At 39.6% G+C, this 62,691-nt stretch overlaps 1 protein-coding gene and 1 long non-coding RNA gene across 3 annotated transcripts; one reads left to right on the top strand and one right to left on the bottom strand.

Annotated features, from left to right (window-relative positions):
- Positions 1-5,734: 5,734 nt before the first annotated feature.
- On the bottom strand, positions 5,735-60,441 carry cdk6 (cyclin-dependent kinase 6). Of its 2 annotated transcripts, XM_012860160.3 has the most exons (8): positions 60,182-60,441; positions 58,972-59,336; positions 50,462-50,597; positions 43,227-43,394; positions 17,798-17,907; positions 10,205-10,255; positions 9,914-10,049; positions 5,735-9,797 (listed from the first exon to the last, which is right to left on the bottom strand). In XM_012860160.3, the coding sequence occupies exons 2-8, from the start codon at positions 59,193-59,195 to the stop codon at positions 9,645-9,647; spliced, it is 978 nt and encodes a 325-aa protein (XP_012715614.1). In that variant the 5' UTR covers positions 59,196-59,336; positions 60,182-60,441; the 3' UTR covers positions 5,735-9,644. The 2 variants fall into 2 exon arrangements, with proteins under 2 accessions (XP_012715614.1, XP_036000930.1); XM_036145037.1 differs by lacking the exon at positions 60,182-60,441 and having other exon boundaries at positions 58,972-60,175.
- On the top strand, positions 24,864-27,482 carry LOC110368231. The gene is made up of 3 exons (XR_002427976.2): positions 24,864-25,911; positions 26,029-26,138; positions 26,972-27,482. It is a non-coding gene; the product is annotated as an uncharacterized LOC110368231 (long non-coding RNA).
- Positions 60,442-62,691: the final 2,250 nt, after the last annotated feature.

Raw genomic sequence — 62,691 nt, 5'->3', positions numbered from 1 at the left:
AGTATGCCAAAATCTTAAACGAGAGATAAATATTTCTTCCCCCTTGTCCTTCTTGTTCTTCTAATTTATCCACTCTTTTTATTTATTTTTTTATAAAACCAACATCCTCTCTTTTCTTTCTCCAATTAAACCCATCATATTTATTTTATATAAGGTCTGTAGAATTTCTATAAAAATATCTGGCGTAATTTCTAAATGATCATACTGTAAACTGTAAATGATGAACAAGCATCTGAACAAATCACTAATCTTAATGGTCTTACTTCCTCAACCAATTAAATGGCTAATAATATTGCCATAATTTCCCCTGTATATACTGAAAGTCCATCACTTATTCCTTTCCTAATTTTAATATAGAACTCTGGTACTATGAAAGCTACTCCAATTCTATTTAATATATATTTTTAGAAGCATCTTTATAAATTTTAACACAATTATAATATTTATTACTGTAATCCCGTACTATATGAGAACTTAAAGTAAATTCCTTATCCTCGTTTCTCCTTTTCAACAAAGTCAAAATAACCATGACATCTGGAATTAACCCAGGCTGTATCACTGATAATGGAACTATTTAGCTTATATTAACCTGATCTATTTTGAATTTTGTTATTTTATTATTCACAGTCCAACCAAAACTTTTTTGCTTGGACTTTTTGGTGGATGGCAAACATCATTTCGGTGTGCATTACCGCCACCAACTGGTGAGAAATGTGGGTCAGAATGGCAATATGTATTTCAAAATATGCATACATAAATATATTTCTTTACATATGTAGAATAATAATTTATAAATACTGAATCCTCCTAATCAATCCTGTTATTAGATATTTCAATAAATATTGATAACACTCTTTTCTTGAATTCTTCTGCAGAATGTCCACCGAGTCTAATACAACTTTCTCCTTAGTAAGGTTTCTAACCAAGTTCCTTCATTCTTCTTCCTATCTCTTGCAACATCACTACATGTTCTACTGATTCTTCTTGTCCACAATATTCACATCTACCTGAAATATGTTTTCCCATTTTGAATAGTGTGTTGTTTAATCCACTGTGTCCAAATCTAAGTCTTGAAATAACCGGTTCCTCTATTCTCCGACTTTCCGTTCAATCCTATAAATCCATCTCCCTTTCCTTTCTTCTTCCCATTGCTATTGTCACCTTTCCTTCAATCTACGTTTAATAATACTTTTAATGTCTGTCTTAAGTGAATTATCATGTCAATAGTTAATTTTTTTTATGCCTCCTTAGCAGTCTTATTTGTGATTTCATTTCCTTCAATTCCTATATGTGCTGATACCCACACAAATGTAACAATAATATCCATCATTTGAATTTGATGCAATTTCAATCAAAAAATCGCCAGCATTTCTCCAGTATATACTTTTATTTAGTTTGACATTGAATTCTGGGACATAAAACGCAATACCCAGCCTATCTCCTAAACTTTTGGATGGATCTGTACATATTTGAATATAACCATAGTAACTATTGATGCATGCCTGTATCAGTTAATTAAGTTGACCTTTTTTTTCTTTATTGACCATGTAAAATCCATTGTAGCTTCAGGAAGAATCCAGGGAGGGATTCAAATTAGCCCTTTACTGCCACCAGCTGGTATGAGTGTAGATCAGAACGCCAGGCGCTATTAAACAAGGGCCTTTGTCTAAAATAATAAAATATTGCCTGATAACTTTTATTTTTCGGGTTATTGCATAATAAATCAACTAAATCTGGCCTCCCTTTTATTTTTTTTATAAAAGTTGTGAATCAGTTGTCTTTTCTCTCCTCATCAAGAAGAGTCAAGAATCTCATTGTCACCATGCTATGGGGCATTTTCCTTAGAGACAGACACCGTGTAGGATGTACATGGATACATGACACACAGACACAGCAGACTTAGTAGTTATGTATTTTTAAAAAAAAATATAAACATTAAAGCATGCAACTCTGTATCAGAATCCAAGACGTCTGACATCAGTCCCTTTGTGAACGATATGAATTACTGTGATGTTACGTGAATTAATCCCTCAGCACTCCTTCAGAGATGTGTTTATGCCCACGGGAATTTTTGTGCAGTAATCGTAAGGCTTCATTTAAAGAAATGTGCAATTCAACATTCCCTGAGAAATAGGAGTGAGCAAGCAGGCATTACAGTAATGTGATTGTAACATGTGACGAACCACAAACTTCTCAGCAGGGGGCGATAGCCTTCACAGCTTTTGGCAAGAAGCAGTGTCTGGGATTGTTAATTTAGGATTTGATGCTTCTGAAACATTTCCCTGATGGATGCGGGACACACAGGGTATTGCTCGGGCGGGTGGGATCATTGGCAATGCGTCTGACCCTTCTATAGACCCGTGCTGCATAAACAGAATCAAAATCCTGAAGACGGCATCCCACAGTCCCCTGTGCTGTCCTCACCACCTGTGCTAAGTACTTCCTCTCTGTGCTGTGCAGCTCCCATACCATAAGTTAATACTGACAAAATACTTTCTATAGCAGCTCTGTTTCAGTTTCCTGAGGAAGAAGAGACGTTGTTGGGCCTTTTTCACCATTTGGAAGGTGTTCACAGTCCAGGTGGGGTCTGAGGAGATGTGGATGCCCAGGAACCTAATGCTGTCCACATGCTCCACCACCTCCCCATGTGTGCTCAGTCTTCCTGGACCTGTAGCCCATTATTACCTCCTCATACTACTGACACTATAACATGTTTTATTCTTGCCTCATCATCCCCACAGTACTAGCTTCCATTGCAATGTTTCTCTAAATTGAATAGTGTACCGTTTAGCCCAGTGTGCCCAAATTTGTGGCGCAAAAGGATTGCTTTGTTCCTCCTCCTACCTGTATTTCTCATTTCTCCAGTATTCCTTTGGATTTTATAAAACTATTGTCCCTTCTTTCTCCAACTGTGTTTGACATCCCTACCTCATTTTCTGTATTAATAAGAATTCACTGAAACGTTTCCAATGGCCTCCCTCGCAGGCTTACCTGCCAATTAATTTCCTTTAACACCATGATGTTCCAAACACATACTCCTCACAGTGTTTTTTTTAAATGTCTATTAAGATGTCTGTTCTGCTTTCTGAATGCTTGTAATGGTAAATGGCTTGTACTTGTATAGCGCTTTAATTAGTCTTGACGACCTCCAAAGCGCTCTACACTACAGTTCAGTCATTCACCCATTCACACACACATTCACATCATTGGTAATGTAAACTGACCAATGATGAACTGGAGTCTGAATAAAAAAAACTGTCTTCGATCCACTGGATGGCTATAATATCACAAGCATTCCTCCTGTGTATACTGAACGATTCTCATTTATCCATTTCTCTGTTTTGATATCAAACTCTGGTATGACGAAAGCTACTCCAACCCTGTTAAATATATTCTTAGATGCATCTGCATATATTTGCGTGTTATTGTAATATTGACTACTGTTTCTGTACCATATGTGAGCTTAAAATTAATTCCTTATCATTTCTCCTAGTCTTCGACATATATTGATCAGATCTATTCTGAGTTTCCTTGGTTTCTTATTCACAAGCCAACCAAAACTCCTCAGTTTTTGTTTCTTTCCCCCAGCGAGGTTTAAAGGTATACTATGCAACCGGGGTTGATTTTCCAGCGAGGCTCCCCCCAGAGGGCGAAAGTAAAAGTGCACTGTGGCAAAGATGCTCAGCTGTTCTGGTTCCTCCATCAAGCCAGGCGCGGTTGTTTTGAGCTTAGCAGACAGGCGAACGCAACGAAAACTGGAAAAAACGGCAGTACAAACAATGACTGACACAGTGAAGGTATGAACATCAAGCTTTCCGCAGCGCTATCTTGGCGAGGCGGCCGCCGCCGCCGCAGCCTCGCCAGTTTTATTAGTATTATTATTATTATTATTTTATTTTTTTTGTATGTTGGCGAGACGCTACCGCCACCGCCTCGCCAAGCCGCCGCCGCCTCTCCGCGGCCGCCGCGGTAGCGTCTCGCCAACATAACATAAAAAATAAAATAAAATAATAACTAAATAAAAAAAAAAAAAAAATAATAATAATAATAATAATAAAACTCGATATGCTTGCATGTTTATTTGACGTTAACACGCGGTTCTTTGTTGTTGCTTTCGCGCGTGCATATAGTGAATGGCAGGGCAAAAACACATGGAGTTCTCGCAGTAAAGCGAGACTTCTGTGCGTGCGGGCCGTGAGCTCTTGCAATTGCAAGTACGGTATTTCCCCCACAGACCCCCAGGGCGGCCGAGAAAACCTTTGTTGGACCTGAAATGACTCATTTAATCATCCTAAACGGTATGGAACACATTAATTAACTGAAAAATGTTGCATAGTATGCCTTTAACAATTTCTTGACTTGGATGATCCTTTCCGTGACCTTGTAAATTTTCCCTTCTGATGTTAAGTGTCATCTCTCCTGTTTCTACATGTAATAATGCTGTCAGGGTTGTTCTAACGGCACCTTTGCAAAGCCGCAATGTTTGATGGGAATATGATCCAAATTATACATCCATAATCTATACCAGACCTGAGTAACCCTGTGTATAAAGCCCTCAGCGTGGTTCCCTTTTAAACACCACTTTCTTGCACATGTCTAGAACGTTCTGAATGTGTAACCCTCTCATCAAACCAAACCATATTTAATTTGAATATCTTCACTCTTTAGTTCTTGGTTATATAGCTTTAGCTTAATAACTTCTAGTCCTGATTGTGTTCATGTCCGTTTCTCTTCCTACTGCATTATGAAAGTGACTCCAAAAAAACATTATTCACATTTTTTTTTTTTAATCCTCACAATGTCTTGAGAGCTCTTTTACACAAGCTTTTGGGAGCCGTGACTCCTTTTCAGCGTTTTAAAAGTTTTATTTTTTTTAACTTTGTCACATTCCCTTGTCCAACAAGTTACAACCTTTCTCTAGATCTTACCTCCCTTTTTTCTTTAGAGATTCTCTCAACAGCCTATAACATAGCACAGTAGATAGATTTTAATGATCAACTTCCATATTCCACTGAATTGTGTCCAAGTAGTCTTGCTAAGAAGGGTGCATGTTTCCCAAACACCACTAGTCAGACACTGATGCAAACCTGTATCAAACCTTTCAATACCCAGTTATTTAACTTATTGTATGTTAGTAGTCACTTCCTAGTGCTGTCTTCATTAACCTGCCATGCACTCAATCCTGCCAGCGAATGTGAAAGTATTGTAAGACCAATTGTTGATTCCATACCTGTTCTCATGTTACACACATCACACTTATGGCCATCCCATCATTAAAACCTAAAATTTTTATTGTCCATCAATTCTTCCATTACTGCTCTATTTTGCTCGTCATTAAAACCCCATTATGAGCGGTGTGCATTAAAATGGCCACACCAAAACATTGCTGGCTTCAAGCGAAATGAGGATCGGACCGAGGGAAGTCTGGACAGAGCCAATGACTTGAATTCTTGAACAGGTTCAGTTGAGGAACAAGCTCAGCATCATCCTCTCCTTCCCACAGCCACACAGAAACCCCACTTTACTTTGACCTAAGCACCTCTTCATCCTTAGTCTGACCAAAGAGAAGGTTCTACAAACAAAGCTGCTGCCTAAGACCCCCTAGGGTAGCGATCAGCCCCAAAGACCCCTTGAAATCTCAGATTAGATCACAAAACCATTAATAACTTGTAATAGAAAAAGAGGACGACTAAAGTGTGTGGCGTTTCATTCAAACCCATTCAGAGACAGATGAAAAACATTTGCAAATTCTTGCATTTTATTCAGCTGGTGCAACATATTATGACATCAAATGCATTCATACATTATGGATGCCAATCTGACTGATATGATGGATTAATTTATGTCTAATAACTTTAAACTGTAAAACCGCTTACAAAAAAAACGAACGGCTGACATGAGACTGAAATGTGTTACAAGATGGCAAGTCTTAGAAATGATTGCATTAACTTTGACTAAAACTGCCATTAGTTCAATTAAAAAAAACACTATTTCTAAAGTAATTATAGCTTTATAATTATGCAGTTTTAATATGGACCACTTACATTATAAACCTTACAATCAAATGGAAAATGCACACAGTGTTTAGTTAAGCAGACCTATTTTGCTTGCCTTTCAACAAATAAATGTTGCTGATGTTAATAGTCTATTTCAAACAGAAATTACTACAGTAAAATAATTGATTAATAGTCTTAACAGACTATAAATGTAATTAAAGACACCATTATGAGACAGCTTGATAGGAAACCTGAAGAAGTCGTTATATGGTCACTTGGTAGGCCAAGAGATGTGCAAACTGTGCCCAAGGGGTTTGGACATCCAGACAAAAACCTGAGAGAGTTGAAAAATGAGTGTGTGTTTCTGTGTGTGCGCTAGTAGCACTACCTGTTAGGAAAAACATAAACCAACCAGTGTTAAATTGTTACTGTTCTGCAAGAAGTAGAAAATACAAAAATACAGCTCTGCATAAGTCGCCTCTTTTTTGCTCATTCACAAAAAATAAAACAAATTGAAACATAAACAAAAAAAAAACAAAAAAACTGCAACGGCACATTAACGTATAAAGCAAAAACATAAAAAAGGTATCATTTTCTCATCAAAACTACTGTAAAATTCATCGCCATGATCAGTCCACAGCAAATTCCACCAAACATTTTCAAGAAAACACTTTCGAACAACTTTCCACTGACCTTCATCTACTCTACGTCTAGCCACTTTTATGACATATCGATGTGCTTTAGCAACAGATTCTGTCGTTTCATCTAGCTGAATACACTGTACAGTACCAACACCTAGCTTTTAAACGTCTTACACGCAGAAACTCTGATCGCGCAGAGTTTGTGCACTTGACGTAAGAATATCGTATGCCCAGCTCATTACGAAAGATAAACCCATAAAATCCAGTAAAAAAAAAGCATATAAGACTTGTCAATAAAATTAGAATTAAATACAAAATATTTTGATAACACTTTGCCGAATGTTTTCATGATGAATAGTGCTGGTGGGACTTTATACACAGAAAGCAACTCTGTGCATTTCACTATCATTTAGATTGTAAATAAGTGAATTTCATGATAAAATCCCACATAAGCAGAAAAAAATAGTCTATTTAAAAAAAAAAAAACGTCTTAAAGTAAGTGGCAGGATCAGTTTTCATTGTCTCAGCACCGTTATGATCAGCCCAGTGAGTTCTTGACGAGTGCAGTAAACCATTAGAATCCCGCTACTGGTTTGTCTGCAGTTACTATAGATATCCACAAGATGGCAGCAACGTGTTGGTTAACATTAGAACGGTAAGGAACATGGCAGTGAGAGGCTGGCTTGTGATTCCATGTGACTTTATAGGTACATGAGCATGCTTGGGTTGAGCATTTTGCCAGTGTGCTCCCATCGTTCATCCTCTTCTGGCACACTTTCCACGGAGAGCATGAAGGCAGGTGAGATCCGCGCCGTCCGCGTCGGACCCAGTCTGGTCCTCAAGATCAAGGAGGCCAGTCAAAAAGTCTAAACACTGGTCGTAATGAAGCTTCAGCCTCTAGAATATGTCCGGCCTCTCAACTAGGAGTTGAGCTAAGATGCAGGCCTATAATTGTATTTTTTCAGATAACATTTCACAACCTAAAAGCAGCAATTACGATCCATTGGTTCTTGGGAAGGCAGCTTTTGTGCATGTTCAAGGGCATGATGTGCCATCACACCATCTTCGCCCCCTTGTTTATCTTTTTGAGAGTACTTTCAGGAGTGTTTTACATTGATCATAAAAAGTATTTCCTCCCCAATGATTTCATTATGTTTTACATACATTTATATAGTACATAAAACTACAATTGAGCCTTTTGACATTGAGAATAAAAAAAAGTCAGAATGCACACACAGTGGCTCTTAAAACCCTGATAAAACATTGTTTAAACATTGTGTAAACAATCTAAAATTGAAATTTCTCGTGCATAATTCAAGTGAAAAACATTTACTAGGGTGAAAAAGAACAAATATTTAAAAAGTTGCAATAATCTCTTGCATAAATTGTGCACAGACTTAAACTAAGTTTTGGAAACATATTTTGATTTAGTTTCAGCACTTAATTTTCTTAAGTTCACATCTACCACCACCTATGGTGATCTTAACAAACCTGAAAAAAATTCAGGTGTCCTGTAACTAAAGCCCTAGTTTGCAGAGAGGTTAGAAAAGATCAAATGGCTCTAAACGCAAAGATGTCTCCCTCAGGAGAAATAACCCACAGTATTATGTAGGCATTATTGGACAGTAATGACAGTCTGCACTAACTGATTAAAGAAAAATATGGAACAAAGGGACATTACTAAAACCGCATGGTGGCTCCTGGAAACAGGTATCAAGTGTCTGCTAGAAACTGATGATGATGAGGGTTATTCCTCTGACTGTCATTCATGTTGTTTGTGGCTTGAATACAAATAAAATTAATTATAATAAAGCCGCTCCTGAAATCGCCGCAAGTAGGTCCCAACAGGAAGTTAATGAAGTCATATTAAATCCACTGATCATAGGTTTAGGTTTCTTATCTACCAATGTTAGGGTTAGCCCTCAGGGGAGGGGATAAACCCCAGGCATTAAATTAGGTTTAGATGTTAAATCCACTGACCTTAGGTTTCATTACTTTTCTCTCCGTCTCCACATACTACAATGTCCAAAACTTGCGATATGAACTCCTGTCATTAATTGTAAAAATGGCGGCGCCCTTCAGTGGGGTGCCTCTCACAACATTTGAATGGACAGAATGGAAAGATACTGCCAAGATAAGACATGGGATGCTAATACACTCCTACCAAAGAAGACTGGCTGCTCAAATTGGATCAAAGGGAATCAACAAAGTTAGAATAGTTTAAGGGTGTCCACACATATGTAACGGAATTACTCCGACTTTTTAAAACTACTTTTTATAGTCAAACCTTTTCTTGTTTTCCCATTGAGTAGTGCAGGACACATGTCGTGCTTCTTTTCTATGATTTATCATGCTTTTCTTTTTTACATCCCAAAAACCTGAAATATCAACAGGGATGTGTTCACATCAGAACCACTGTATGAAACACCCTCTAATTAAGGTTTGACTATGAATCTTCAGATGGAAGTCATCACTGTTGGCAATGGGAGTCGGGCTCTTTCTCCTTGAATTAAATGCACTTGCATCTACAAGGGAGCTTTTGCAAACCAAGAAACTTTAGCTGTCTTGTTGAAGATTAGAAAATAAGCACAAGATGATCACAAAAGTCAACTTTCTTTTGGTACACTAACTTATGTATACCCAGATGCTGGTAGTTGAAATGACGTTTCTGTAACAGGTTGTTCAGAATTTATGAAGAGACGACATCTAATCAGTTAGGTATAACTTCAGAGGAAAACATTAAACCTAGTTGGAGTGTTTTCAAGCAGTGCAAAACTAACAAGCTGAACTATACTTTAAGATGCTGGTGTCTAAATCAACGATATGATTAACAGGATGAAAGTGCTGCACCGAGATGCAAGCGGTATCTTAGAGTTACACACTCAACTGTGTTCAGTGTCAAAAGGCTTAATTTGTGAGTTTTGACTTGCTATAGATCAGGCAAAACAAGGTGGGTAGAGGAAATACTTCTTATGTGTTTGGGATAGCTGGAGGTTAAGGAGGACGATCAGGCGGTCCTCTCCTCAATAGTGGGCTTGTTGCTGGGGATTGAATGGGTAGCGTACAGGCTCCTGCTGTGACTGTCCACGCTCTGAAAGTAGGGGTGACTCAACGCAGTGAAGGCTGATATTCTCCTGGAGGGGTTGAAGGTGAGAAATTGCTACAGAGGTTGAAGAAAAAAGGGGGGGGGGGAAGCACACAGGAAGATTAGATGGAATAACTAGTAGTCAGAAACATGCAGACGGATTAATTTGAAGGGAAGCCTATTCCACCTACCATTAGCAGGGCTTGCCCTTCCGCATCCATGTCTGGCACCAGGTTTTCTATTGGTTTAGGGGGTCGGGGTGTGAAGGCACTCTGTGGTAAGGCCACTTCTTGAGGCCAGTCTTCAGGTGAAGGTACCCCGACAACACTGTTAAATGATAACGACAATCAGCGATAGGCATCCTTTACTTTTTCAGAAAACATTCCAAGGGGAAAAAGAAGACGGCGTAACTATTTTGCATTTGTCAGTAACAGACTTTTTTTTTTTTGCTTCGTTTTGAAGCAAATTTAACTTGTACTCACTCAAAGATCTTCCCCAGCTGATCCACATCAGAGTTCCCCCGAAAAAGAGGTCTAGGAAAGAAATGAAAAGCAAAATCAGTTTCACTACCATGTGTGGAGCTCTCTTACCAACCCTCTCTGCAAATACAGGTTTTAATGCTCATCTTCCTGCTCTAGGTGAATATAAAAGAGCTTTGACTCAAGGCAACAGGAATGTGAGAGCCTTATGTGAACGTTTGAAGTCCACATGTTGTCAGGATTGTGGAGCAGCATTGGTAAGACCACTAAAGACAGGAAGGAGGGAACCGGGATGAAAAGAGGGAGGGGAGCAGTAGCAGGACTGCTGGTGGTTCCTGTGGCTTTGGGCAGTCTTCGGATACCCGTGGGCGGTCATGGCTCGGCACTGGCACTCGCACAAATTCCAGTAGTCATCATCAGCCTAAGCCTACAAGTCGCCTCACAGGATAGAAAAAGCCTGTTTAACTCCTGCGTGCGTCAGATTTGGCTCCATGCTTCGTCAATGTGAGTAGGCAATTGGGACCTGAAACGCCTGCGAAAGAAAAGCTGGATTATTGTATTACAGAAAGAGGTATAGAAATGAGACTTTCCTGTTCGAGTTCCTCTGAGAGGAAAGGAGGAAGAAGGGCTTTTCTATGAGCCTTTTCACCACGGATCTTAAGACTTGGTTGGCAAAAATCAGATGGGCCTGATTTTCATCAACAATGCCGTTCTTTTTTCCACTCTCTCACCAAAACCCGGATTTGTGCACCGCTAATATTTGGCCTGTCCAGAGAATATCCCACCTGAGCAGTGAATCTCTGCAGCTCCTCTTAAGTTAGCATCTTGGCTGTTACTCTAGTAAATGCTGTCCTGAACAGTTTATGAATAATTATAAAAAACAAACCTTACTTCTTCCATTTTCCAATGGTTGTCTAAACAGAGCTCTGCAGGATGTTCAATGATTTGGGCGTCGTTTTAATACCTAACCTGGCTTTGATCTTCTCCACACAGCCCTCTACTAGACCCGTCCGGAGTGTACCTTCTTCAACATGATGCTGCTTAATCATTAGTGATCTCCAACAAACCTCTCAGACCTTCCAAAACATACTGTTGATATACTGAGATGAAATGGCATGCCGTTGTAACCCTTTTACGAGTTGGTTGACATTTGAAGGCAATTAACTGCACTGAGTTTCTTTATGTAAGGGAACCAGAGGAAAGAGGGTGATATATGTATGCATGGCGCATGCTTTTGGTCCGTTTTACAGCTATGTGCTTCTTTGTGTCGGTTTATCACAAAGTCTCGTTAAAACTATAGCTTGCTGCTGTAACGTGAGAAAATCTGGAAAATCTCATGGTCGTGGGTTCTGAATATCTTTATAAGGTGGCGCATTTCGCCCGTTGGCTTGATGGCCGTTCAAGTGCAAACCACTTGAGTGAAGTCAGCAGTAACCTGCCAGCCACCTTGCACTTCCCTGTGTTTTCCCACTTGCAGGAAGCTCCGCATAGCTGAACACCCACACTTTCCTACACAATCAAAGTCAGGGATATTTTTCACCCGGCGGCATACAATGAAAGCAACCTCTCTGTCATAAGCACCAGAAGTTAAGAATTTGGCACAAGATTGAGTTCTATTATTTAAATTATTTTATCATGTTTTTGTTTGCTTTTTTAATCAACAAATGTTTCTTAGCTGCTGCAATGCTGCGAGACAAAACACCACACATGAAAGTCTTTCGAGTAAAGTTTTGATAAAAGTATTTTTTTTTCTTTTTAAAAGATCAGACCAAACCAGTTTCTGACAGTTGCAACAGGAAAAAAAAAAGAAAAAGAAATCACCTACAGCAAGTTATCGTGCCAAAACAAGTACTGATAATTCCAAGAGGTCCATTTTTAAACCTGAAGTGCTTTGTTGGTTTGTGGTGGGGAATAACTTGCAATAATTAACCTAAGGTTGACCACTGGCATGTGCACAGTCAACAGCTTGGTGCAACTGTGCATTTTCAATACAGGGCACATACATAAACTGTGCAAATGCACACTCAGGCATGGGGACTGGGCCCCTCATGCGAGTGCATATCACATTCGGGCACAGAAGCATGAGTGGCGGCAGTCGAAGGGCCGACACGAGGTTTGGGCAGGCAGCTGAGTCACGCTTCCTTTAGTGTCTGTCCGGCACTGTCCCAGATTCCACTGAGACAACCTCTGGAATGTGTGCACATGTTTGCACGTGAGAGCGTCGATCTGTCTGAGTGGGAATTAGACAGAAATGCAGTGGGTGTTTCAGAAAAAAAGGAAAAAAAAAAAAAAAACCCGCACTGTATGCTTTGACCGCATGGACAAGCAAGTCCTATGCAAACCTGGGGGTATTTCATCCGTGCCAATCTGTGCACACGTCTGCTCACGACTGCGCTCTGAGGATTTATCAATCGAGTCTCAAACTGTGAGAAAGTAAACAAGGATGTAGGGCCTCTCCCAGACCATTAACACACCACATTGAGGCTTTTCGATTTGAGGAATGTCAACAAGCAGACGTGCTCGCCCTTATTCCCTTGAACTATGAGTCAGAAACCATCCTTGCCATGCAGATGCAGACTTGTGTAATATTTGCTTAAATTCCTGCACTCTGTATTCTCATACCAGTGCACAGTTGTTTACTGATTTTAAAATGCATTTTTGCAACGGCATGTTTGAAAAGAAAATGGAAGAATATAGTCAAAGAATTTTCTTTATGTATTGAGTCCTAATTCATGGGTTAAATTAGGACTTTTCTGACGTGTAACAGGAGATAACAGAGAACATGAATGCCCTAAATGCTCACTGAAGCTCTGATAGAAGATTGCAACCCATGCAGAATTTCAACAGGGCATGGAACCAAGAAAACGCATGGATGAACGGTTTCTGAGGCTTCAACAATTGCACAATTTAGGTGCAAACTAATTCACGTTCTTTCTTTATCTTCTCCTTTTCTGCACTTTCCCCTAAACCATCCTTATGCTTTCTTTCACCACTTTTTCGAGGGGCCCTTTGATCTCTGACGGGTGTCCTTTTAAAAAGCCGTCTTAGTCATCAAAACAGAGATATCTATTATTATGGCCATTAAAGGGCTGTGCCTCACCTTCCACCCTAAAGGAAATCTGGGCAGGTGCCAAAATATGAAGACGGCCACCTTTATAAACACAGCAAAGCTTTTAACAGCTTTCTCTGTCAAACAGAGATAAAAAGAAAACCCTATCCAAGATGACACACGCGCAGTCTGCCACCTGCTGTCAAGGAGGAATGTCCAACAGATGCAAACAATGCATTTTTGTTTCAAAAAGAGCTCCACATAGTAAATAACTTTCTAAACAAACAAAAGGAGGTTTGTAGATCCCCCTTTTTATGCACATCTGTGAGAAACCCTTTGGGCTGTTTGTGTTGTCTGAACTCTTCATCAACAGTTAATACCTTTGATCTGCACCTTTCCCAAAGTACGAATGTTTAGTTAAAATGCAACTTCATCACACATTGCAAGCGTACATTTTCTAAAAGATCCAAAATCTACCATTATGATACTGAATACATTCCTCATTTCCTTCCTCAAGTGGAGGACTTCTCGGGGGTCTTGTTCACGGGTGAGGGGAGAATGGAGCAGGAGATCCACAGTCGGATTGGTGCAGCAATCCCGGGAATTACCGGTCGTCTATGTTCCTACCTTTATCTATGGTCACGAAATTTCAATTATAACCAAAAAATTAGATCCTGGATACAAGCAGCGGAAATTAACTTCCCCTGAAGGGTGGGTCAGGCACTCCCTTAGAGAAAGGGTGAGGAGCTCAACCATCTGGGAAGGGGCTCGGAGTAGAGCTGCTGCTCCTCCACATTGAAAGGAGTCAGTTGAGGTGGCTCGGGAATTTGTTTAAAATGGTCACTGGATACCTCCTTTGGGAGGGTCTCCAGCCATGTCCGAAAGGAAGCTCAGGAGAATAGGTCTCTCAGCTGGCCTGGGAACATCTCGGGCTTCCCCCAGTAGAGCTGGAGGAGATGTCTGGGGAGAAGGAAGTCTGGGCAGTTCTGCTGAGTCTGCTGCCTCCTGTGGACTGAACGCATACCCAACCAAAAACCATGGTCAATACTGAAGACCCGGGATGCAGCATTCAGATCAGGAGACAGACTGACCCACAGCAAGGCTAGAAGTGAGTTGAAAAAGGGCAAATGGTGCAAGCAGCGCATGGAGGACCACTTCAACACCAACAACCCACGTAACATGCGGAGAGACATCAGGACCATCATGGGCTATAAGTGCAGTGATCAGCAGCTCAGCAATGACCCAGCTCTCTCCGATAACTTGAACTGTTTCTTTGCACGCTTTGACTCCCCAAAGGCCGGCGGTCTGAACGTCTTCCTCAGTCAGACGTCCCTGCAGCTCACCATGGTCCCTACCTGCCTGAAATCCTCCATCAATGTGCCTGTTGTTTTGTTTGTTCACTTTCTTGGTCTAACAGCTGATAGAAATATAAAAAAAAGGCAACCAAGAGCTAAATGAACAAGGGAGATGAGTGCTATTTGTAAAGCATGTAGTTTCATACCTCCACTCTTACTAAATTTAAAGTTCAAACTGCAGAGTTGGGAAAAAAAATAGGAACAGAAGGAGAAGATATTATGATACTCAAATGTTTTAACCCTGTGTGACCTGTTGAGGTTATGAACTCTCACATGCTTGCATGATGGGGTGTAGAGGACGGTTGGGGAAGGAAGCAGGGCTGCTCCTCCTGGCAAGCCCTGCCCCAGAACGACAGTTCTTATCTGCTATTGCACACACACAAGTACAGACCGACTAACTCATTATACTTTTGATTAGTCACTTTGCCTCGCAAAGGATAGTACAAAAGGATCTTTAGTCTGTGCATATGGCATTTTAGAATATTTTCTTTTTACAAAAATATTGTTTAGTTGTTTTGTTTCTCTTGCAGAAAAGGAATCCAATATTAGTGCCCCCCCCCCCCTCTTGTGAAGTTCGTTAAACCACAAACTGAAATACTTACACCGAGAACCAGAATCTTGGCTTGCATGCTTCAACCACAACAGGCAGCTTGTGTTACTGTAATGGTTTGATAAGCCAACTGAAATGTGATTGCCTATTGCTCAGAAACATCTGTCAGGTGTCATTTGAGGTGATGACGGCTGGTTTAACAAATTCCCAAATGACTCGATGCGTAAACTGTGTGAGGACTTTCTTTAGACCGTCTACAACTACAAATCCAAAGCCTGCAGAGATTTAAAATAGTCTTCCTTTTGTTCAGCCCCCCTAGAAATATAATCCAACAATTGGGTTGGATGGTTTGGACTCTAAATAAAACAAGTCAAATGTTTATGTTTTTTGTGATTCCCTATTGATATACATGATGAGAAAAAGACAAAATGTTGTCAATGATTATTGATCAAAGCTTTTTAATAAGCATATACAAGAGCCGGGCAATCCATGCCCCACCAGTGATATAGTGGAAGGAATTCCCAAAGATCCCACTTGTTAATACCAATTTAAAACGTACCCTTGCTCTGATCGCTATAATAATAATGCTACAAGTAGCCCTTCCATAAGTTGGAATTTCTTTTAAAGATAAAAAGTATAGTTTTGGTGATTTAGTTTATGTGTGAAAGCTTATTAAGAGAAAGAACAAAAAAAAAAAAAGTTTGAAACGCGAAAGGAAACAGACAACCACCAGCCCGTGACAGCAAACATCAAGTGATCACGTGTCAGCGCTCTCTGGGTGAAACAGGGTGAAACTCCGGGTCCTCTGGGTTCAGATGAGGTACTTTCCACAACAGGAGAAATCATTTAGCGAATTTAACCCGTGAACACTGGGCAATTATTAGCTGTATAGATAACCTAACTTAACTTAGATGACAAAGATCAGCTTTAGTTTTGGCAAATTGCACCCAGAGAAGAATACAACGTCTCTAAACAACATTCTTACGCCACAGGTCATCACATCCTCATGGGTGGCCAGCAGGCCTTTGTGTCAGCTCTTAACACAATGGGTCCTTGCACAAGAAAAAGCCCTACAGCTATATACAGTGCCAGCCACATTTAATATTAGGTTTTAGGTCTGGGGACTGAGGTGACCTTTGAGGAAGGTTAGCTCTGAGTCTGGTGAAATGTTTCTGTGTTGGTTGAGACACAACACCCCCCCCCCCCCTCCTCCAATATCCTGATTTTTAAAGACTCTACATATTCACACACTTCTTTAAGGTTCCCAGGGCCAGTAAAGGAGGAAGGGGCCCACAGCATCACAGAGCTTCTACAATATGATCTAATGGCTATGAGGTGTGTTTCCACATGTCCCTCCTTTGTTTCATACCGAGCGTTCCTAAAGCACTTAAAGTCCCCGTAGAGTTTAGAAAACATGTGTGTGATGTAAGAAAGAAATGGCCTTTTCATTTTCTCAAACCAAAAACAGCAGCAAGGCTTGTAGACGACACCTAATGGTCATGAAATCTTAATGACTCCAAGATGCGATTCTCCAACAGAGCTATTTTTTTTAACCTCCGTTACAATCTTGCTCGCTGTGTGTGGGGACAAGATGAATATGAGTCCTCATCTAGTCTTGTGACCAGTGGCTGAAAGAAATGGGCCTTTGTGTCATTATGTATTTATATCCAAGGGAAACTGAAAGGCATGGATTACTAATTAAAAGTTTCTAGAAACTTTAATCAATTTCAAATAAATTAAAGAACTGCCTTATTTGCATTTATTTTTATAGCGATATAAGGGATACCAATAATTGTCCAGTAATTTTATCGACCAATTATTCTGTGACAAAAGATTTATTTTCTCATGTAAATAAATTAATTTAATTGAAAGGTTCAAGCTTTTTCTACATTTTTTGATGTGAGATTATGCCACTGCGATAAAAGATGACTTCATATTAAGAGCACAGCACTTTAGTGAAAGCTCAACCTTTTTCAGCAGTTAATGGTGACAATCACTCTCCTTTAGGGAAAACACACAAAGACTGGAGGACACATGGGAGGACAGCAGCGCCGCCCCCAGGCATGCGACTCCTGTTCAAACCATCCATGAGAGACTTTTTGTTTCTTTCTACTTCCCTATTTTCTTTGTTGCACATCAGTAGAACTTGGTCAAGAGCTGAGGTTAAGAAATTTTTGTGTTTAGACATTTAAATTCACTTTTTCTTTTAACTAAATAATGTTTCCATGGGGATGGGTCCCATGATATTTGTGTCAGTGTGAAAGACCCTGTACATCTATAAAATTACTCTTTGGGGGTGGGTTGTGCACAGAAAACCAATATGGGCTCTTGACCAACTTTCTGGAGGATGCGGTTATTTGGGAATACGAATGGTTGGTTTCATGCAGATGCTTCAAAATTTGTTAAAAGCATAAGCTGATCTTAAAAAGCAGCCAGCATTACATTGTAGTTTGGTGTTGATACTGAAGTCCTTGGTCCAGCCTATGTCTGGAGCCTTCTCTCCTGCTGTCGATTTTGTTTTCCTTCTGCTGAACCTCTTGTAAGCTAAGAAACTATATCAACACTACGTACAGTGGCGAGGCTCCGAAGACAGTTTTAGATGAAAGACGTGTCGGCTGTGTTTGGCTTTGTGCAGACCTCACCTTCTCCTGAACATTTCAGCGAAGATGCAGCCAACGCTCCACAGGTCCACCGGTGTAGCGTAGCTGGACTGCAGCAGCACTTCAGGAGCTCTGTACCACAGCGTCACCACCTGCACCACAAACGGCAGAAAAACTACTGAGCCTTCATTGTAAAAGCACAAAGACTTGAACACTGAGTGACTGCCAGCAGCATTAGGTAAATGTCACCGGCGATGTGGGCTCACACACATACACACTTAAAAGCCTCTCTGCCTCCATCTTGGCCTTACGCAACACATTAAATCATATCTGGCGGGACATGCCTCCAGCTCTGATGTGCAAGTCTTAAGTTTTTTTTTTTTTTTTGCACGGCGGCGTAACAGCTACACGCAATACTTTGCACCGGTTCACAAACAGGCAAAAATCCCATGCAGACACAGTTTGTCTGTGCTCCTGCTTTAATAGACCTAGCAGAAAACACATCAAATACCAAAACAAAGCTCCTCCTGTTTCTCACCATATGTCCTGCACCCACCTGAGGTTTAAAGGCAGCCATTTTGTGCCACTTCGCACTAAGCGTGGTTTCCAAATTTGTCCCTGAGACTCCTGGGACCTCTCAGAGTGATTGTGTGTGCAGCCTGCCTCTGTTAACAGCTACAGTAGGGAAAGCCTCCAGACAAAACTCAGTGACCCCTGGTAAGAGAGTGGACTGGTTCCAGGTGCTTTCCTAAACTCTGTAGTGTTTCTTTCCAACAGTTTTTGGCCGCAGTTTCCTCCACTAAGCACTGAAGAGTGCTTATCGGGATGTTAAAGTCAAAGGTAAACGCTTGTATGTAAAAGGAGCACATTGTCACCCAGTTACTTTTAACTTGTCTGCTTTTGTTTGACCATGATGAAACTCTAATCTGTTTTAGATTGGCACACACAACTAAACTCTTTTGAATATGTAGCATGACAATAGCAATGACTCTTGAAGATATTACACTGCATGGGTAAAATCACAAACTGCTTGCGTCCAAACCTGCACACTCCAAACAGATTTTTTTTTGTTGACATACTGAGTGTCTAGAGGGTCCCTCTGCTGACCACCAGACTTGCGAGATCAAGTATTCACGTGAGAGTACGTATCGGACATTCCACCAACATAAACAAGCTGAACAGTAAACAAAAAACTGTAGCTCAACAAGCTCAAAGAAGAGCTCCGTTTCACTTTCTTATCCATTTTCTGTTCTTCTGAGCCCCTACCATGGGTAAGTACACCGTTAATGGGGTACCGCGCACGAGCTATTTTTAGAAACACAACGTCACGATGACGTCACATCACGTGGTACGCAGTAGGGCAAGCTTGCATAGTCCGCCGCTGTGTCGCTGTAATAGAGACGTGCGTTAGCCTAGGTTTTACTCGGTAAACGACTGCTTTTTCCAAATCTAAAACCATGGTTTTTAAACATTGTTGCTATGGAACGTGCAACAGCAACTCGAGTTACGCTGATCGGCTGCATATGAAGGATGGGTCTTTATATCACGCGGGACGATTGGATGCTGGTCTGGTCGAGCTCTAAGTTCTTTTACTCTTTCCATGCAATATAAGTTTAGCCTGTTTAGTTGTAGTGGACACAAAATGTGGTTACGCTTATACAATAGAGGACTAGTACTTAAGTTGTGTTATCAACCGCTTAAACCACCAGAGTTGAACTGGGCGACTGCAGTTCAACAGATGTGAGACATTTCGGTTTCTCCATCCTAAACACGGCCATCTAAATCCTGTCCAATCACAGTACAGTAGTCGGACAACCCTTTTTTGACGATGCGTCTAGAACAAGCAGGGAGACCCTCAAAGACAGGGCTGCGAGCACAAAATTACGTCATTCGCTGCGCGAGTGAGTCAAATTGTCTCGGTTCTCTTGGAGTATGTAGCGGTCTTATGGCTACCTTTACAGTGGAATAGATAGATGCTATGTACTGGTTTAACACCCAGTACTGTTTATGTGCTTCTCATTGGCAGAATGGGGCTGTCCTACACCAAACTGAGCTACGGGAAATGCACAATGCACTGCCCAACTTCTTGCTTCTGCTGCAATATCCACAGTTTAAACTGACGACTGCTGTGAATGTCCTGCACATCAAAGTAATTAAGTTCAAATTGGCAACCATAATGTCCAAATTGTGGCAAGACATCTGGTGCGTAATGGTTTGACCAAATCAATAGGTTGCAGGAGGTGTCAAAGTTAACCTACTGTTGCTATAGCTCTGAGCAGCCAAGAAAGACATTGGCAGAGCCACTACAGTCAACTTTTAAAAGTGTGAGCTAGCTTTGTGGTTAAAGAGCGTAACGTAGCAAAGACTGTCCATAAAAACATCAGCTGGCTGCAAAACGGATGACAAAAACAAGCAGTACTGAAGGAGTGGAGCACATAGTTTCATCCGAGTCAATAATCACCATCAGTACACGTAAGCCTCTTTTAACAAACGGTTCCCTTAAAAGCCACGGAGACGAGCTCCTCTCCAAGCTGCCTTCGGCTGGTGATAAATCAAGCCGACTTTTTCTTGCAGACCTAAACTTGGAGCAGAACGTCTGACATGTTTTGGCCATATCCTAGCCGGTGGCACAGTCAATCTTTCATTGCTTTATTACACCCTCAAGTGGTTAAACTGGCTCAGTCTTACATAAGTCAGCCCGTACGCCTGTGACTCGACCTCGATTGGCGGCTCTCAACTGTATTGTGAAAGAGGCAGATGGATGGGTCGTGTTGAAGTGCGCTAAGGCACAGCAGATAAATGGACTTCAGCCATGGGGAGTTTTTACACAGGTTATACTTGAAAATGGATGAAAACCAAAATAGGCTCAAGATGATGGGTCTGGGATAAACGGCAACAAGCCTACTTGCTGGAGTGTTGCAGGCTGCCACACTGGTTGCTATGTTAAAAAAAAAGAGGCATACATTTTGATGCAGATCACACCTCAGCTTAAAAAAAAAACTAGGTTTTATTTTATTTTTTTTTACAGACAGGTAAGACGGAAAGCCCCATTTTTAATACATTTTCCAAGAATTAATTTTAAAAAACATTGTTTTGTTTGAACAAATGTAAAAGCACTGGGCATATGCTCATTGAAAATCAATTACAAGTGTCCAGCAGGTTTCTCCATACAGGTTTTGCATGCAACTAAAAATTAATAAACTATAAGATTGCCTCCATTTTTGGATCATCTGATCTGATTTTAATTTAGAACAAATACTTGATGCGTTAACAAACCATAAAGTGAAACTTTTTAGTTTTGATTAATTAACTGAACAGGAAAAGAAGAAAATCTGACTTCAGTATGTGACCTGCCAATCCTAATGACAGCCTGTCAGGGGGAAACTGGCTGATAAACAATAATTTATGATGCAAGTGTAGCAGAGGACAGTCTCTGGCTCATTGGCTTGTAAGGACTCTACTATCATCAGCCTCCTCAGTAGTAGGCATCTGTCCGTCATGGAAGAAAATGTCCAGCAGGCAGTTTCTGGTGAACTCAATTTTTCTTCCTGCATTTCTGTTTCTTAAAAAAAAAAATTAATTCACTGAGGCGGCCTGGTTTTCACTTTGATGGAAAAGCAAACCAATTCAAAGACCCTGACATCTTTTCGTGACAGTTTCATTACTGTGCCATGTTTCTAAACAGGGTAGATAAGGTGATTACAGGGTGACGGTGTGTAAATACCCATATTACATTTAAATATGCCACATGTATATCATGCAGTTTCACAGTTATGAACTTCAAGGGTACTTCCTTGAAATATCAGCTTCATGCAAATCAGAATTATTGAAAATTGTACACGAGTAAATCCTTAACATCTGAGATGCACTGATAAAGAAAACCCCATGGTGTCCCATAACAGTAAAAGAAAAAAAAAAGTCACATTTGTGTTTTAAACTGAATGACACTATTAATAGAGCCGGAGGGTGCATTTTGCAGATGGCGATACTTTCATCTCTGCTTCCTGCTTCACTGGAAACAGAGCGGAAGTTGAGGCCAGTTGGCTGAGATGTAGTGTGTGTGTGTGTGTGTGTGTTTGGGGGGTGGGGGGTGGGGAGTGGGGGGGGGGGGGGGGTGGCCATGTGACCAAAAATAAGACATGAGCTTAGAATGAAGAGACTGTCACAATGAAACCTCAAAGAAAAGCATGAATGGAAGCTACACCAAGGTTTAGGCTACAGTGTCAAATCTAATTTTTTTCTCAACCTTTAAGCATGAATGGTCCATTTTTGTTTATTTCTCTTCAGAATTGATCTACTTTGCTGGTGTTTGTAAGGCCAAGAGAGCTGCCAAAAGAAGGCACTACGTTTCTGTGATAAAAGCAGGTTTAGTTAAATAGGTTTCTTCCTGCAAACTCTTGCAGCTGCAGTTCAACTGCATACAACTCGAGCGACTTGCATGGATTTGACACCCAGCAGAGTCAAAAGACAGCTCTGATATGAGCGCACACACAAAGCCTTCTAGGAAGAACCACAGACCTAGAGCTCAGAGTATATCCGCCTCGCAGTTATTCGAAAACGTGGCCACAAGTGCAGATTAAGGCATATACTTGAATATAACACATGCACAGGTTGCTGAAAATAGATGCAAAGGGATTTGATACAGCATCAGATTGCACCTTGTCTGCTTCTACTGAAGCAACATTTTTCTTTTTCATTTCCCACCTCCAATTTACCATTGCAACAGGTCCAACTTCCCTAATAGGCAGCCAAAGCTAAACCCGATGCCCCCATTTGTTCTAGCTAGAAATTTAGAAAATAAAACTTCTAAAAAGAAGTGTTATTTATTTCAGCTACAGGAGAGAATCTTGTTCCTATAATAACATGCAACCATACAATAATGTGCAGCTCCTGAACAGTTAGAATATGCATCTTTTAATGCATGTTTACATAGGTTTATATATGCAGGCAGCAGATATAAGACGAGTTTAGACCAAAGCAAGTTTACCACCATGTTGCATCACCTCTTTTAACAGCTCTCAGAGGAACTGAGATGATCAGCAGCTGTGGTTTCTAAAGCAAAATGTGTTCCCATTCATGCTTTTACCACTCTGGGTAGCTAGTTTTGAATTATTTATTTATTGATGCCCACATTTTATCAGAAGATGTGTGTTCTGGGCTGTTATGCGTTTTGACACCGAAACACACAACTGTCTAAATTGTTTAAATCTGCTGATGCAGACTTTTGAGATATTTTCCCAGACGTCACAAACGAAGTCTGAAAGGTCTGGCTAAAACAGATCATTCAAAACCTTAGGACACCTCTATTAATTTTGTTCCCATGCTGTAATCTTCAACCCTCCAAGAACATCCAATTCTCTAGCTGTTTCTGTAGACCTCCCTTTGAGTCTCTCAAACACATACAGTGAGATCAGAATGCATGACTAGCCAGCACCGAACAGCTGGCGAGCTTATAATGTCCATGAACGGATTTTGATCACACACACACACACACACACAAGTTTCATGCTCTCTATAAGAGCCCAAAATATTGTGTTTGTCCAAATACATAAACTATTATTCTCACAAGACGGTGCATGATCTGAGTCATACCCTAAACCAACAGCTTAACGACGGTTTTCACTGAGATCATTATAATAACACATCTTTGGTACAATGAAAAAGGACATTCCCCAATTGCAATGTTCCCTTTTTGTGCGTGTCCTTTCCCCTCCTCTTCTTCCGACCACGCTTGCATTCCTACTTCCTTAGTCTCCCTTTCTCACCCTTCTCGTTCTCTGTTCTGCTTCACATATCCCTTCGTTACCCACTCCAGTTTTCCCTCCTCTGTATGTGCGGCATGAAAGCGGATACAGGCTCCTGCGTACAGCACACACCGAATGAGTCATGGGTGTAGAGCGCGTCGGCCCTAAAAGACAGTTATCAGAAGTCGAATTGTTTTGCATTCGAGGCAGCTGCTTTGCATTCGGAGTCTCGTTTTCTGTCTGTCAAACACCCTTGTTCCTTTCGGCATGGCAACCAAAAGGAAGAAAAAGAAAAAAAAAAAACTGGGGAGAGGTCAAATGAAGGCAAATGAGAAAAAAGGGAGGAGGTTGGACTGAGAGACAGAGTGTGTGAGGGCTGACTCCAGATTAAAGGACAACATTTTGAGAATTCCTTTCTGCTGAGAGCATCCTCCCCGCTCACCACCAGGACAATCCTCCACAGCTTTCACTGCTGTTCTCTCATTCCCTCACCCCATGAGGGAGGAAATAACTTCTCCTGCCCCCGAGGACCTCCAGACCTCCTAGGCCAGACCTCCAAGTCTGCCTGTCTTGCAACATCCGGGATCGTGCTACCAGAGACCTGTGCATGCACAATGGACTGGTATGACAATAGGACACGAGTGTGAGTGCGGGGGTGTTTTTGGCATGCGTTTTGTGCGGGTGCTTGCACGTGACTTGGAGAGCACCTGCTTTTACCTGGATGAATGTTTTTCACTGCCAAGTGATATCTGCAAGTGCATGAAAGTTTTTAGCACCACGTTTTTGAAGTTTAAGGTTAGTATGTAATCTGTACATCCGCTTTTCTAATAAAGTCTGACATTGTTTTTTTGTTTTTTTCTCCGAGCAATCAGTTCTCCACACCCCTTTGATTTGGGATCGTAGTAACGTCTCAACAATTTGTTTTACTCCTCAACCTTTCTTAACTTGCTAGGATTTACATATGCATGCTAAACTACAAATTATCAATTATAAAAAGAAATGCATAATTTTAATAAAATTTCAAGGACAATTCTCCTCCTATTGTCACTCCAGATAGTCAGATGAGATCAAATGAAAGCAAATCCAAAATGCACAAATTGTGAGGTAAATTCTCAAAAATGGAGTATAAACCGGGTGCAATCTAGTTTAGACAAAAAAAGATGAGATCCGCAAGACAAAGGAGGCATCTTAACAATGGCTATTAAGGACACGGTTCTCAACAAGAAGAAAGGTGGACTGCTCTCTCCAGGCCACGGCTCAGTGTCTTTCTTAACTGTTTCAATTATTTTTTACTCAAGACATGGCACAATAGAGCGGCAGATGAACAGAATGAACAATTGCCTAGTCAGCAATAATGTGGCCACTGGATTAAACTCTTATATCTGATAAAAATTATGTTTTTTGTAAGGCTAATCTAAAGATGTGTTTATTAAATGAGAATGCATAAAAATTAAACTAAACCGAAAGAAGAAATAGATAAGTAGCGCATCACTGCTACCGTTCAGCTCATGGGGAAGCCTTTTTAGCGGTTGGACATGCTCTTTGGGGCCCATGACGTTATCTCTCATACAGCTCAGCTCTATTAAGAAAGACGTAACCAAAATGACCTGATGTGATTAGGATGACTAAGGCTTAGGATCGCTGGGGTTGGCTGGGTTTGGCAGGGGGCCCATGTTTACATTCCCTCTGAGGAAACCAAGGATGAAAGAACGCCACTGGACACAGACGCACACTCAGAAACAAGTGCTTCATATGCACTAGAGGTTAAAATGACCAAAGCACACGGTGATCAGTTTTAATTCCTACCTAAAGCAAAATAATTAGGTTCAGGAAACCTAATTCTTCACTGACCCGGCTCAGCTGGTTCATGACGACATTCCTGAAAGCACACCCTCACTAATTAAAGTCTTCCTCTCCGAGCTTTGGAAGAATATGAAGCATGAATACAGGCAATACACAGAAGGGAAAGCGGATGTCCTAATAATAAGCAGAAAACTGAATTCAGGGCACAGCAGAACAGAGGCTGTGATGTTGTGTCTCCAGAGAAGCCCGAAGCTCCAGCAGTCAGCCATGCTGTAAACACCATTATTTCACTCCCTCAGTCACTTTCCTCACTTTCTTTTACTTGTTCTTTCCAAAACAAGGCAATCTACAGCTCTAATAATATCCCCTCCCCGGGCCAAGAAAAGACAGACGATGTAAGACAGAGGGGAGGCAGGCAGATTGAGACCAGGGGCTGCTGGGGGTTTGGGGGTGGGGTGGGGGGAGCACGAGAGGGAAAATTGCAAGAGCAGCACACAGACTGTATACAGTAAAACAGAAAAAAGGGGAGCGCTGCAACTGTTGCCAAAGTATGCACAGCTTACAGGAATGCAGCATGGGCCCCTCAGCGAATGAAACAAAGACAGCACAGTAAGTGGCTCTCTCTCTCTCCCCTGTGCTACCACATCCGCACATCATTAGCTGGAAAATTCCTGATATATGCTGTAATTTTTTCTCTTCCTATTCCCCTTTCGGATGCTGCTGCAGACTGGGCTGTAATATCCAGGTGACCGTGTGCACATGCAGCGCATGCATACCCCACTGTCTTGGGAGGAGAGCCGAGATTGTGCCTCCAATGAATACGGTATCTGACAAAGGTGAGCGCGCGCGACACACATTTTTGTAAATATTGCATATCTTTTCATGGGACGACAATGAAGTTATAATGCTTTGATACAACATGGTCAGTGCTGTGAATTTCCTTACCCCTTAAAATAACTTGACACTCAGCCATGAATGTTTAAACCGGTGGTTTAAAAGTGAATACACCCCTAGGTACAAAATGTCCAAATAGTGTCAATATTTTGTGTGGCCACCCTCGTTTTCCAGCACTCCTTCACTCTTTTGGGTCTAGAGTTCACCAGAGCGTCCCAAGTTGCTACTGGAATCCTCCTCCACGATAACGTCATAAAGCTGAGGGATGTTGGAGACCTTGTGCTCCTACACCTGCCACTTGAGGATGCCTGAAAGATGCTGAATTAGGTTAAGGTCTGGAGACATGCTTGGTCAATCCAGGAACTTTACATTAAGGTTCTCTAACAAGGCAGTGCTCATCTTGGAGGTGTGTTGAGGGTCATGTTGGAATTATGCCCCAATAGGAGGGGCTCATGTCCTGCTTCATTAAGTCAGAGTATATGTTATGGAACGACACATTTTCTGCACTATGCCACCGATGATTGGAGCACTGACAGGCTGTCCTCCAACCTCTTCAACGCACTTATCCAGTTTCAAAAGACAGACTTTGTTTATGACGCTGAACGTGTGCGCTCTAATTCTTTGGTTGACCATGGTGATGCCTGTTCAGAGTGAAACCGGTCCTGTTAAACCGCCGTATGGTCTTGGCCACCATGATGCAGCTCGGTTTCAGGGTGTTGGCAATCTTCTTATAGCCTCGGCTATCTTTATTTATAGCAACGATTCTCTTTTTCAGATCCTCAGAGAGTCCTTTGCCATGAGGTGCCATGTTGAAACTTTCAGTGATTGGTATGAGTGAATGTGAGAGCTATGACGCCAAACCTGCCTACCTTACCTGCTCCCCATTCACAACTGAGACCTTGCAGCATTATGAAGCGACATGACAACAGGGAGGAAACATGGCTAATTGGGCACAACTTGTACATTTTCCCTAAGGGCTGTACTCATTTGTTGCCAGCGGTTTAGACATGAATTGCTGTGTGTTGAATTATTTACTTTCACAAGCTTACACAAGCTGTACACTGATTAAATTACATATCTAAATGTAATTTTTAGTGTTGTCCTGAGAAAAGACAAAATATTTACAAAAATGTGAGGGATGTGCTCATTTTTATGAGATGAATTGTAAAGTTTTCTGTGCATGAGGGTGAGCTGATGTACTGAACAGTATGTAGGGATATTCTCCAAGTCTGTGGGAACTTTTCCACACTGCAACCACTTAAATAGCATTTTATTAGAATTTCAAATGTCAGATTAAAAGAAAGTGGTGAACATATAAAATGCAAGATTTTTATTTACTTTTACAAAAAGAAAAAAGAAAAAAAGAAATGAGGTGTGCCTATATAGTTAGTCCATGTGAGTCAACACTTTAGTAGGGCTGTGCATAAAAATCGATATAAAGATTAATATCGATATTTTTAAAAACGATTTAATATCGATATTCTGGCTTTCAATATCGATATACCTCCCAACCTCTAGGGGGCGTTTTTTTTTTATTTTTTATTTTTTTTTTTCCCAGTGTCCTGTCTAGCAATATGGCAATACGAATTGATGTCTCAATGCCAGATAGAGCTCGACAGATTTTGCTTTTACAAGTGGAGCAAACGGCTTTCGCCATAGTGCTCCACTTGATTTATGCTTGTAAATAGCTTTATTATGATTCCTGCAAGGAGAATTTCAAATTATATGGACATGACAATGGGAGAGTAAAGGAAGAACAAAAACTGAAAGAAAAGAAAAAAAGAGTAGAGGTGAAAGAAAGAGGAGATAAAAGGGAGAGAATGATAAAACCTTCTTTGTCTGCTCCATCACCTGGAAAGAGACACAAAAAGAACAGCACAACCAACAGACATAAAGCAACAGATACACTTGAATAACACCTAGATGCCATTGCTAAATCATATATATTATTATGTAAGCTGACATGTGTAATGTGATATTTGAAAAAAGAAAGTGAAAGAACATAAATAAATAAATTACAAGATTACTGTATATAAGTGAACACTTAATACCTGGGACCCAGCACCTGTGGGAGATGTGAAAGTGCACTAGTTTAGGTGAACATTATCCAGAAATAGCTTGATAGTGATTGTGGAGAACCGAAGACCCTAGGGGGCGTTATTACAGCGCAACCATTACAGTTCACAGCGAAGGAGAGCGAGTGAGACGAATTTGTGGAACGGCCGACAGGATTTTAGAAGCTCCTTTGTCCCTAAAATCAGATGTTTGGGCACATTTTTGGTTTCTGTGACACGTTAAATGCATTGAAGCAAATGCACTTTATTTTCCTGTTAATATGTCTGTGATCAATAAATAGAACATAAACATAATATTTGGCTGATTTTGGTGATTGAATCACTGAGCATTAATTCAAAGTAATAAATATCGATATTGGAATCAAATCAAGCTGAGCTATGTATCGAGAATCGTATCGTATCGTGAGCTGTGTATCGAGAATCGTATCGAATCGGCTCATCCTAGATGATACCCAGCCCTACACTTTAGTTTCCCTTTTTTGCAATTACAGCTTCAAGTCTTTTAGGGTATATCTTTGTCAGGTTTGCACACACAGATATTGAAACCTCTGCCAGCCTATCACAAATTAACTTGTGCTCAGTCACATTAAATGGAGCGAGTCAAGAACAAACTAGGTCTGGACTTTAATCGATATTGACATATTAGAAAGAACCCAATCATTCAAACGTTATTCATAGAGCACTTTACAGCGGTTAAAAAGAAAGACAATTAACCATTACAGGGTTATGTTTAAGAATATTGTCCCACTGGAAGATGAATCAACTTAACTTATCAACTTATGCAAAGTATTCCCACAGCATCCACCATTATGGTTCCCAGTGTAGATAATGTATTCAGTGGGATGTGCACCGTTAGCTTTCAGCCAACAGTATTTTGCATATGGGTCAAAAAGTTCAGTTCTGGTCTCATCTGAGCAGAGCACCTTCTTCCACGTGTTTACTTGTGGTAAACTGCAAATGGCACCTCTTACGGCCATCTTATAAAAAGTGGCTCTCCTCCTGCCGCTCCTCCCTTGAGGCCAGATTTGTAAAGTTCATGGCAAATACTTGCCCCGTCAACAGATTTTCCCACCCGACAAGGGAAACTCTGCAGCTCCTCAAAACATACCTCTTGGCCGCTAAAGTTGCCTCCAAGTTGCAGTTGTGTCATAATCTCTACATTTACTGATGAGGGACTAAACAGTGCTGCGTGAGATCAGGATGTTGTTTTATAATCTAACCCTGCTTTAAACATCTCGACTATGTTATCCCTAAACTGTCTGCTGCCTTCCTTGGCACCCAGGTAACTATTTTTTAAGGCCATTGACTGCACTGCATTTCATTTAGAAATATCACAGTAAAGGTGGTAAAGACAAATGAGCCTTCTAAATTGTTTTCTGTAAAATAAATGTAAACCTAAAAAGTGTGAAATAAAATATTATGGATACTTGCAAAGCACTGTACTTATGATCATATGTACGTGAACTTTGTGCTTGTTTGCCAATGTCAAGCTGAGGTCAACCTCTTTGCTCCAGCCGACTGCAGTCAAAGCAGCGAGGATGTCTTTCTTTTTTTTTCCCCCATGTGGAGCCGTTTGAGGAGATATCTAAACATTCCCAGAGTGAGCTGCACGTGCTCTCCTGTGTGCAGTGCAAGGGTTTTCCCCACCTCTCACTCCCTGCTGCCGCTTGCTTTCCTCTCGTTTTCCCCATCCTGAACTGTCCCGTTAATCCGAGCTCATCCTTGCAGAGTTGTTTCATCTTCACCTGTCAGGAACCACTGACCATTAAAGGGCCGATAAGGTGAGCATGTTACAAAAGAGATGGGACATAAAAAAACCTCCTAAACACAGTGATATACTTAATCAGCATGATGCTTAGAATGATATTAGCGTCTCACAGGTGAGAAGACATCAATCTCCACCGCTGTACTACACCAACAGAATGCTGCTGCAAGTCCAGCAAGCAAATTTTTCAAGAGCAAACGTAATCTATACTGCACAGAGTGAGACTACCTCTCTTGGGTTGTAAAAGCCTGTCTGCTGTTTGAGCGCAGGCAGGAAATCTGGTTTCAATTTGTTTAATGCCGTCTGAGATATGGGTGTCTTATTCTGGTAAGAGCAGTGGGAGGGCTATGAGCAGAAGGAACTAAAGAGGGGGAAGCTTTGGGAAAATACCTTTAATTAGGTAACAATTTCACTCCTCTGCATAAGACTCAGACAACTAAAGTTTACAGGAAATCAACAGTGGGACGGTACAGATCTAAATCATGCTTACAATGACAGTGATACTTAAAGGTTAATTTAGACATATTAAAGCAAGCCTCATCTGAGCGAAAGCTCAAAAAGCTTTAGCTTGAAAACTGTGAAAATTCCCTTTGGCTTTTGAGTCATTTAATAAGACTTTAGATGAGCTAAGCAATAATAATAATAATAATAATGGTAACCTTTTACACCAATAATTTCCTCACCTCATCTCAAAATAATCACCCCTTAATTTCCTTTTATCTTAAGTACTTTAAAAACGCAAACACGAGTCTGACAGAAATAGCTAAAACAATAATCTGGGGGCATTCCCCTTGATACTTCCCAGATCTAATTTGACAAGCGACCACACGCACATGACATGCATGGGAGTGTTAACTAATGAGAGTAATAGGACCCTCCACTTTATACTGGAATAGTTTCCAGTGTTTGGTTGTTGCAGAATGACAACCAAACATGGGTAATCTAATGGAGGTTATCTTTTGAGCACCCACCTGACCTCTAATCCTGTGTCACTGTATGATCTGAGAATGTGTTCCCAACTGAGCTTATACTAACAGGAAGAGCTTCCTTAAATGGAGCTGGGCTTCTTTTTATAAATGTTCTCATGAAATTTTGCTAAACACATACTGATTATTTTTCCACACACTGATAGTGAATATGATGACTTTGCTATGGGTAACAGACCAACTACTGAATGTATAACAAATGAAAAAACAAGCAAATATAATTTCAAAAACGCAATAAACAAAAAACAAGTTCATATTTCTATGTTCAAAGGGGCGAGGAAGAGTTATAAACCCATTACAACTGACCCATTTCCAGCAATAACATTATTCCAAGTACTTCCTAGTCCTTTGTTATAATCAAGCTAATATCTATAATACTTTCATAATAAATGGTCTCATCCACTTTATCGTTATAAAGTACAATGCTTTTCACATTTGCATGCCAGTATAAGCAAGCATCAGTAAGTAATTCCACTCATAATTATCTAATGTGTCTCAATATGTGTTGTTAATGACATCAATAATAACTGGAATGTAAATGATTCATTATAAAACAGCAGCACTAATAGCTGATCATTTCCCATATTATTCAGAATGAGAAATACTTTAATACTTTAATGTGCTGTAATGACTGTAGAATAATGACTTAAACTGTTTTATGTCTGAACATTGCCTGATCTCCATATTTACATCGTGCCACAACTTCACTCCACATACCGATATACAAAAGCTCCTCCTTGTAGTTCTGAATTTATAAGTTTTAAACTCACACTTGTCTCAAGTCATCAAGTCCTCTCAAGCTTTGGAATGTTTTCCGGTAAACATTTATTTGGAGCTTTAAACGTTATAATAATGGTTTGTAGCTCCACTATTTTGAATTTTAACTTTTTCGATTTTATGAATAATGCGTTTGTGTGGTCGTAATAATCAACTTTATTAATCATCGTTGTTTGTTTTTGCAATGTTATTAAAGATTGCAATGAAGATTTGTAATTGTTGCCCAATATCTGCAAAATAACCAAGTAAATGAGGGACCAGTACAGAATGTGGAAAGCTTTTTCTTCCATGACATGTTTGGCTTTATTCAATATAAAGAAACGTCTCAACAGTTTACTTTTTATCTATCTAATTTAAAGTTTTCAGTTAATTTTATCAATAATAATCCCAAGAAATTTGTATTAATGTGCTCTTTCAATATTTATCCCACTTAGCTGTATTTGGATTTCTACATGAGATGTACAGTTCCTAAATAGCATTATTTTGTTTTTGGTCAGGTTTCAGAACAACTTATTTCCATCAAACCACATTTTTAGGTTGTTCATGTTTTTTGTGAACAATTGCTTCAGATCACCTCCAACAAAAAAAAGACTACAGTGTCATCTGCAAATATAATACAATTGTCATACTCTCACAAACATGGCACATGCCATTTATATACATAAATGTCCAATTTAACAGTCCCTTTAATCCCATATATTTCCAGTTAATTTACTAATAAATTATGATTTACTGTCAAACTGCTATATCTGTTATATCAAGAAATACTCCCATAACAAGGTTATTTTTGAATCAATTGCAGACGTAATTTCTTTTATAGACTCCAATATGTTTAATGTTGTTGATCATTGCATTTGGAAATTAACCACTGTTGAAAGACATGTTACTTATAGTTAACTTCCCTCAATTACCTGCTTTACCAACTCTATGTCAATTCTATGCAGGTCTGTGGACCTTTTATTGTTACAATTTTTTAACATCAAGTCATTTTTCTGTCACTGGACAGAGAACTCAGACTTTGATCAATTGTTTGGTCCATTTTTTTAACTTTACTACATGCTTCTGTGAGGTCTTTAGACAAATTGAGTCCAAGATTTAGAAATTAAAAAAAGTAAAAATAAACAAATAAAATAAACTGAAGCTTGTGACGTGACATTTTATTTATATACACATTTTCAGTTCCCCTATTGACAAAATATTTTGGGTACTCAATCTTACTGGTGGTATTTTTTATAATGCTATTTAAGATATTCCAAATTTCTTTCATATTGTGTTTATTTTCGTTTAGTACGTTCTTGTAATGTTACGGTGGCCAGGAAATGCAAACCAACAATGCAAAATCTGAAACACTTTTACAAAGCTTGAAACAAATTCACATTTCAGAAAACAATTCAACAATGCAGAAAACAAATTTAAAAGTTCCATAAAAAAACATAATTTTAGAAAACACATTTACAACATGCAAAACACTTTGTAAATTTGTTTTGAGAATTGTAAAAGAAACAAAAATCAACCGGAAAGGGAGGGACTGTGCCAACCCCGAAGGGGCGGAAGGACCAGAGGCACCGGGAACATCTCAACAACCGAATAATGTTAGTAAATTTGTTTCGGGAATTGTAAAAGTGTTTGGCATGTTGTAAATTCGTTTTCTGAAATGTCAATATTTCTGTTACTTGTAAAGGTGTTCAGCGTGTTGTTAAATTGTTTTCTGAAATGTGAATTGGTTTCAAGCTTTAAAAGCAAATTGTTTCAGATTTTGTATTGTTGGTTTTCACCTTCTGGCAACCGTATGTTCATACTCAATATAGGAACCAATTAATTTTCGTTATTCTTATATACAGATTGTGCTTCTTTAGCATTTAATTTTATGGAGCATATTTTTTATGTATTATATAGTACTATGTTTGCATCAGTATTTTATATTTCCAGTCTGAAGCAGGTGCCACTATACAGTGCCTTGAATTGCATTTTTACTTCTTAAGTCTTATCTAAAATGGTGCTTTACAATGTCAGACAATTCATCAAATGATGATATTATTGTTAAATATTAAGGCAAGGATATTCAGTAAGATTACCACCACATTGTCCTCCCTCCTCACTTTGTCTGATGTTACAAAGCATCCAAGTCTCTGACCTTTACTCTCTTGGGGATAGTCATTTACATCAGGCATGGGCATCTGCTGCAGTGAGCCTTTATTCAGAAAGCTGAATATATTTTTTGCCAATGCAAAGCAGGAATTTACTAGGCTAAAAAAATATTCCAAACCATTCTTTGACATTAACATAACACAGACTAACATATCAACGACAACATACTTGCTAGTTATTTCGATAGCTCTTGTTTGATGTTTAGGGTTGTTGCCCTTGCAGAAAGGAAAACATTTGCTCTGGATAATACTTTCTGATATACGTCACTGTTACGATTGGATTTTGGTTTAACACTTTTGATAGAGATACGTTTATCAAATGCACGTGCAAGATAATTAAGCAAACAGGACTTTAACTGGACTGCCTCAGAGTGACAAATTTAGTTGGAGTTGAGTTCAAAGATCCAAAATGTTGGGTTAACTATACATTCACTGCGGCGAAGGAGTCACAATCTTGAGATGATTGGATAGTTGTTTAGCTGATTTTCTTACTCCAAATTAAAAGATGAAAACTTTACTCATTTCCAACAGACTGATCATCAATGTGCAAATAAGACAAGAAAATTCCCTCTACACCCCACCATCAGTCAGCTCATCCCCTCTGCCTGTCACTCACAGTCGTACAAAGAGCTCGTAGCCAGAATAGGGTCAAAAAACCAGCAACAAAACAACAATCCCTCAGGGACTGCGGGAGCAGCCTAATCTGGGCCTCATACCAGCCAATGGGTGGTCTTCCTTTCCTCCTTTCCCCATCGGGGAAACCGGGACATGATCGGTGACTGATGCCGACAGAGCCATAGGTCAGCAGAAGCTATGGAAGCACCAAAACTCTGCTCAGACATTTTTAATACATACAAAGGCTGACTGCACACTTTCTCCGTGACATGTCATCAAGCAGGCAAGTGGCTGGGTGAGAAAGCTAATTCATCACAAGAGGAGAAGTGTTAGTGTTGATATCTCATCAGCAGAAAGTTTAAAGGCACTACTTTCAGTCAGCAACACTGGGGAAAAAAAGAAGAAAAAGAAAGAGGGACTGTTTGACAACTTCATGCAAATGATCCCTTCAGCCATCTTGTCATTCTAAAAGCTCTAAATGAATCACTTTGAAAGTGAGAAAATCGCCCTGTTCGCTTAAGCAACAGCAGTTCTCCAAAGCCCATCTGTCTGCCAGTAACGGTGGCTTTAGGTGACTAAATAAGTAACTGCTGGTATGTTGGGCAAAGGGGAAGATCCTCTTAAACTCTGTTTATATTTGTGTACATATGCACGGTGTACAGTGAAGATTAGGTGCTTTTATTAGCAAGCGGAAACAAAGAATGAGTGAATGGAGATTTGTGTGTGTGTGTGTGTGTGTGAGTGTGTGTGTGTGTCCGGTTAACAGGGGGATTCCAGGCGCAGGGAGATTCATCTAGAGCAGGGGTCAGCAACCTTTACAACCCATAGAGCCATATTTGCCTTCCTTAAGGATAAACCAAATTTGTTTGGAGCCAAGAAAGCAACATGGCTCTTTCAGACAAAACAGTTTTAGTAGCTTTTAGAATAATTTATTTAGATTTAATAATAAATTCATTTTGTTTACTACATTTTCTTCAATTTTTGTTGTTGTAGAAAACGATGTAAAAAAAAAGCATGTAGCTTGCAACTTACTGGCAGAAAAGAATATTCCTTACACGTCATTCTTGGTGGAAATGTTATGCATATGTTGCATGAAAATGCTTAGGAAAAACTGCTGAAGGCAGAATTTTAAAGACCCCTTTACATTTAAAAACGTTGCTCAATCCTTTAGCATTTTTGGCCAATGTTATCAACAGCCACAGTGGAGGGTCTAAAGAGCCACATGTGCCGGGTTGCAGATGCCTGATCTAGAACCAAATATCCAGTCCTCACGTTGCAGAGCTCTGCACGAATGCACACACCGAATACACACATCCACTAATGCTTGCACACACACACACACACACACACACACACACACACACACACACACACACGCACACCGTTTTTGTGGCCTAATCTGTAAAACAGAGGAAGGAAACGAGTATGTGAATGAGTGTGAAAGCACATTTAAAAGTGTCATGCGGGGTTTCAGGGTAGTTTTAGGGACTCGATATCTTGTTACTTCGGTCTGATGGTGAATTCCCGGGGAGGTGTTTAACCAGCAGCAAAAAGTGTCCCCGTCTAGTCATAAAAAAAGTCAAAGGAGACAAACCCTTTGGTGAAACCACTGATACACTGACTATTGTGTAACACATATGTAAATTACACGGTAAACCGTCTCCTCTGCATCTTCGTAGTGAATCATCAAGCATGGTGACAAATTAGAGAGAGAAAAAAAAACGAGGAAGTATTTGACTCGATCAAAAGACCCTTCATAATTCAAAGACAGTTTGCTTTGCATTAATAAAACAGTTTTTAACAAGAGGATCTCCTTAAAACTGTTCCTGCATTAGAAAAATTAGAAAAATCAGCAAGTTTCATCCTCATTGAAAGTAAAACCTAAGATTTATTTCCTTTCTAAATTACTTGACATTAAACATATAATGGATGATCATTTTCTCGGGGGGGAGGGGGGGGTCACCTTATCAATTGGGTGTCCCACATGCCAATCCTTGTGACGTACACACGTAACGCCAGTGTGCGCGCTTGTTCCTTGTTAGTTTCCACATGCTGGCTGCACATGCACACTTCTAGTGTTTATGTATGCGGTTAGCTTCAATGTTAGCAGTTCACTGCTGCTCTCACCGTATATTTTGAAAATGGCTGAGAGTCGCAAAAAGCAAACTGTCTTAAGTTTATGAGAATAGAGGAAGTCCTCAGAAGAAAAAAAAAAAAGACCAGATTGTGTTTGGGAGCTTTTTTTTTACATGATTCCCATAAGGAGCGGAAGGGCAGGTAAGATGTTCTTGCGCATGCGCAGTTATTCAAAAAGGGACTTGGGTGTTTCTTGGTTATATTTCTGAAAAAATCATCAACGCTACCTTTAAGGAAGTACTGATATAGAAAAAATAAGCAAACTTTCACTGTAAAATGTACATGAAACATTTCAAGTATGTGGAATAATATAGAGGATCCACCCATTCATCCATCCCAGGGTCACTGGTGCTTGTCTCTAAAAGTCACTGGACAAGAGATGAGGTACACCCTGGACATCTCACCCGCCCATCACAGGGCACCATAAAGACACACAGGACAAACCATACATGTACACTGATACCAAAAGAGTATTTAGAGAGATCAATTAATCTAACAGTCATGTTTCTGGGTTGTAGGAGGAAGCAAAGTACTTGGACAGAACCCACACATGCACAGGGAGAACATACAGGATAATATACACTTCTCTAGAAAATAACCTGCCTTCTTACTATCTGTGAACTATAAATAAATGATATGGGTTTCATGTCAGCTCAAACGCTCAGTGAGGAACATGCATCAGGTTCACCTAGAGAATATTTCTGTGTTAATTTCCAATTTACTTTTAACCCCATGTTGACTTGCCTAATATAATGCCTATTATAGGACATCTGTTAAAATCCTTTAAAACATGCAGATGAAAAATCACTAGTAATAACAATTAGCAATAAGACAGGGGCATGTTTACCTCTGTGTTTACTTCTTTTTAAACACAGAATAAGGACTGAGAAAACAAACTGCTGCTAAATTGAAATGTTTCCCTTCTCTACTTACATTGCACTTTGGCTGCTCAAGTTTAGGCAGATGGCCTTCTTTTGTACTCTAATGGTACAAGCATTAATATTTTCTGGAAGGAGGTTTCTGTGTATTGACCTCGCCCCATTTATTAGTTACAGTCGCTTGGTAACGGTATGCAGCTAGCGTTAAAATTAATTAACCTCTCTATTGCTGTAGTATGATTTCACACTGATAATATGATATATGTGTCCTTTATTCTAAGTACATTTATTCAATGGGGTGGGGGTGGGGTAACCCATCCAGGAATGATTTTGTATTAAGAAAATCACAGGTGGCAAAACTTCTGTTCCAACTCCTTTCAACATGGTCTTTTTTCTGTGTGGTTAATCATTTCTGTGTTGATGGGTTTTAGACCATTAGCTTGTTGAAAGAGTTAATGATGATCCATTTTTGCATTACCAGTAGTGTTTATCTAAGACTAATTTAAAATTTCCTTTTACTCAGAGTTCATGACACCACGTACTCTGACAAATTTCCCAGCGTATTTGGTAAAGAAAAAAGACAGCATCTCTGATCTCCCACCATGCTCTACAGTTGACTTGAGGTGCTTTTCATCATAATTGCTTAGTTACTGAACCACCTGGATTGCTTGTTGCTGTCATAAAAGTAAATCTACTGATCGAGTGAAAGTCCCGGTAGAGTTTAGCAAACTCAAAATTTACATTCATGATGGTAGTACGCGACAGGCTTGATTTCCCCCAGCATCCCTCTCAAACAAGTAACGTCTAATGGTTGCAAGAGAGACATGGCGACCACAACCTTTGCTGCAGATCTGTGAGATTGAGATCCCCCCCCCCCCCCTTCTCTCTAACTTACTGTATGTGTTAGAAAGATAAAGATAGGTTTCTGCTGAAGTTAGTGGTCAGTGGTTAAAATAAATGGAGCTCTGTGTCATAGCACATTTATACACTGGGAAAATAAAGTCATGGATTACTGTGATGGAATTCGTAGAAAATCCCATCGACATAAAATTGTGAAGTATGAAAAAAAAATTCAGGTATATTTTTTAATTTTATATTTGTATTATTAGCGGTACCAGAAATTGTCCCGACAGTGTTATCTGGATTTCTTAACATTAATTTAATGTGAGATTATGTATCCGCGGTAAAAAAAAATTACAATCTTTACTAGGATAACAATTAATGTGTTCATTACTGTTTATCAGCTGTAGTTAACATGGAGTGCTTGCCACTTTCCAAAGAGCAGAGCTGCTGAGGTGTCACAGAGCATTAGAACAGATGTCTCCATATTGATGTTAGTTAACGTTAAAGTTTAGAAATACATTGTATAAAAACAATATTAATGGTGTCTTTAGACAGCCGTCTGAAATACCACCTATGACTTGCAGGTTCCTTGACATTATGCGACATGTCCACTTTTCATTGTGGTTCGTAAGCAGCAGATTTGAACCATGGCCAGATATTAAACACAATACAGATTTTATCCTGTATAAATTTGTGATTTCAAGGTCTTTTCACAAACAAATTTGTTTGAAACCAACTAAACAATTTAATAGAAACAGGCTTAAAGGCTTGTCTTTGTGTTCAAACTAAAACAAAGAGCTATGATTAACATCATCATGCAATTTAAAATGTACTTTTATTAAATGTATCCTTTTGCATATAAAAATGTATCTACTCCATTTAAAAGCATTATGGTGGAATTGATTTTTTTATGCAGGGTTCTTCATGACTTTGCTCTCAGCAATAAGATGGATGACCTTTTTAAATCATCCCCGAAGACTGACCTCCTTTTTTAAATGTTTTTCTGTTTTTACTCATTTATAGTTGATACCGCTTTGCTTTTTGTTGTCTTATTAATGGTTTTACCATCAACACTCTATATAACTTAAGAGTCTGAATAACATAAATAGAGCAGAGGGAATTTTACAATAACCTCCCAATTTAACGGATTTTAAAGTCTTTATCTCTGTTCTTCAGCTGTACATAGAGCATACCTTAGCAATGGCTGGAGCCTGCAGTACATGAATCCACTAACATCACTCAAAACTCAATAGCTTTTCTGACTGTAATTTCCCTTTTTCTTCTTGGTTCCCAATTTTGATTGGTCATTTGAAGCAAGTCCGCTTGTTTCATATAAATGCAAATAGATCTTGAGGAAGAAAACTTAGGTCAGTTGACTAACAAGATGACAAAGCTATTACTAAAAAAAGCACAGGTATTTATAGCCTTTGAACTTTTTCACAATCTATCATGTTACAACCTCAAACTACAATGCATTTCCTTGGGATTATAACGATAAAACAACATACTGTATTGCATAATAATGAATTTCTTTTTTTTAATATAATCAGAAAAGTGTAGGATGCATATGTTCTACTACACTTTTACCCCGATAACATTAACTAAAATCAAGTGTCTTGCATTCAAAAGTCATCTAATTAGTAAATAATGTCCATCTTTGTGTAATTTAACAAAACAACAAAAGGCATCATGAACACCATGAAAGACAGACAAGTCAGGGAGAAAGTTGTCCAGAAGTTTAAAGCAGATTTTGGTTTTAAATACCTTAATGATCCAAGAACATCTCAGAGAGCACTGTTCAATGCAGCATCTAAAGATTAAAAGAGTATAGCATAGCAGCAGACTCACAAGGGTCAAAAATGAGGTTTTTGTGACACTTGAAATGATTTTGTGTGACTTTAAGAATGGTACAAATATTACCGCCAGCACAGATGGTTTCTCTGAAAAACAAATGCTAAAGAGAAGAATCTTACTGACAAATTAAAATCTCCTTTAAATGGGAAATAATTAGGTATAATACAATGTATTTGCTTTTTATTACCCAAGACTTTAATCTAGATGCACTTTATTTCAAAACATCCAGCATCTTTTACAAAATGAAAACTTGGACACAGCCATTCTTAAGTTGGCTAAATAAAGCAAGCGTTCTGAATATTGAGACTAATGTCCCATTCTTATTACCAAGGACAATCTGATGTTTGTTGTGGGGGGGGGGGGGGGGGGGGAGTAATTAAAACAATCAACCCTCAAACATTTTGGAAATGAAAGATCCACGATCATTCCACAGAATTCTTGAATAACTTATTTAACAAAATGTGTTTGTGCCACTGACTACGTTTAACTTCATGAAGTTAATGGCACGCTTGAAAAAAATAATTTGACACCAATCACTACAGTATTGATCAAACTGACAAAATGCCAAGAAGCCCTTGGAAACTTTGGAGGAGTCGCAGAGAATAACAAGAAAAAAAAGACTGCAAAAATTTTTGAGACTTTGGTTAAAGTCCACCTTCCCGTTGGGCAACAATCCCAGTCAAACAGGGTTAGACCGTCCAGACAAAGCCCAGGTTTAAATCAAATTAAGAATATGTGGCAAGCCTCGACAATATACAGACACTCAATCCAATTTCACTGTGTATGAAGTGTTTTAGAAATGAAAACATTTTCAGAAATTTCTGTCTCTAGACATGGAAACTGACACAGACAGAGAACCAGAAGATAAGCAGCGTTAGATGTATTTGTAAAAATAATAAAACTGAACACTGTTTATTATTTTCCTTCCAGTTAACTATGTACAACTAGGTGTTGGTAGCAATGTACTTAATGTATTAACATAAAAAGCATTGCTGTTTGTAACGTGACAAAATGTGAAAATATTAAAAAGGTTATTACATTTTCGCAAGGCCCTGCGTAAATTGTTTGACACGCTGAACTAAACGAACCTATATTATGTCGATATATTGAACTTTTTAGCCAAGAGATGTGTTTAGAACCAGATGATCTTCTTTTATTGGCTGATGTTAGAATTAAAATTAGAAATTGTTTATAAAAGTAATGTACTTCAGTGGCTGGAGACACTAATCTTCAAAGTCCCTTCTCTCCTCATGCCAAGTTCTTCCAATGACTCTTTTCAGTGTCCCTCTCTAGATTATCTGGTCATCAGAGCCTCGAGTGCAACAGTTAGACATCAAAGTGCCGACGGAGGGAAGGGAGGGGTGTTTGTCTCTACTCGTCTGTCCCATCCCTCTTTGCAACAGCCACCGAGGGATTCGTGAAACACGCTACAAAGGGAGGGAGGAGGGGTACCTCACTCTCACTTTACACAGAGAAACCCAACCATTTGGCAGATTTCTTCCAAGCTACTCTCTGATGCCCTGGATGTGCCAACCTAAACATATAAGACATTTTTATCCACATGTAGACACGCTTAAGGCAGTGTATGTTTGTCTATCAATAGCTGTTTTAAGAGGGGATGCTTTTTGTTAAGTGTACAGACTAAAAGCATGACTGTAAAAAGTAAATGCTTTAGAACCTGTTTGATGTATAAAAGGTACGTTCACACCCAATGTGAATGTACCAGCTCGCTTGACTGCATCATTAGATTAGATTAGATTCAACTTTATTGTCATTACACAGGTACAGGCAACGAAATGCAGTTTAGGTCTAACCAGAAGTGCAATAGCAGCAAGTGCAGGATAAAAAATGGTTCCATACGGACATGGATATGTAGTGAATAAATATAGAGATGGATACTATTATAAACAGAATTTTACTGATAGATTTGTCCTATGAGTATAATATATAGATAACTAGTATTGTGAAATAATTTGCAGCTGGATGTGTACCGAATATAATATAGAGGTGGATATTACTATAAATAGAGTTTTACAGATATGTACAGATATGTATATATAGATAACTAGTATTGTAAACTAAATTTACAGCTGGAAAATAGTAGGGGTGTTTATCTGCTTGCCTATTTCTCCTTCCTGTTGCACTCTCCATGGTGGACATGGATTTTACTGAGCAAGTGGTGGTGCTGTAATGTGATGGGGAAAGCCGAAACACGGCGTTGGTGTCCCTGGGTCCACCATGTCCAGAGACGCAACAAGTTCACATAAGTAGCATCACTTGGAGCTGCGTCTGGATGACGAAGCTCAAAGCTTCCAGCTTTACTTCTGTCTATCGAAGATCCAGCATGAGGAGCTGCTGCTCTGCGCCACGGGACGGATCAACGTCAAAGCCACAAACTACAGGCGTCTTCAGTCAGTAAATAAATCATTGCTCAATAGAAATATAGCCCAATTGTACCGTCTAAATATGTAACACATGAAAGACATTTTTGTGTTTAAATAAATGAACTAGGAGGACTCAATGTGACAAATTGACAGAAAAGTTTAAATTGTTGAACTTGCACAAAATTTCTCTTTGCTCTAGACGCGTCGACCATGCCTATTTGCAGTTTCGCTTCATTCTTTTGACCCAATTTGCACCGTGCTCGTCGCTCGAGATGTGTCGTTCATATTGTGGACCGTTAATTTACTCCTGAAGACACCCTTACATTGAGATAACATGTAAATCACTCGCTCCATTCACGTTTGATGTGAACATACCTTTAGACTGCTGTCATGTTTCACATTTCATTTAATTAAAATGTGACTGCGCTGACTGGATCAAGCTGGAAGCATTTGGCATGTATATTCATAATTATTTTTTATACCAAAGACCTACCCAGGGATACCACACAGTTATTCGTGTATTATTTGGTTTTATAGCATTTGTGATTACACATACAAACACAAACTCACCACAGATGTAAGCGCCATCTGGAAGCTGTAGATGCGGGCTAAACCAAAGTCTGCCAGTTTAATCTGACCTTCACTGGTCACCAGAATATTCTGGGGTTTCAGGTCACGGTGAACCACGCGGTGCGAATGAAGGAAGTCCAGCCCCTGAAGCAGCTGATACATCATATCCTGGAAGTCAACAAAATGGAGAGAGCAAAGATGAGCTTGTTATGAACATCACAAAGACATGTAGAAAACGAGGGCATCTCTCAACACAAGACAACTCAGAAAACATATTTGAAAACTCCGATTACAAACTCGTTTATGGTGTGCTTCTCGGATGGGGATTCAAGAGAAGCGTGTGACGCAGGGGGAGGGAGGTGCTTTCGGCTCTGTACACTCGCTTGTTGTGTGCAACATTTTTTTATTCATAAAACACTGAAATGGGTGACCTTTTCAGGGACAGCTTTTGCCGGGGAAAGGTCGTCCAAAACTGGGACCGTCCCCAGGAATTGTGAAAGTCTGGTCTCCTTAGCCTGCACCCCAGATAATCTGAACCAGTCCCTGTTTGGGTATCCCTAGGCTAAATACCATTAGCATTTCAAGCTAATAGCTGAACATTTAATGGCATTTTGTACTATACAAACAATGTAACAATAACTTTTCTTCTAAAAGGCACAAGTGTTATTTTTTTACTTTGGGTATGTCTAAATATTGCATGCAGGGCAGCCATATTGGATTTAAAGTCGGAATTAATGAAAAGCCTCCGACTTCGCCTCTTAGAGCCTTTCATCCTTCATCTAATTATGCAGCGCCCAAGGACCAGAACAATTTCTTGTTATTTGACAATCTGGTGTTACTGTAAGAAGTTGGCATGTACTTTACTGGTAATTAATTTTCTTGTCTATGTTTAAGCTGTACAGCATACATCAGAGGATTTGTGTTGGAAAGTTCATTTTTTTATCTGCAGTTTTGTGTGATTCAATGCGAGTCGTTCAATTTGATTTCAAGCAACAGGTATCTCCAAAAACCTCTCTCTGAAACAATCTGATCTCCACAGCATGGCAAACTATTCAACTAAAAAAAGGTTTGAAAGATAGCAACCTGCAATGTGGACTTTAAAATAAAAGCTGACCCACTCTGGTAGTGAGAGAGTTAACGCGAAGAGGCCCGTGTCTTTTCTCATCGACTGTGGCAGATGTTTGATAACTGACGCACACACACCAGCATCAGAAAAGAGGCCCCTGCTTTGTGCAAGCACAGATCTCTGTTACTTAGCAGCTGTCCTTCTTCAGTTAATTGGTTCTTGCTTTCTTTTTAATGCCCAAAACGCTGACCTCAAAAACGGCTGTACCGTAGGCACCGCATCTATGACAAAATTTCAAAGTTAATTGTTGTGAACACGAATGAACAGGGTCAAAACTAGCTCAGACTTGTCCTTTTCAAACCGGAATACTCTCAAACAGGTCCGACACCTATAAACAAATAAGTTATTGCAGCTAGTTTTTTCGCTCCCTCTCTGAAACACATTCTTGCTCCAGATGTACACCCCGTAAACCACCTCAAAGCTCTGCACCGAGACCCCACAAGTGACATGGACTTGAGCCCACAACTCTATTCAGTAGCCCACCAGCTGGTGAGTGAGTCAAAAGGAAAGGGGTCTGCGCACTCAAGCAGAAATGATCAGCAAATGGTGCTGGGCTGGCTGCTGTTTTGGTCACACCATACAACTCTGGATGCAATGACTGATGTGCTGCTATACACAAACAAACAGAAGGTCCCCTCAGTTTTTTTTTTTTTTTTTTTGGTGAAATTGTAATGTGTATCGTATGTACATGTGCGCGTGTGTGGGTGCCCCCATGACCAAGAACAGGATGCAGTAACAGATCTTCCTTTCTGCATCTCCATCCAGCCATGACCCGCAGAGAAGGGCAGCAGACAGACAGGGCCGTAGGACAGAGGCAGGCGGTTGGTCATTTCGTGTGCACGGCTGTTTGTGCGTGTGTCATGGGGGCCGACACAATAGCATTCCCCCACCCATCAGTTCCTCTCTCCTTTAAATAGTCATTTCACCGTGCTTCCTTTCAACAGGATTTCCTTGTAAACACCAATTATCTCACAAGTGTGATTCCTAAACGTTAACAATCATAGTCTCCCTGGCCTTCTTTATTGTATCCCAGTGAAATATTGTTTATTGTATTCATATCCGCTCAACTTTTCCACAATGCCAAATTACAGCTACAAACACCTATCCATTTTATATGTAAGTAAATGACAAAGCCACAAAGTACTTAACGCGGCACCAGTCTAAGGTCTTTTGCAGCCTTTGGCAGGTTTTATTTTTTTCTTTAACTCCATCCATCTTCTGTCAACTGTGATCAGCTTCCTAGTACCGGCAGAAGAATTCCCACACATGATCCTGCCACCACCATGTTTTAAAGGTGGGATGGCGTGGTCACAGTCAGGCGTACGGTAATTAATTATGTCTCCAGTGATTAGTCCCCTTTTCCCCTTCATGCCTGCAGTGTCCTAATGTTACTATTGGACTCTTGTCTGTTTCTCTGAGTAACGCTCTCTTATGAGTTTAGGTTTATATGCATGTTGTTATAGGTTTGAAGTAATGTCTTAATTTTCCATGGATAGTTTGACCAGTGCTTTATTAGATGTTCAAATTTTGGGAACGTTTTAGGGTCAGGGTTGCTTTTAACATCTCCACAGCTTTCCAGCTGACCTGCCAGCTGTGTTCCTTGGTCTTCATGATGCCGTTTGTTCACCAACAAACCTCTGATGCAATCACAAAAAGCTGTAGTTATACTCACATTAAGCTGAAAGCTCAAAAGGAAGTTGGTCGTATTTAGTATAGGTGTATCAGAGTAGCTGGGGCTACTCTTAGATTTTACTAAAAGCTGGTTCAGACGGCAGGATTTTTAGCCCAGTTTTTGCCCCAATCTTGCCTTTCCAACAGGCGCAGACTATAGTTGTGGCTCTTAAGATAATCTTAGGAGATATTCCTGCCGTGTGTGGTGTGTTAAGAGCGATCGGGTCCACTCGGTAGAATATCAGGACCGCTCTAACTTTTCAACAAGTTGGATTGTCTAGGCCCGATATCCCAGTGTGTGGGATGATCCCAGAGGGCAAACGAGCATGCAGCCTGTTGAATGTGACGTGTAGCCAATCAGAAAGCAAGATGAGGGAAACCCAGAGAGAAAGCACGCCCCCCCCCCCCCTCGGCTTACCTACATATAGCGCAGCAAACGTACAGCTCCGCCCCATTCAGACCATCTATACTCCTTTAACCAACACCTTTTCCTTTTATGTTTTTTCTCTCAACTCAAGTTCGATCTTCAGAGGTTTCCCAAGCTTTCCCGTCTGATGCCTGAATGTTCCTAAGTAAAATCTGTTTGCATGTGGTGTGTTGTGCTTGCTGTCTGACCGAACACCACACACTGTACGAGTCAACCTGTTCTAGCTACGATTTTCTAGCGTTATATGTAGTGTATCTCAGGATTCGAAAATCGGCCAACTATTTGGAAATCCTGTGGTGTGAACCAGCCTTAAGCATTTCAAAATTTGATCACTTTCCTTTCACTTCACCATTTTGTCTACTGTGTATGGGTCTGTGACAAAATCACAACAAAATACACTGAAGTCGTGATTGTATAAACAGCTGTTCACAGTACAGCTAACAGCATGATAAAAGGCAAACGAAAGATTTGCTTCATTTGAAGTAGATTTTCATTTAAAGCAAACCAGCTACAATTTTAGGAAGGGCCTCAACCAATGGCCTCAAACATGGACAGTAGGAAACAAAAAGGCAACATCTGACCCTGGAAAAATATAAACAGGAACAGCATTAAAAAAAAAAAATCTCAGCCCTCTGCAAGAATCAGTCTGAGGTCCCCTCCTTTTCTGATGCAAATGCACCAGAGGCAGCCATATTGTTTATTGTAGTTTGGCACAATATAGGACATCTGCCGGTTAACGTTAGTGTAATTCCCTGCCCATGCTTCATTAACCTCCCCCTTCACGGGCCCACAGAATGTGGTTGTGGAAGCTTGGACGATGGTAGCTGAGGAGGGTGGGCGAGACCCAAGCGCTGGCCCGGCTGAGGAGAGCCGAGGCTGGGGCAACCCGGCTGCTTGATGTCCTTCCAGCTCATTTGATTCCTGGAGGAGGGCCCCTTTCATCAATGACCATGTGGTGGGTCTTGAGTCTGAGTGGGTGGTGGAGGATGGGGGTGCTGAAGTGGACAAGCTTGGGCCGGTGTGGGGGTGTCTCTTGTGGAGGATGGATGGATGGTTTTGAGGAAAAGTGTGGCTGTTCTTTTTAGGGTCTTTGGCTCAACACGTTTCTTCTTCGTTGATTAAGAACGTGTTGACGTGTTCAACACTAAAACGCAAATAGAAACTAATCGGATGACCAAAATATGTCGTCAAATGGTATAGCCAAGTGCCACTAAAGTTGTTTGAGAGGGGGGTAAAGGGTAATGGGGTCACTTTCAGGTCAGTGTGCAGTGTCCACTCTTCTAGAAATAACAGAACTGTGTCTATGATGTGCCGACACTTCTTGTCCTTTTGTCTTCTTGAAACTCCAGATAAACGGATGCTGGGAGAAAGCATAAGGAGGAGGGATGCCTAAAATGGGTCTTCGTGTGGCAAAGGCAAGTTGTTTGACAGCTGCTCAGTGACTAAAAATCTTCCTTTAACTCCTCCAAAGTTAAAATGGTTTGTGTGTGAATGTGCATGTGATGTGGGGTAACTTTACAAAATATAAAATTATGTCATGCAGCTAGTGACAGGAAGGAGTTAAGAAAATAGGTAGGATTGAAGCTTCTTTATTTCCCTTCCTTCCTTGTACTATCTATCTTCCTTCCCTTTTTGTGGTGAGTGTGTTGTGAAGATCATATTCTCTTCTTCAAGCAAAACATTCTCAGCTTTCATCCAAGTCCTTTAGAGAAGAGATGTCCCAAGGTCTTTATATTTTTACTACTGACTTGACTAAAACAGAACTGTAAGGACTTTAGCCTATACAGTACAAACTTTGCAGGGCAAAACATTTGGTGGACTCATAAGTACCACAAATAACTATAGACCAAAATAAGATTCTTTTGGAAAGTTTTTTGTTCCTTTTTCCAATTGAAAAAAATCTAAAATGGTTAAAAAAAATAGGAGATGCTTTAGGCTTCAAAAGACTTTCAGCAAACTGTTTAAAGAGTGTGTGCACAGTCATACATAGATAAACCATACAGACCTATTTCTATCTACATGTTTTCTAAATGAGTACTATAGTTGTGACATCTCAGCTGTGAGTATATGTATACCTGTAGCTAATTTCAGCTTCACAATATGAGATAGTTTGTAAAGAGAGCATACCGATGCGAAAGTCTTCAGTAGAATGTCATTGTTAAAGTTATTACTGTCAACCGCGTCTGCAAAGCTCTGCTTCTGAAATATTGAGCTTTTGCGTTGAAGTTATAACATTGTCACCATAAAGGCTTATAAGTTCAAAACCAGGATCTATAGATTGGCCAAAACAGAGTGGTACACAGTTGTTAACTGGAACATTATTCTTTACATGGTTTTTGAAAGTATTGACTCAGCCCCCTTGAGTGAATACTTTGTGGAAGAACTTTTTGCTGCAGTTGTAGCTGCAAGTATTTTAGGGTATGTTTCTACTAGTTTTGCACATCTAGTGACTGACATTTTTGCCCTTTCTTCTTTGTAAAACAGCCCAAGTTCAGTCAGATCAGATGGAGGGCGTTCGTGAACAGCAGTTTTCAGAGCTAGCCTCAGATTGTTGACTTGGTTTAGGTCTGGACTTTGACTGGGCCATTCTAACACATGAATATGTTTTGTTTTAAACAATTACCTTGCAGCTGTGGCTTTATGTTTAGGGTCGTTGTCCTGCTGGAAGGTGAACCTCCGCTCCAGTCTCAAGTCTTTTACAGACTCCAACAGGTTTTCTTCCAAGAAAATGCTCCAACCATTTAGAGGGTGGGTTACAGTTTATTCCTTTCCCAAAACCTAGAGGGAGTCAAGGACCTTATGTATAGCCAAACACTACAGTAATCGATGGGAACTACATGTTCGTCTGTACGACAGTAACTGCAAGAAAATTATAATAAAATCCAAATAGAAAACAGTTTGTGGTTGTTAAATGTTAAAATGTTCATTGCGGTTGAACACTTTTGTGATGCAATGTGCAAATCATTAACTTAAAGGCCAGCAGTAGAAAGGGTTCTTTAACTTTGTTCAACATGAAAAACAAGATAAAAATAATGCTGCAAATCTTCCCAGAATTAAATATATTTACCCTGATTTGAAGTAGTTTATCTTCTAGGGTTTTCATAAAGTAATCCCAGCTGTACTTCTAAAAATGTAAACAACTAAAAATAAGCTCAAGTGGTGCAATATTTGAGAATTAATGTGATCCTAACAATCAACAATAAACTGATACATTCAAAGAGACTTCGTCACAATGCTCTCAACTTTAACACCTCAGGTATCTCTTATTTAAATTTGACACTCAACTTTTGGGGCTTCTTCATTCAAGCATAAGTAATATTCATTTCTAGTATTGTTTGGGGAAAATCTACATACCCCAGGGCAGGAAACTTGATAATTAAATGTCTAAAAAGGGAAAAGGGGATTTTTGCCAGATATGTTTCAATAAAAGAAAATGGTAATTGAGAAAGCAAGATGCAGTAACTCACTTCCGACCTTTGAGCAAAGGGAAAGTTGAGATCTCTTGGAAAAAAAAAAAAAAAAAAATGTTTTTTTATATATATATATATATATATATATATATATATATATATATATATATATATATATATATATATATATATATATATATATATATATAATACAGATTCTGACTGATCCATGGCTGATAACACTTGGAAATCTTGTCTTCTGGTATAAAAACAATTTTTAAATTGTTCTGTGTCTCCATCTGTGAGTAAAGATGGAAGGCAGTGTTGAAATAGACTGAAGGGAGCCTCTAATTTGGAGCCCATCTACCACATGTGCTGCCCTTCCAAACGCACTGGTTCTTCTGATGTCAAAGGAAGTGCTTAATTTCTGCTGAGAGTTGGGTCGAGAAAACTCAGAACCAAAAGATACATGGCTGTGTTGAACCAGAGCTGAAGCCACAGGGGATTAGTCCAAAGCTGCTTTTATACATCAAACGGAAACAGTGCTGCACTTTAAACTGGGTATAAACATAACTCAAAGTGTGAAAGGAGGATTGTCTACCTTAATGGTCTCAGGTGGTACCCCGGGATCGGGAGCCTTCTCCAGGTATGTTGTCAGGTCCTGATCAACGTGCTCAAACACCAGGGTGAGCTTGGTTTCTCGGTCAGTCCGAGAGACCGTGCAAACGTCGAACAACCTAGACAAAGAAAACAAGAGAATAAGATCATCTCACTACCGAGAAAAGATTTATGATATAGCACATTTTCTTGTTTAAAAAGAAAACTTTTTTCTGTTACAGTTATCTACTTTCTAGATGGGAATCATCAGAATTCCCAGTACAAATACACATTTTCACAATAAAGCTATATTTTTTTTTTAACTAGATATTTAAAAACAGACATTACCTCTAAATAATCAGAATAATGACAGATTTAATTTCTTATTATGCAAACTTCATCAATAAGTAAATTATGATTACCATTTCTAAAACAACTTGTGAATTCTCAGATAATGTCATTTATAAACTTCTAATCAATTAAACATTTCAATTACTTGGAAGCACACCATTGCCTTAATGTGTCACATCCACTTGTTCAAACTGCATATATAAAGTATGAACACCCTGGGCATGCCCAGGCACCACAGTGTTCATGAAGAAGATAGATTCTCTGCTCCAGACATTGACGTGTTTTGGTAGTTTGGTTTTGAAATGTGTGCATTAACCCCAGAAAAAAAAAGCCACACACACAAAAAAAAAAAAAAACAAAAAAAAAAAACGTGCAAATATAAAAGCTTGAGCTGGAGTTTCATTATTCACAATGTGTGCACGAGAGCAAGCTGGCCTATAAATCTGAATCAGTTGCACCAGATCTGTCAAGAGGAATGGGTCCAAATTCCAGCAGACTATTGAGAAAAACTTGTTAAAAGGATACAACATTTGAAGTCATATAATCTATATTTATATATTAGGTCTATACCTCTGGATTTAAATAAAAGGATCAAAAAAATCTTTTATTCGTGCATTTCGCAAATGTAAGTAATTTTGGTAATACAAACAAACCTGAAATTGGAAATAATCCTATTTTTGTCAGACAGTGAAGATGAAAAGATTGTGTGTATTTTCACAATGACATATTGTGCTTTAAACATAAAACCTGCAAAAATTATAAGCTAATGAAGACGGATGGACAACTGGAAGAACTGACAGATAGATGGATGAACAAATAGAGGGGTGACAGACTGATGGGCTGTGTTAAACTCCATAATTAAAACGCCCCACTAATTATATATTAGTCTCCTTACCTATTCAAAAAAAAAATGAACCTCAAGAATTCTCCTAATCAGGGAACCCTAAGACATTCTGTACATTTAGTAATATTAGGATTTCCTTTACAAACAACTTAAATAAATGTAGTAAAGAATTATATATGTGTTATTCTCCAATTATTCTAACTAATCTCTCATCTTCTAATTATTAATTGAAAAAGCAATTAATTATTAAATATTATTAATAGTTATTAATTCATTGAAATTATTAATTGTATAAATTACACCACTTAATCACAGCTTTCTATGACTGGGACTGACTTTTTTTAGAAAAGGTTTCTGATCCCTCCTTGGAGTTTAAAATAGGGGTTCTCAGCACAACTTTTGACTTAAAATATTGGCAGTGGGCAAAATCAACTTCTCAGACTACAACGCCTCCTTATTAAAGGAAACCAAACTCCTTACTGAGATCTGGATCATATTGCATCACATCTCAATGAAACCAACTTGGTCCCGTTTCTCAGCTCAGCTAATAGGAAAATGTCTGCAGAAAAGTTGTTTGCTCCAGAACGGCGCTGCAGCAGCAGTCTGGAGCAAAGCGGGCATCTCCTCAAAGAATATTTTGCTGACTCAGCGCTGTGCGAATATCCAATACCCAACCTATCAAAATAATTTCACTGCGGTCAAACGTCTGCGGTTTTGCGCTTTAAAGTCCTTATCGTCGTTCACGCCATGACTGAGGCAAAATCTTCCTCATAAAGCCCTGAATTTTAACTCCATAAGGCAAATTTTGGACAGATCGCACAGACAGTCTCACCTCCCCACTTCTGTTACCCCCTATACCTGTGCAGGCAGAGAGAAGCTGGGCCTAATATATTAGTTCAGGCTGATCTGTGATCCAAATATTTATTGCAGTGGATCATTTTATCCTTAGAAAGATATCCAAGACATGCTTGCATATACAATAATACAAACAATATTTGTATTTTTTTCATGTTATTTACTTTATTCTATGCCATTTCTCACAGATGTCTTTAAAGTGTTGATGGCACACAGTAATGTTTAATAATGGCTGAGCAAACAACACTGACAATTGGAGGTGGGACTTAAAGCCACCTCAAGAGGCGTTCACCACCACCCGGCTATACCGGGTCTGCTGAAAGCCCAGTCGGTCGAATTAGAGTAGGGGCGGTGTAAAAGGGGCTCATGTTTCCCTGCCTTTACATACCTGCATGGAAAGGAATCGCTCATTACATAGCCTCTGATAAACTTCATGACATGCTGAGGAGGTAATAACTCATCCATTTGATTCAGGTCTGCGGGACACGTCAACCTGCAGGACTCTTTAGGACACCACCCTAAGGATATAAAGTTATCTACAGGAAATTCTTAATTGGATTTATTGTCAGACAGTGACACCCCAAAGATAAACAATTTTAGGCTGACCTCTGCAGAATAAGAGGTTGACACGTTCAGAGAAGGCTTTTTGAAAAGACCTCGTGGAAGTAGATGTAAGAAGTTGGATCCGAGGGTTTCGCTTATACTCAAGGGACAGCTGGATTAAGGTGAAGAGGTTGGATGGAGGAGTTTTTCAGACTGCCTGGGACCACATAACTCACTGTAATTATGCATCCTTTCAAATATTAAGTATAGACCCATTTGTTTGCTCTTTACCTGCAAACTGATGTTTCAGACACTTCTGTGAGAAAACCCACCATTTATTTTTCTATTGAAGATTTTTTTTTGGCAATAGTTGCCTTTCTGCAGAGCAACCAGACAAAAAGTGAGCAGAGAGAGAGAGGGGGATGACAGCTCAAGTCACAAAGTCAGGAATCGATTCCCAAATGGCTGCACCAATGACCAGCCAATCGCTCCAACGCCAACCCAACCAATTTTTCTCACTGCAAAAAAAAAAAAACTAGCCAAACACTAATGTTTGATTGCAATAAAAGTAAACCTGTACAGCTCACTGGAACATCTGTATGTAACAGAGCCAACTCAAGGTTCAACATGGCTGTTGTGTGATGGGCAAGGAAGTAATCCAGTGCTGAACATCGATTTAAACATTTTCAAACATCTGCTGAATCTTGACCTCCTGCTGCATATTTCATTGTCTCTGATAACCAAAATTTCCACTTAAAACACTAACAATGCGGAGATTTTGAAAACATATTGACAATCCAACCTCACAGATCAGCGTTAATGGTTGTGTTTTTACTAAACATCCAGCCTAAGCCAGGAATCCAGATTATGCCGGCAGACCTGCCAAAGCAAGCTTTGACGAAAAGCTGGAGAAAAAAAAAAAAAGCTACCCAGTATGTTCAACTCAAAGGATTGGGGACTATAAACAGCATTCCTCACCCGGCACTATGACAACTCCACAAACTCAGAAGTCTGGTAAAGCCTGCTCGTAGCTACAACAGAACTGGAAACTCGCATCAAAACAACAAAAAGCGTGTAAAACTGAATAATGGTGGGCACCTGACATCTTGATGCTTACGTTAACTGAACATATGTAACATGTTTCTTTTCCAGACAAAACCACTGAAGGAGAAACTGTCTTGACTAAAGATATGCACTCTTTTTCATCTCCCATATGTTCTCCTGGCTCATTGCTTCTCTGTTCATCTGTTTCTTTCCTTTAGACGAAGACCAAAGCTACTCTACTGCCATAAGCTGCGTACTTGTTAGTACTTACTAGAAAGTACCTCTAGGTCAGTGAGTCCATGTTTTTTTTTTTTATATCTGCTGTGTCTTTTCAAAGCCCCAGTCATTCTTGATAGATGTCTGCTCATGGCGAGATGAGTTTTGCAAGAGTTTCTTTTTCCATTTTAAGAAAGTGACATTCCTTCCCACTGTCACCACATGCTTACCCAGCATAGGGGATGTCTGCAAAGGCCAGGACTCAATGAAATCCACCGGGCTTCCTAAGATACATGTTTACCAATGTGCATTACACAGTGAATTTGACTGTGGTCAGAATTGGGCTGTAAGGTAACTGAGGTGACATTGATGTTAAATAGGACTGGACTGTATCAAATTGATTTGGTGATGTATAAATAAAATGAATAAATGTTTCCCAGGCATTCAGTTAAATATATGATCATTCTAAACCATATTGACATGGTTAAACAAATGTTAATAAACATGGAAGAAATTTTACTGTCACCAGCGAACAACAACATTTCAATGCTGGACGGGTAAAAAAAAAACAAAAAACTTTATGAATTCAGCCAGTAACGCTCAAACTAAATTATTAGATTTTTGCGTACCGCTTGTGTGCATCAAGCCAAACATGGACAAGATGCTACATTTACTATTACTGATGCTCCAATCAATAAGACATTGAAGTCAGATTATTTAAATTTGATTGGCTCTGATTCATGATTGATTGAACAAGTACTGACAATTTTAAATTTCATTTTGCATTCTTTTCATTATATATATATATATATATATATATATATATATATATATATATATATATATATATATATATATATATATATATATATATATATATATATATATATATATATATAAAGAACAACTCATAAATTCACCTCTCTTTACTTTAGAAAAGAGAGATATAGGTTTGGAAAACATACTGATGCAATGATGGGAATTACTGTAGTCCCTTCATTTTTAGATAGATTTAAAACTACTACCCCTATCAAGGAGACCATGTCACATTTTTCCTTTCATGGTTAACACCATTAATTCACACTAATAAGTTGTATGTATCATAGTACTAATCTCAATTCACCAAAATCAGAATAACTAGGTCAGACCTTAAAGACAACTGGAAAACTGGTATCAGTCAATAAGTATCTGATTTGTGCAACTCCTCTTAAGTAAACTATTTATTTAGATCAGACTTTGAAAGTTTCACCACTGTGTATTAAAGTCTCTTTGTTATTAATGTTTTATTTGAGTAAGAACAGGCGACCAAATCCGACTCGGTAACTAAAACGAATCTGACCAAAAATCCTTCATAATATCCAGCAATATGTGACTGTGATCCAAGTCTGTGGGCCGCTGGAATAAAAAAAGAAAGAAAAAAAAAAGATGTGATTTGTTCAAGGTATTAGTACTGGACATGATGTCACATTCTGGAAGGCACGCTCCTTCTGAAGCGCTGGGGTTAAACACCCCTCACAGCTTGATCGTTGGAATACAATGGGAGCTCTCAGCAGACTCCCAACATATGGAATAAATAATGGACCTCATTAGAAACATCCCGGGTTTGCCTGGAGTCCCATACAAGGCCCACAACGCGTTTTTCCAAGCCTGAACCGCTGGACTATCCCGACAGGTTAAGGACGACAAGACTCCTGAGATGGCAACTTTAAACTTTTCGTACAAATACAAAATGTTAAAAATTACAAATGAGCATAAGAAACTGCACGTGGTTGCTTAATCTGAATTATTCATGACAAAATGTTTGTTGAATCCGTGGATCTAAAAAGGACAAAAGCCTCCATGCTATTACTAAAATAAGAGCCTACAGTTATTCTGCAACGTTTACGGCTACATTAGAGATTTACTGCTGGAGGCACAAGGCCACCAGCCATGCCTCTCAAACATTCATTTAGAACTTCCTCTTCAATCCCACGGCCCTTAATATTCCACAATAAAACAAGCACAAGGTCAGACCCTGGCCTGAGCCAACGTATGACGCAGTTTCTGACTACTGCCATGAGAACGAATAAAACTTAAAGCAAAGGACATCTGCTTGCAGAGCAGACAGAAACTAAAGAAATAAGCTGGCGCTATTTAATGATATTCAATTCGATCAAACTCAGGATGGCAGAGGGTTAACGACGACTGTTGCTACTTTTTTAAGGAAAAGCTACAAAAGTGACATGGAAAGATTCTGTTTCAATACAGAACTCGGTGTTACTGATCTAAACTGTGGCGGTGCATACAAATCACTCAGTTAAATTATACAAATTTATTGCAGCTTTAGGTCAATTGCCCAGTTTCCAATGCATACCATCCCCCGCTTTATTCCTGCACACTGACATTTAATTTTGCCCTTCTTAATTCCATTTCATATCTGAAAACAAAACAGTTTGATTTCCTGTGCACAACGATTGCACAAAAGTTCATTTGTTTTGGTTGTTTAAAGGGTAACTCGTCCTGAAATTGACTTTTGATTTGCAAATAAAACTGTGTACATGGATGTCTAACAGAGCTATCTACATGTCCCGGCCATTATTTTGACAAATCACTGCAGATTTGATGCTTCTGTACCTAAAACCATCTGCGTGGCGCCCCCCTTAACGTCACTCACTACTGACATCAGTAGCTCTGCCCCTGTGGGGCGTATGTGCGGCTCCGTCTTGTACGCCTCCGTAGCGAGTTGTAAAAGTTGAGCTTTGAGATCTATCGATTTATTAGCTTAGCATTAAGGTAGTTTATTTAGCATTTATTTACCTTGTTCTAGTAGCCCAGACCATGCCCAGCCCCCCCACCCTCCCCAAGCGTTCCCTGGTCCACCGGGCACCGCCTCCTTTAGGCACAATTTTCAAAAATTAGATGTGGGCGGAGTAAGGCTCTGGTACAGAGGTGAGTTACACATTAATGTTCTTGATGAATCATGGAGCTTAGTGAAATTCTACAGAGTTTGGAGACCTTTGGACTTTGAGCATCTCTCCAGTTCATGGGTTTTACTTTTACTCTTTTAGGTCTCACAAAAAAAAAAAAAAAAAAAAAAAAAAATCATGTATCGGCAAAGCCTTAAAGGTTAATTCCAAATTAAATCTCTGAAAACTAGACAAGTTTTTTCTGTGGCAGCATAACGGTGCTGGTTGGAGGTTTGTGCCGGCTAACAGGGTTCAAAACCAGTTGAGATGCAAATGCAGTTCTACCAGGCAATTTAAGGATGGACTGACATTCTGTCTCTAGAACAGGAAACATTAGATTTTCGACCGATGTGAAAGGACACATTATTTGCATATTTTTAGAATTTTACATTTGGATCAGGAAAGATGTTTGAGAACAGATGCAGATTATAAAATGCATCGTTATCTAATTTAGGAGACACCTTGTAGTATATATATATATATATATATATATATATATATATAAATAAATAAATAAAAGTGTGATTTTATACAAATACCAGATAGTTCCAACAATGTCAAGAGTTTGAATAGAAGCAGAAATGGTTTAATTAGATTGTACCTATAGGCAGCAGGAATTGTTTTCAATGACATGTTTTATTTGGATTTTCTGTGATAGACCGACGCAAAGTAATGCATGATTTTGAAATGAAAGGCAACATGGTTTTCAAACTTTTTCAAAAATAAAACAACAAAACATTTGCCTTGCTGTTGAATTTGACCCTCTTTAGTCTGATACCCTCAAATGAGATCCTGTGCAATCAATTGCCTTCGGAGGTCACGTGATTGGTTAAGAGAGTTTAGCTGTGTGCACATCTGTTGTGTGAAGGTAAAAACATAACCTGGCAGCATCATGCTGTGGGGATGCTTCTCTTCAGCAGGAACAGGGATTCTGATCATCAGAATTGGCAGAAAGGAGAAAATCCAAGGAAGAATGGCAGTAAAAGGTTGCAGAAGGCTTAAAACGGGCCTGAGGTCCGTGTTTCATCAAGGTAACACCACCAAATATACAAGCAGAAGTACTATGAAATTGTTTAGATATGAACATTTTCATGTATTTGATTGGCTCAGTCAAAATCAAACCTAAATCCACGTAACAATCTAGGAGCAGGCTTGGAAACCGATGTTCACACATGCTCAGAGATTGAGCGTTTGGGTAAAGAGGTGTCAGGCTGTGCAAAGCAGATTTGATCTGTATTCCATCATTTAATCTGTATCCATAAAACGTTTTGCGATCCATGCATTACACTTCAGGATTATGCACTGCTTTGGGTTTGGTTTCTCACTTAACGATCCTAATGCATCGGCATTTGCATTTTTTGGGGCAAAACCCATCATGAATGCCTCTAAGCAAGGTGATGCACATGGGTCATGTTGTTTAACCCACTCATTTGTCGCATTAAAAAAAAAAAAAAGACAAAGAGCTGGACTTCTGCTTCATAACATTCAGTGCAGACATGCCACAAAGGTTATATGAGATCAAAAAGGAAGTAGTTTGTTGAGGGTTCACATGCAACTTCCCACCCCCCATAGCTCCAGGCACCCCACCCCCTGTTGGGGGAAAAAACAAAACAAAACAAAAAAACAACAACAACAACAACAACAACAACAGAGAAAAAAACAGGAAACAGGCAACAAAACACAGCCAAGTACCCACCTCTGCCCCCTTTCACTCACCTGACAACATTGGGGTGCTCAAAGGCCTCCAGCTGCCTCAGTACCGCCACCTCCCGGATAGTGGAGAGAGGCATGCCCTCTTCCTCCGTCTGGACGCGAACTCTTTTCAGGGCTACAAAGCGTCCCCCGTTCTTCAAATCCCTTGCCTTGTACACTTTCCCGTACGCACCCTCTCCAATCTCGGCCACAGGCTCGTATTGAGTACCGACACTTTCTTTGTCCATTTTTGCAGATTTTTTTTTTTTTTTTTCTCCTTTCCTCTTCTCCTTCCCTTGTCTCTTGTTGAAAATGTTGCGGGGAATCCCGGCGAGGGTGACGAGCTTCACAAAGGCATACTCACAGAATACAGTTGGCACATGCAATGCCTAGACGACAGAGACACACAGATGGAGGAAGAGACCATCTCGGTCATACTTGGTGAAATCAAGCTCCAGGTGGGCTTTAACAGGACTGTCATTATGCTTTTATGCGGGCTATCAGGAAAGAAAGCGACCCTCTGCAGCGTCTCCCAGCTTCCACTCCTCCTCCTGTTACGCATTACAACCCATATCCTCCTACTAACAGAAAATAAGAATAAAAATAAATAGTAATCGTTCGCATCTAGCTCGCACACGAAGCTAGTTTGGCGTCAGATATACTGCCTCGCGCACTTATCAATTAACGCCGCGTGCAGCGTTGCAGAAGTTTTGTGAGCTCACTTGCCGTCTTAGAACAACAAATTAAAAAAAATATATAGAAAACTAAGAGAAAATGAGAAGCAATGCAACACACGGGGCTGTCCGGCGTTTAAAAACGGATAGAAATTGAAGTGTTAAATATCCGCTCGTGGAAGTTTCTGTTTGAGGAGAAGCCAAACTGTGAGCACGTGTTGCATTGTTTTAACTTCCTACAGCAACAGTCCATTTAAAACACGCCAAAACCCACTTTTACAGCCCCGAACCCCTCTAAATGCATAAAACAACGTGTCTGCTTTGTTTTACTTACGTTTCCATTAGCGCTCCTTGCTTCCTCGAATTTTTTCTAATTTATTTGTGCGTGCGACCCCAATATAACCCTAATAAAATTGCCTAAATTCTAACAGATTTTTAAACACCACTTTGTCACGGTCTGGGGTGTCATTGGACAGTCAAGTATTTATTTTTAGCGTCAGACAGAAATTTTGCACAAATACACGCAACTATTATCTTTCTTTTTTTTCTTTTTTTTTTACCTTATTTATGGCTGTGAACAAAATGTGAAGTCGGCATGCCCAATAAAATGCTGAGGAGGCATTCGAGTCTGGCACAAAACTGCTCCCATCAAACGCATCCCTGTCCACTTTGCTCCATGCGGGGGCCACACAGGTAGCCTAGTTGACGTCTCAGGGTCTAACCCCCCATCCCATAGACTGCTATGAAACGCCAGAGGACTCTCAAACAAGCGAGGGGAGGGCAGGACGAAAAGCCTGCGCGTACACTCTCTTTGCAGCTTGAGTGGAAGGAGGAGGAGGAGGAGGAGGAGGTGGTGGTGGGGGGGAAGGGGTGTGTAAGATTGCTTGGTGGGTGTGTGGTGGACGTGGAGCTGGGGGGGGGGGGGGGTGTCATAGGACAAAGGCAAACGCGTGATATAGCCCTCCAAAACCACGCTCCTCTTTTTTTTTTTTTTTTTGGATTTTCTCCTTTTCTTTCCCTGCACACATGTCCGCGGACGGGCCCATGCAACTGCGGCCCCGCACGCCCGTGTGAGCTCCGTCTTTGGCTGGCTTTCCCACGCCGGCTGAATGTGGCCTGACCCCCTTCAGAGAGGTTTGACACGGAGCGGGGACATTTCCGCATTCCTCCACGACTACAAAGGCACACCGCCTCCTTTTTGCTCTAAACTCGGCCTCCTCGGTGCTTTGCCATTCACAGTGCCCCCCCCCCCCCCCCCTTTCCTTCCCTCCGCCCCGTCCCCTACCCTCACCGTGTCAAAACCGGGAGCACCGCAGGGGGACGGAGGAGCCGCATTGGATGGACCAGCCACACTATCTATCCGCCTCAAAGCGCTGATGAACCCTTTTATTGTTGTTATCATTATTTAAGGCTACAATGCGCCAGCGGGGATGCAATGTGACAAGCTCGCCCTAAGATGGTCCTGTGGGGTCAGGTTCAAGGCCCGGTAGTTTGATCTGTGGCTGGGGGGGGCGCAACAGCTCTGCTCCGGTGGTCGTGTTTCATGACTCTACACTCATAAAGCAAACTGTTAGACTTTAACCAATAAAAATGATGTGAACAAATGTATTTAATATTGCTGAGGGGGAAAGATATTTACGTTTATGTTATATGATTAGTAAATAAATTGATTGGTAAATAAATTAGCTTTTAAGATGCAAACATTTATGCACGTTTGTGTAATTTTATCAGCATTTAGCGAGGATTAATTTAGGCAAATAAATGTGGGTTAAAATTGTTCTGACGTTTTTATTCACTGTGAGCACAATATATTTCTATCATTTCATAATTTGGTGTGCAAAAATATAAACAATCCTCAGTTCATAGAAAGGGTTTTATATATATATATATATATATATATATATATATATATATATATATATATATATATATATATAAGCAAAAATTTCAGAAAGAGTGGCATGTCCAAAAGAGGATTTCATTAATAAAATTATTTTTTCATATGTATGGTAAAAACTAAGGGCAGCTACAGTGTTTTCAAAGTTGTAATTTTTGGGTAATTTATCTGATAAGTTACTGTACCTGTAAAAAAGAATCAAAAGTGCTTAAATTAAAAAGATTTAAAAAAAGTGTTATGTTATGTTATGCCATAAAACAATCTTGGTAATTCTGTCTTTTTAGTGCTAAGAATAAAACTATAGTTAATTGTATCTTGTAACTGTTTCTTTTAATGAACCAAAAAGTGACATTGGTAGCATATAGTATTTTCATTATCAATAACAGCGACAGAAATTATTCTGCTTTGAAACAAAAAGGCACTCTACTTAGAATATCTTTTAAATAAACCTTATAAAATTGAGATAAAAACCAGTGTGTTATTTATGATAGAATCCAAATCATGAAGCTTCTGCACATATCCAATTGGTTGATTTGTGGAATGTAATTTTTAATTTAAATGATCTATTAACGAAACAATCAATTAGACAAACTAAACAATTAAAATTCTTAAAATCTACTGTTCATCGTGGTTAACGGGAGCACCAACAGGCTGCACAAGTGATTAAAATGCAGTTCTTGAGGAGAGGCTGCAGCGAAATAGCATGCTTACCAATCCAACAGCTGCAAACTAGCAAACAGTGGCTGTGAACAATAATTATGTGTATTTAAAAAAACTCAGTCCAGAATCATTTACCTTGATTTATTTTAAAAGCTGCAAACTTAGACGTTATCAATAGGCCTATTAAATAAACCGTATTGATAAAAATACAGTTGCCCAGATGCAGTACCTATCAGGTCACCACAGCTACAACAAACTCCTTTTTCTGGGTCCTACTTAACAGAATCATGATGAGCTCTTCCACAGTCATTTGTTCCTGTAGTTTGTGCTCTGTTAAAAAAAAAAAAAGCAACAGAAAAATAAATCTGGTTTTCATTAAGGCATAAAATGTTACAGAAATCTGTTAAATCTGTCATAACCTGGTGCCATGTAAGCCTTTTCCCTAGGGAACCAAAGCTACCGCCTCCTGTTTGCTGGCGACCGCAGCCTTCAGGTTAGGTAAAGCTGGATGCA

The sequence above is a fragment of the Fundulus heteroclitus genome, chromosome 13 (genome assembly GCF_011125445.2).
Source record: "Fundulus heteroclitus isolate FHET01 chromosome 13, MU-UCD_Fhet_4.1, whole genome shotgun sequence".
NCBI classification, from domain to species: Eukaryota; Metazoa; Chordata; class Actinopteri; order Cyprinodontiformes; family Fundulidae; genus Fundulus; species Fundulus heteroclitus.
The sequence above is the reverse complement of the archived record's forward strand: the minus strand, read 5'-3'. Positions and strand labels throughout refer to the sequence as shown.

Coding starts and splice junctions, on each gene's coding strand:
- cdk6 (XM_012860160.3), bottom strand. CDS start 59,195: ATGGACAAAGAAAGTGTCGGTACTCAATACGAGCCTGTGGCCGAGATT. Junction 10,050..10,204: donor CAGCTGGGGAAGATCTTTGA/GTGAGTACAAGT, acceptor ATCATTTAACAG/TGTTGTCGGGGTACCTTCAC. Junction 9,798..9,913: donor AAGGGCAAGCCCTGCTAATG/GTAGGTGGAATA, acceptor CAACCTCTGTAG/CAATTTCTCACCTTCAACCC.